General features: G+C 34.2%; 1 protein-coding gene and 1 long non-coding RNA gene across 2 annotated transcripts in view; both read right to left on the reverse strand.

Moving 5' to 3' along the window:
* Positions 1–4511: 4511 nt before the first annotated feature.
* LOC123531716 (twitchin-like) lies at positions 4512–57148 on the reverse strand. Its single transcript, XM_053553094.1, has 18 exons — positions 56936–57148; positions 49670–49793; positions 48458–48673; positions 47875–48222; positions 42060–42135; positions 41769–41929; positions 39161–39289; positions 37447–37606; positions 36439–36578; positions 32920–33032; positions 24191–24454; positions 22395–22599; positions 18368–18480; positions 12663–12914; positions 10802–10994; positions 9953–10099; positions 8557–8637; positions 4512–5193 (listed from the first exon to the last, which is right to left on the reverse strand). The coding sequence occupies exons 1-18, from the start codon at positions 56966–56968 to the stop codon at positions 4904–4906; spliced, it is 3045 nt and encodes a 1014-aa protein (XP_053409069.1). The 5' UTR covers positions 56969–57148; the 3' UTR covers positions 4512–4903.
* A 7014-nt stretch (positions 57149–64162) lies between these two features.
* The window catches only part of LOC123531712 (uncharacterized), a 12061-nt gene continuing 4134 nt past the window's right edge, over positions 64163–72089 (reverse strand). Inside the window, exons 2-4 of the long non-coding RNA XR_008372781.1 lie at positions 66561–66699; positions 65800–65888; positions 64163–64917 (exon numbers count right to left, since the gene is read on the reverse strand). This is a non-coding gene — a long non-coding RNA (uncharacterized LOC123531712). The remainder of the gene's footprint in view (positions 64918–65799; positions 65889–66560; positions 66700–72089) is intronic.

Raw genomic sequence — 72089 nt, forward strand, 5'->3', positions numbered from 1 at the left:
TGAATAACCACTTCGCATAAACATAATCTGATGTCAGAGTTTGAAATATAATCAAGACAGGCTCGATCTTGATAACTGAGTTCACGCCAAGATTCAGTTTGAATTTCTGAACTTCTGTTTTTAAAACATTTTGTGACTAAGCTGAGTTTGATAATGAAACTTTGTCATTGATATCAAAATTGCATGTTAAAATTTAAGTTTTATATTAATGACTATTTTCAAGTGACTATTCAGTATGGACTGTCAGTCTCAACTGGAATTTAATCTTTAAGTACTATTAAAATTAGCTGTCAAAATTTCAATCTAAAACCCAGCTGAGACCAAAAATTGTTTTGTGAACAAAGGGCAAATATTTTATAGCCAATACATGCATAGAATTGTCAATGAAATTATATTTTTGACTTAGTCAACTCCAATGACACCATTTGAGCAATTCTGTGTGGTCATTGATACAACCAGCTTAGTAGTCGAGACTAGCCTTTCATCATTATTGACAAAGCCTTTTTAGTCGACTACCTTTTCGAACAGATGCATATATGGTCTGTGTAGATACTCGGCTTCAGGGAACTTGAACAAATTTTAATGATTTAAACTCATGAAAATGATTTAGAAATTCATAATGTAGCCATCATATACATCGTGATAGGGTGACCGAGAAAACTGAATGAATTCAGTACCGTATAAAACTGAATGAATTCAGTACCGTATAAAACTGAATTTGTAGGGTTGGAAATGGTTAAGAATATATAATACCACGTTCGACATTTTCTTTTACCGCGGTGCATTTAATGTCACGCATCGTATCGTGCAAACTCAAAATTGTGCGTCGTAAGTATACACTATATACATTCTTTGATACCAAATATTCAATTAAGTAATAACTTGTAACATTAGCTGTTGTGATCCCCTACGCATAGGTGTCGCCTGATCTAAAATAGGTGAACCTCTTGCGGCACAGGGGAAGGGTGTCTGTCTCCTCACCAGCAGGTCATTGGTTCAAATACTGAATTATAGCGTATGTTTTGATCGCTGAATCAACAACCGTTTTCACTGCTAGCAAATACTAGCTAGAACCTCACGAAATTGACAGCAAGCATACCAATAGATATTTGAGACTATAATAGTTACAGTTAGAATGAAAGAGTTATTGCAGATGCATTGTAATGTTGGGGGAGTAACTGAGGTTTGCTGGAATTCTCCATATTTCATACAGGCAGATTTATTTATTTCCATATTTAGATGCATACATGCTACACCAACTAGTCCGTATGATGCAATTGGCTATTAACATGCTTATTTGTGTAATACTGCAGACAGTCTATTAAAGTCGTACATTACAATTATACTTAAAGTAGTTCAAAACTACTAATGTTAATTTACGTTGCCCTAAACTTCATTTTCTACAACGGTGCCCCAATTTATGACACTGTCATATTTTATTTGTAAAAGACTTCATGTGGTAACTGTACTCTTACATGTTTAGAGTACGTGTTCTTGTTTACGTGATTATGTTTAAAAGAAAAGAAAATCAGATAACAGCTCTGGTTTTATCCCCATATTCATATTTTCTTTCATTGTAATAGATATTTCATTGCAGCTGGGACTTTTGCTATACCCTTTTACTCATAATTTATAAAACGATTGTCTTATAATAATTAGGTAAAACTATATTAAAGATGAATGTCTAAGGCATGTATTGGCATAAATATACTACATTGTATTTCTGTTCAAGATATTGTCCGCATTTTACCACTTAAGAATTGGATCTATAAAGAAAGAAGATTTTATTTGAAAATAATTTTTCTCATGTGTACCATTTCGAAATATAAATGTGTGTGTTTTAATAAGAAGAACGGGTTTATTTGAGGGCTAGATTAAATATATAACAGTATAATTATTGAAATAAGGCAGCCGTTTTGAAATTCAAGATGGCCGCCTTAATGAAGACCGAAAAAATTGTCACCAATGGAATTCTTAATAAGTGAATTAATAAGCTTTTATAAAACATATTTTTTTTTAAAATAAAGAAAACAAATCCACAGGAGTACACTTCGCAACAAACTAAATAGACTTGCATATAAAAAAATACTTTGCTTGTCATCCGTTATTACTAGGAAATTGCCTCGCTAAAACGAGATACTTTCTTGTAAATTCGAGATTACTGCCAAGTAATTACGAGGATTTTTCGTGTTATTATGATATGTTCCCGTTAATAGGACATAATTCTTGCATTTATGAGAAAATACTGTGTTATTACGACTTGTTATCTCGTTCTTTCGAGAAAACTGTTCCAAAAATATTCTCCTTATGTAGATATAAACAAATAGCTTCTGTTACGTCGAAGAGTAGCAATGGCTTGATACAGTAAGTAAAAGTAACAGAAAAACAAACCAGCAACTATTAACAATAACAAAATTTTCTTCATAAAAGTAAAAACCTTAAAATGTCAAATAGTCGTAAAATTCAATCTAATGTGCAAAAATAGTCCAAATCTTGTCCTGGTCAAATCTACATCCATGAAGTAATAATTCCAAATTATTCACAAATCAAAATTGTATTTAAGTATGTCCAAAGGTTATAAATCCTCTATTCAAAGATAACGTTTTAAGTCCACAATGCTAATGTAATCCCTTCAAATTTTAAATATCCTAACTGGTAACATTTTATTATCAAGAAATACTGAAAAGTTTCCAATAAGATCTATAACGACAAGTTCTGTCCTGTCTTAAGAAAGCTTTTTATTTAATGTATCATGGAAATTTTCAGAAATGTCATGTAACACTAAGAATAAAAAGAACATTCTGGTAACCAATGTTACACCCTGTTTATCAGTATTGTGGTAGAACATTCTGGAACACCAAAGAATATAAAGAACTTATTTACATGCTCCTTTATAGCCACCTTTATCTGTTTTTGTAATACACTACCATGCATACTACTCGTTTAGAAGAAATATGATGATTATTGAACGTTGTTGTTTTGGTCAAACTTTGCCCTTTAAATGACTAGTTACAAGCAGAACGTCTATATTTAAACTATTGACACGGTTTAAAATACATTTCCCAACCTCTAGAACTGTGCTTCATAGTCTTTTCTAACATATATACATACTGACCCAGTATACAGACGAATTTCTTTATTTACTACAGGTATGCAAGGAAAGAATCGAAGACAATTTTGAAAATAACTAGATACAAGAATTAAACGGACAAATAAATAGGAAGAATTTTGCGAAAAATAATGTTTGCATAAAAATAATTTTACTTTGCCAAATACCTTGTTGATTTGTCGATTTCAATCTTTTTATTCCCAGGCGTCATTGACACGGTATGCAGTTTTGGATACATTTTCATTTTTTCGAGATGGAACAAAGGAACATGATGACTATCGAACAGGGCAAAGAAGTAATTTAGAACGTTTTGCAGCCTGCCTTTTAACTTCAAGTAAATTTGACATCAAAGGAAAACATATACACTAGGAAACTTGTGTTAATTAAAATCTGTCTTATTTTTAAAAAGCGAATACAAGCGTAATTTAAATAAGATATATATTATATAATTTTTATAACTCTTGAAATAATAAGCGTTAACGTGATCGTGTCTGATAGCAGTGCAAATTAAATCATTTGAATAATTTTCTTCGTAAATGTATCCAATTATCGGCTTTGAAAATAGAGATCACACATACACAATTGGATCTAACTTTCCTCTACAAATACTGTAAAGATGTAAAACGACGCAGGACACTGTCGCGTTTGGTATAAAGTGTATCTATGCAGGCGACTTCCACATAGGCAAGGGTAATGGCAAACCGAAGCGTAGTTCAGAGAGCTGGACGCCGGAAAGACTCATTGCAAGCTCTATTGTACGATGAATACAACTGTTTCATATAGGATGCTCTAAATGTATAAAAACTACGATTTACCAGGAGGCGTAAAATCCGTGTTGACGTTATCCATGCAGAAGGTGCGGACATACGTACCTTGCTCTTGATACAATTATATGACTATTATCAGAATTTGGTTTAAATCAGTATGTGACATTGAAAAAATACAATTATCACAACGTTACCACTATGTCATCGAAAACTTCTTCAAACAAATAATTTTTAACTGGCCAGTTAATGTATACATGCGCATCATTCCTGTTTCCGAAGAGCATTTAAATTCCACTGTGGTTAAAAGCGGTCTAAATGAACAAAACAAATGCTACTCCATATTTTAAAGGATATAGGGAAATGTAAAAATATAGGATCCAGAGACGATTACCTGGCTCATCTAAAACCCTAGTTTAATTTGTTTTAGATTTTCATTTAAGTGTGCAGCCTTATTCCTAATAATAAATTGACAAGCACATTTCGCCGCTTGATATTATTGTTTTACCAGCTGAACAAATACGAGTGCAATTCTGTTTGTTCATTATTATATTTATATTACATTCGGGATTTTGGGAAAGGTAAAGCATACTACGAACTGGGGGTGTATATTGTTATCATCATCATCAGTACAAATATAGATCAATCATTATATTTTATTCATCTGTAGTGCTTAAAAATGTCCCTAGGAATTGGCGTAACAATTACTTTTAGATTTGGGATGTCGTTGCGGTAAAATATTGTACAAGTCACAATTATTAAGACTGCATTGTGGATCATTTTGCAATTGCAGACATCTTGGTTGCTTTCGTTAGATCCTAACTACCCGTTGAGAAATTGATAATTTTATTAACATCACGTTAAATTTCTACATATAACACATTTAAACTTTTTCTAATAGCAATCAGTCTTTAAAAAGCAGTGTTTCATTTATTAAAGAACTATACTGAATATTGCAAGTAATTTGACGAATCTATCATGAACCATTTGCAATTGTCATTAATTTCATGTACTCTTCTAGTCGATAACATCATTTGGTAGGGTTTACACTTCTGAAAGTTTCATCGTCGTCTTGATCTTCTATGCTCGATTGTTTGTTTTTCATTTCAACTGCATTATCTGAACTATTTCCCATTCTAGTTTCGTGACTTATTATACCGGAACTGGGAAGACTAGCACGTTTCTTTTGTTTGTATGAGAGGAGTTGGTCTTTTGTTTCCAATTCAAAATTGCCAGATATGTTTCCATGCCATTTAACGCTATCCATCGTAAGTGATATGCTTTTAGCGTCCTCTTTGTTCTTTTTGTTGTTGGTTTGTTCTGAAATTTAGATTGTTATCATTCATTTACATAGACATACCAAGTAGTTGTTATGTAGTTGTCAACAGCATATTTTATCATTATGGATGTTATCAATCCGTCTAAATGCCCCAAGCTTATACCAGTGTGCACTAACTTAGTTTTTACTTACCACCAGTAGTGTTTTTGGTATCTTTATCAAATTATAACATGGCACGGTTTGTTCATCAATTAAACAAAAGTAAAGGGTAATATTGTTTTTAATAAACAACGGTGGACCCGCGGACAGGTGAGAGAACCTTATTACGTCAGTTTTGAGGTCAAATTGCCACATGGCATCTAGTTAATCAATACGCGTTTGGAAAAAGTTCAGCATAACTTTTATCACTATATTTCAATGTGCATGTTAGGATGAAATGAAAATAACGAGACCTTTTTGCGGTTCATCGTCTCACTTTCCGCGATTCGTTGTTCAGATGCTTACTATTCCCACAAAACTTAACTCTGCACCAAGGAAAATACGACGATAAACCACGCGAAGGCTTTGTTTATTTAATACATTTCTGATTTTTTAAAACAGATATGTCTACAAAATCACTAAAATCAGAAGACAGTTGTTTTTGAATTGCCATCGTATAAGCATGATATAAACATAAAGTCAATTGATTATAAATCAGTTCTTTTGCTATGACTTATGCAGTATATAGATTTTCTATTTATTTCACATACTAGTATATCAAATGTGTAGAACTCTTCTTATTACGTTATGTTTTCTTAATTTTTACTAAGTACTAGCAAGTTCTTAATATTAATATTAATATTGCGAAACACTAACATAAATCTAAAAGTGCACCCTTTTAATTAGCGTATATTAACGTTACCTCGGTGTTCGCAACGATAACAAAAATTTAGCCTGTGAACTCACGTGACAATGAAGTTGAGTAAAGAAAACGAGAGTTGATTGACTACAGTTGTTTACATTCGTCAAGTCGTCATACAAGGTACATGAAATTTACTTTAGAAATAATTTATAGCAAACCATGTTTCAACACCATTTAACCATGATGGCCGTTAAACGACGGGCGTAATAATTTCACGGGGGCGAAAATTATTTCGAACGACGTATAACTGCCCGAATGTCCACATAGTGTTCAATAACGTTTTTGCTGTAAATTATTTCGATTAAAATATGTTTTATTATAAATTTAGAACAAATATGATAGATTTGTTCTTCACACATGCATCACGCAAAATGGTAGGTCGTCACATTTCTTTGTTTATACACGTCAGGAAACGTCTTGCGGAAAAGTTCAATTCGGGCGAAAATGATGGCGATTTATTTTGCAAAGCGAATAACCAAATAAATAAGTGTGTGAATTAATCAAGACAGTTCTGCAATGTGACATTTCGCTTTATTTGCGCCATTTCTATATGCATACATGGCGCTAAATGTCACGTAGACGTGACGTCAACATAAAGTCGTTGCGAAGATTTAAGCATTTCTGGTCATTTTAGAATTGATGTTAACTGCCCCTGGAAAGCTTGTGTTGCAAAGACGATTGAACGTTTCCTATTCTAACAGCCTCTGATTCAACCTCCAACACTATAAACACTTCTATGTATTTCATACCCAAACCGCAATCTATTTCTGAAGCAGGAACTTTCAATTTATAAGTATATATACATTTTAATATGTAAAACCCCGAAAAAAATTACATTTAAGGGAAAATGCCACAGTTGCTATGTATATAAGGCTAAAAATTCCCTACGGGCAGGATTTCTTTAAACTTTGTGTACTGACTGGGAAACAAGTTTAAAAAAACCATAGGTACCCAGATTTGATCTTGAATTATCTGCCCTTGAAAGCAGAATTTTTCAGTATTTCCCGACTTTCAATGCCAGATAATTCATGGCTAAGGCTTGGTGCCTATGGTTTTTTTTTATTTCATATTTCTGTTTTTGATTTGATTCTCTGTCAGGAAAAATGTTTAAAGAAGAAATTCCTTCTGTAAGAAAATGTTTGCCCCATGTCAGTATAGAGACTGTTGCAAATGTCCTGAACTATGAACACGAAATATGATACTGTAAAGTCCTAGTCTTTCCCATGGACCGAATTTCTTTAAACATTGTATCCTGACTGCAAATGAAGTCTGAAACAGAAATGAAATTTAAAATACACAGTTCTCTTGCCTTGATCTTGAATTATCTGCCCTTTAGAATTGGATTTTTAGTATTTTCTGATTTTCAAGGGCAGATAATTCAAGATCAAGCCTGAATAACTATGATTTTTAATACATATTTCCATTTTAAACTTGATTCTCAGTCAGTACACAAAGTTTAAAGAAATTCTGCCCGTAGAAACAATTTTGCCTATATCCATATAAGCAACTGTCCAATTTCCCCTTAAAACATCCTCAGTTTTATTTTTGCCATTATCTGTAATATACTTAGCCAAAAAAGAAACTTGACACTTTATAATTTATAATTTTTTTTTGCTTGTGGATTAGATTTGAACCATTATGTCACACACTAATGATTTATCGATACAAAACACGATATGACTTAAATTTAGCTGATCTCAAAGTTGCCGCGTTCGCGTGTGAACCTCGTGCACAGTGAATAGCGTCCGATAAAGCTTGAACAACATCGGTATACATTGCCTCAGCGACCACACACTTCAATTGATAGTTCCAGTTTACTGTTATTCTATTCATACCAAGGTCAAGTGCTCACAAGCAGTATCACAAACAAAATGCACGTGGTCTATTGTATGAACTAGGTCAATCGTATTTGACAGTCCCGATTGGACAGTCTGTTTTACGTAAACATTAATGATTGACAGTTTTGGATACGTTCATTCACAACTGAAACTTAAGGTTTCACAATGCCGCGTTTGTTAGAGACCGAGAGAAACCGAACAATTAGGATATTGCAAGCAGGTGTATCTGCCGTTGACATCAGTAGGATGTTTAACTGTAGTCGAAACACAGCACATGAACTTGTTAAACGTAATCGAGTGTGTGCTCACAATCTCCCGATTAGAGGGCGCCGTCCATACTGGTGGCATAATGACTTTACCCTACAGCCAGGCGTCGCCGAATGTGTCCGTTTTATTGTGTGAACAATTTGAGAGCTATAGGTTTTATCATGCTGATTACTTCATATAGTATGGAATAATTAACACGCTAAAACCTCTTGCTCTTAAATGGTACCGACAATAATAAGGCATAATTTCGCATTGCCGATATGTAGGCATTTTATTTTAATAAACATTTTCTGTGCAGGATGAAATATGTCAATCTATTTTTACACATTATGTTTAAAATTCACACAAAGTAGTAAAACTATGTTAATGATACATACATTTCTATTTCAAAGTCTTACCTATAGCAGTAGGTAACGCAAGTGTTTGGTCTACTGAATAGAAGGATGCGGGCGGTGACAAAGCTTCTTGTTGTCCTGAAACTACAAAAATATAGCCATTGTATTTTGATTATTTATTCAAACATCGCTCGATTCGATTGCCCGTTCTGTATATTCTGCGATAAAATGAAGTCAATTATGACGTCATATTGCCGCATGACATCCAGTTCATTACTACCCAGATAAATGAAATAGAAAAAGTGGAAACTCTACAGGTCGCTCAACACGACAAAAATGAAAATGTTGCAGTCTTGGTTTGATTGAGCCTGTTCATAGACGGTAGTGGAATGCATGCTACCGTCCACGCCCTCTAGCCCCGGGTTGAGCAAAAGTCAACATTTACACATGCTACAAGTACATAAACAATTTAGAGACATCCGCAGATGTATTCATACGGCGGTGCACATGGAATATTCAATGATACACTTGAAAAGCGGCGTATGGTCCCCAGTTAAAATAATGGGTTTGTCCTAAACGAGAAAACAATGGGCTTACTATGTATTTTTTTTTACAATATTTCAGTATGCATGTAAGAATGAAAACAATCAACGCCTTTTAGTGGTTTTATCATCTAATTTATCACGTCTCATCATTCAGATGTTTAGATATTAAACTACTCTGACTAACACCCTCGGGGTTCAATTAATGTGCATCTGAACTCAGAACCGTGATAAACTAGACAACAGAGTTGAACAAACCATTCGAAGGTCTTGACTCTTTGTTAAATAATCGATTTCCTCGCGTTGTTTATCGTCTGATTTACAAAGGTTCAGATTTCCGATGCGCAAGGGATAGAACCACGAGGGCATTAGCCCGAGTAGTGGATTATCCAAGCATCTGAACGATGAACCGTGGTAGATCAGACGATAAACCGTAAGAGAGAAATGTTTTTTGTTTTTTTTTTCATTTTAACATGCTTATTAAAATATGGTGATAAAAATGATGCTATGAGTAGTAATGACCCTGGCGTCATGCGACTATTTAACCTTACAATTGACCCCCTAATGTCCTTTAGCGTATGCTAAATTTCAAATGTCTATCTTTATTTTTACATTGTGTGGGAATAGAATAGTCCGAGCGGAAGCATTAAAATGAGGGATTGTTTGATGCAAATAAATCAGCTCCTTGTAACCGCCCCCACTGTCATTTACAGATTTAAATTTGTTATTCATGTCTTTTGAGTGTAGGAACAAAGACACAAATTTCTATTGCTGTGATCAAAACGGAATGGATTCACTTAAATAGCGTTAGAGTTATATTACCTATGTGCAAGTAGACAGAAGATGTTTGTCAGGCAAATATCCTTTGTGTTACAAACACGATATAGTTAATTCATAATAAAAATGTGAAATAATACCACATAATGCCGAGTCATTTTCATTTTCTTGTGTCCTTATTTTTGTAAGCTTCAGATGACTTGTCGGTTGATTCTTGTCTGATGGGGCACTATACCTTTTATACTCATAATCACTATCAGCAGTATCTATCTCATGACTATAACGAGCTGAAATCGGACAAAGATTGATCTAAAATATGTGTACTTATCATAACATAATTTAATATATATATAAAAGATAATTAAATAGTACGCTTTGATCTTTCAGACCAATGTTTAATTGCAAACATGCATGTAAATATTTATCAGGAAGTATTACAGACTGAAGTACTATCTAAAAGATTGCTAGCTTATGACCTTTTATTTTGCCTTTGTATTAAATTGAGCTTATTTTCAGAAATTGAGTAGAATTTTCGAGATAAGATACAGTAATAATCGACAATACAGATCTCTTTGGTTGTTGGGGCATAACATATTACTTCAGATTTTATGCTGAATATATCTTTACCGGTATTTACTTGTGTGGCAATTTTCCCACAAAATACAAATAATCTTAGACGTATTGTCTGAAATGAGCAACGCGTCACTCGGGCTTCAATCAGCTTTCCAGACAGACATTTCTATTTTTTGAATTTCCACCCGCAGGCCAATGGTTTACAGCTGAACTGATTAAGACTTCAATAAAATGTGAATACTTGCCTTGTAAGTGTTAGTTTCGTGAATAATATCTGTAATATGAAACTAAATAATATGTTAATATCCAAATTAAAACAACAAATTTGTAACAGGAAGCCGCTAAATAAGCTTACTAAATTTAAGTAAGTGTTTAGTGTAGATTACTGAATAAGTAACATGCATTATTAAGTGTACCAATTTCAACTGGTTCGCCGGACAGTGATTCGCCGTACCCTTGTTCATTTTTAGCCGAGACTCTAAAATGGTTTCGTTCAAGCCCTGGAGTAGAGGAGAATGAGCAGCTAGTATCAACAGTAGTTAAATATTTAACCCATCGTCCAGATTCTGACTTTTCAACACGGTACTTTATTACACTTCCGCCAGGGTCCTAAATGAATAAAATGTTTACATAGATCTGACAAAAGTAAAAACGAAAATAATGGATGCTAAATTTCCTGTATATACTTTTATCAACAAATAAACCGGAGCCGAGTTTTTCCTTAAATTCTGAAGGATGTTTTCTTTTGTTGATAATTGCGAGCTCTATGTATTATTATATAAATGAGTGAAAATAATGAAAGTCTACGAAGTTATACTCATTTACATAATAATATATAGAGCTCGCAATCATTAACAAAAGAAAGCATCCTTCAGATATATATTCTAGTGATTAAATTTGATAACGGGATCTTCTTTAAGTACATTTGGACTCGTATGCAAAAGAATCAAACCACTTACTACTTGATGCGGTTTGTTGTAACTGTTTGTTTGTATAAAATTTAAAAGCGAGATTCAAATAATTTAATTAAACAATTGTGCTTTAAACTAGTAAATTTCTCCAAATACGCAGTCTCCATCCTTGAAAAAGCACTTTTGTATGGAATTCTAAATTATCATTTATTCTGCTGTCAATACGCTATCCCGTCTAAGTAGTGAATAGGGATCTAAAATTAAAGACATTAAATAAAGTGTACACATTTCATTATTCAAGTATATATATATATTTTTATCATGTCAAGAAAATTTAAGAAGCAAATTTAGTGGTGTGTTTCATACAAAGGCTACAACATTTCTGAAACAACTATAAATGCTCCACAGACATCATGTCGGTTTTCATAATATATTTTTAACATTGTGTAAATGACATTATTTTTAATGCGAAATAACTTCAACTATACTGAGTACATCTAGAAACGCAACACTTGAATTGGTCTACTGTCAATATTTTTTAACCTGATAATTGACAAGAAAACTGCATTTACTTGATTTTTTTGTTTGTTTTGGTTTTGGATGATGGTCAGGTTTCTACACGATTTTACAATACTACTACACAAAATTCAAATATACATGTACAAGGAAAGTATAAAAACGAGGGTAAAAACGTTGCGTTTCTAGATGTACTGAGCATATTTGAAGATGATGATAGATTTAACTTTAAAAATTGGCCGCTATTTTTATGACATCATACTAGTAACTCAATCCAGTCACATAATTCAGACTGTTAACATGGCTTCGAATGAACTTCACTTCAGACACTACGGAACAGATTATTATATTTCGCCATTAATCTTTTTACCAATGGCACGGGACCCAAAATATGGCCTTAAGCGAAAACACCATGAGGAGAGTACCAAATGTACAGAGCATACAATAAATAGCCGTTAGTGCGATATCTGATTCTGTTTTACATGCACGACACTTGAACACCTTTGAAATTCTAATTCTGGATAAATACACAGACGGGGTTATCAAAAGATAATGCAGTGATATTTATAAAGCCACTACTTTACACTTTTTAAAATATGTACATTTTCGACTGCAATTTATCCCGTAGAAAGACAAACATAAGTTTTGAGGGGAAGAAATCTTCTGACAAACATTTGAAGTAATGAGCAGGCTTTTACTTTTTGTTATTTCTCAATAATACATTTTGCTTATAAAACCGAAAGTTGATGATATTCAAACATTTCCATCGTAAATCTGAAAGAGATGCTTTAATCAAATTGTATGAGCAGCATCTGACTTTAACATAATTGTTCAGTACAATATACCTTACCCCTGTCGGTTTCCAGTTTAGAAGACATTCAGTTGACGTTAAACGTTTAAATGTTAATGGTCCCTCTGGCTTACCAGGCTTGTATTTGATATGTACATAAAATGAAACCTCATCCGTGCCAAATGGATTTCTCAATTTAACACTGTACTTTCCTCTATCAGTTTTCACTGTGGGATTCAGTTCCAAAGAAATATTCTTATGATCAGTTTTAAAAGAGATCCTCTCAGATTCTTCTTTAATTGCAACGCCATTCTGTGAAAATACAAATAAGCATTTGCACTTTGGTTAGAAAAATCCAAATGAACCAAATTGCCATTAAATACGTAAACTGATTATTAAAGAAACTTCTTAATTACCGCTTATATAATACATCAGGTGTTGGTAACTGTTACATCTAACACTGGACATCTTTTATGTTGAGATATACAAGGAAATAAATCAACATTAATTTTCCGACACAATGTTTTACGTTAAGTTATTTGATCATCTAATGTCTGTACCTCTACCATTTAAAAACGGAAAAAGAGTGTCCCGACTGTCACGTATCGATCGTTGCACACCACACTAAACGCCTTGGTATTTAATACAATTTGTCTTGTATCATAGAAGGAACGGCGAAATAAGTTACACAGTAATAATTGATAAATAGAAAGACCATAACTGCCCAATAAGTAGTCTTATATGGAAGGGCATTTAAATAAAAATCCATTCATGTAAATGACTTATTCTTGCATGTAAATAACATTGTTACAATGTTAAATCAATATTCTAAGATTGTTTGCCCCAATTTCTAATTTCTATGTCCCATTTTCTAATTTCTTTGAATGGAAAAGATAATCAATAGTGTAAAGCATAACATTTTGTCACAAAAAAATTCCTGCATGCAAAATGGATTTTACATATTTTGTTCAGTTTAAATTGTTAATGCTGAAGTTTTAATTTTTCTACGCCGTATTTCTTTCCATATGTCCTAATTTGCTAATCACTAACTGTAAATTTCATAATACACTTTACAAGTGTTCATCAAGTCTCATTATTCGCATTTATTTTCATTCAGAAAGTACCGTTCGTTTGTATAATCGATTTCAAACATATATAACATCATTTAGAAGTTATAATATGAAACTTGTCTTGTACGCATTTAAAAGTTACAATCTGAAAAAAAATGCTGTCGAAAATTAAGACAGAAGGCGTTTAAATCTATACTGCTTTACGGCACAATGTTTTTTCCAGGGGTTTCCCAGTGTTATAAATAGCAGCTCGACGCTTCAAAGAGGACAACTTCATTCATTTCGTAGCCAAATATGTACGTATATAAACCTATCTGACCCATTTTATATACTTGTCAGGCCCGGTTCCAGACATTTTTGACTGGGTGGAGGGGTGCACCAGTTTAGAACGAAGACGACATCGCCGAGGCGCATAGCAAGCGCTGAGAGCGAGTAGGTATTGGAGGGGTGCCTTTGCCATGGTTAGGGGGTCAGGGGGGTCCCCTGGATTTATTTTTTAAATACAGGTATGAAATGGTGGCCTCTAATACATTTACTGGTGTCTGTACTCCCATCATTTTAGGGGGTTCACGGGGCTATCCTGGGAATGGTAACTGTAACTTTCTAATCTATATCTATGCTTTTAATATTTTTAATTGTAGTTTATTTTAACTTTGCACCTTATGAGCTTGCTAATCTTTTAACAGTCTGTGCCAGACAAAGCGCATCCCAGTTATAATCAGTACTAATTGTTGGGCAGTACACTGTAGATGTAGATCCGAATTCTGATACACTAGCCAGTACGTGGAAAGGCATTAATGTCACACATAAACTTTAGTCTCTATATTATTCATACATTCAATCTGAGACCTACGGTAGATATGTGGGAATTTTTGTAAATGCAACATCCGCGTGTTTCAAGTAGATCTACTAGTCAAAACAAACTTCCCAGAACATTTTTGACAGATGAGGATTGACAAGCAGGCCCGGTTCCAGGGCCGAGCCGACCCAGTTGGCTGAGAAGTGACCTATATTCATCAAAGATGCACCCTACTATTTTGGCAAAGGAATACTTTTTCTCAAAATTTAGACCCAGAAACGCACCAAAGGCCACCATTTCATACCTGTATTTCAAAATTTTCCAGGGGAAGAGCCCCCCGACACCCCCAACCAAGAGGGGAGTAACCCCTCCATTACCTCAAACTTTATACCTAAAATGCATCAGAGGCCACCATTCCATATCACCTGTATTTCTAAACATTCCAGAGGGAGAGTCCCCCGACCCCCCTAAAATCAGGGGATTACAGCCACAAGTAAATGCGCCAGAGGTCACCATTTCATACCTAACCCCCATAACATGGACAAAGGCATCCCTTCCAAATCCTACCCCCTCTCATCGCTTGCTATGCGCCTCGGCGGTGAAATCTTCGATCTAGATTGGTGTCCCCCACTCCGAGTCAAAAATGTCTGGATCCAGGTCTGACAAGTATATAAAATGGGTCGAGCCTCTAAACGCCGAATGAATTCGACTAACCGGCAGCTAAAGCCAATTCAGTTGTACAGTATCATAGTTTATATAATCAAGTCAGTATTTCGACAGATAGGTTTATATATATACATATTTGGCTTCAAAATGAACGAAGTTGTCCTCCTCCAGATAGAGATTTTGAAAAGTCGAGTTTCTATTTATAACACTGGGAAACCCCTGGAAAAAACACTGTGCCGTAAAGCAGTCTAGATTGAAGCGCCCTCTGTCTTAAAAGGGAACCGGTATTTCTGGTTCCTTCTTTGTTACAATTTATATGTAGCTGGTGGTACCATTCTTAATGGGAGTACAGACACCAGTAAATGCACCAGAGTCGGCCGTTTTATACCTGTATTTCAAAAACACCAAGGGGACTTCCTGACACCCTAACAGTGGCAAAGGCACCCCTCTAATACCTACCCGCTCTCAGCGCTCGCTATGCGCCTCGGCGATGACGTCTTCGTTCTACACTGGTGCACCCCTCCACCCAGTCAAAAAATGTCTGGATCCGGGCCTGACAAGTATATAAAATGGGTCGAGCCTCTAAACGCCGAATGAATTTGGCTAACCGGCAACTAAAGCCAATTCAATTGTACAGTATCATAGTTTATATAATCAAGTCAGTATTTCGACAGATAGGTTTATATAATACACAACTGGCTACGAAATGAATGAAGTTACCCACTTTGAAGGGTCGAGTAGCTATTTATAACACTGGGAAACCCTCATGCCGTAAAGTAATCTAGACTGAAGCGTCTTCTGTCTTAAAAGGGAACCAGTATTTCTGGTTCCTTCTACGCAGCTGGATACCAATATCACCGGTACCCTTCTAAATTCCATTTTTCAGATTGTAATTTTTAAATGCGTACGAGACAAGTTTCATATTATAACTTCTAAATTATGTTATATATGTTTGAAATTTATTATACAAAGTTGAACGAAAAATACTTTCTGAATGAAAATAAAATGCATATAATGAGACTAGATGAAACACATGAAATTTAAAGTTAGTGATTAGCAAATTAGGACCTAGCGAAAGAAATACTGCGTAGAAAAATTACAACTTCAGCATTAACAATTTAAACAGAACAAAATATGTAAAATCCATTTTGCATGCAGGAATTTTTTTGTGACAAAATGTTATGCTTTACACTATTGATTATCTTTTCCATTCAAAGAAATTAGAAAATGGGACATAGAAATTAGAAATTTGGACAAACAATATTAGAATATTAATTTACCATTGTATCAATTTACATGCAAGAATAAGTCATTTACATGAATGGAGTTTTGTTTTACATAAATGCCCTTCCACAGTCGTACCTGACAAAAAAGTCAAACATGGCAATCATATAATTTAACACATTTATTAAAGACCAACATCGGTAAAGAAGTGATATGTTGGGGTAGTTAACATAAAATAGAATAAAGTATCTTCTGCAAGTCATTAAGGGGACGTAACTCTGGATTAATCAGACCAAGATGGTCCGTAAAAGTCGGACCAATGTTTTATTTAAAGACACATTCTGGAAAAAATGTCAGCAGAATTGATAAAGAAATCAATAAAATGATGAACTACACTGTTGTTTGATAATCAAAGACTGACGATTCTAGAATAAGCCCCTAAGATCTTCTTAATATAAACATTCTATCTTAATACCATAGGAATTGGCAATATAATTAATTTGCTAGAATGCTGAAATGATGAAAATGACATTTTTGATAATTTAGTTGCACAAAACTCTGGGCCAACAAATCTGACCATGAGCTTAAATAGGGTCATACAGGTTTACACATTTCATGTACATTTAATGAGGTCAGTGAAGAAATGAAGGTGGAAGAATGTAAAATAATAATGTATTACACTCTTTGATTGCTCGAGAAGACATAGATATAACTCTAGATCTACCTCTCCGATTTTGACATTAAACGAGGATGAACTAGACATAACAAGTAAACACTGTATAAAATATTGTTAGGTACTAGTATGTCAAGAAATGAAGAGAACACAAAATGAGATATGGCATATTTTGATAAATCAAGGAACGTTACAGTATACCTACACATGAACTACTCCGATCTAGTCCATAATTTAATTTTGCTGATACCTTAAGGGCATGTTTTGTTAATAAAGGGTCATAACTATTGATACTGGGTTGGCCTATAATATCACTTGGCCGAGATTTTATCACCATAAATGTTGTTATCAAGTTTAATTAAGACTGCTGCATAAATGTGAATGCTATAGACCGCCACCATCCAGAAACGAGCCATGAGCATTTTGCACATAATAATAGGGATATGTCCTTAAACTATGAGAAACAGTTTGAGGTACTACATTAAAATGCCTAAAATGAGAAACAATTTTGAAAATGTGACTGATGGCCTATTTATACATAATCCTATCTTTCCAAGATTAAAATTACAAGATATCTTAAATCATATATCTGCCATGCAATTGAAATAAAAAACACTTTTACATTCTATTATCCACATTCATAACACTCCTTCAGAATTTTGTTTGTCTCAGAGTCTATGAAATCTAGGTCAGGCTCAAAACAGGGATACATGAAGTAAAAATCTAGGTCATTGGTCAGATAATGGAAAAACGTTATCAACACCCTAAAGTCCACATTTTCTACTTTATCTTCATAAAACCTGGTCAGTATGTTTGTCTCTATAACAGACAAGCTAAAATTTGAAACTTGATTATATAGGTTATAAACAATGTAACCAGGCTAAATCATAGAAAGACCATATTAACACTCTGGAGACCACCTGATCCTTATAAGACTTGGTCAGGATATTTGTCTGTTTAAAATCAATGATAAGTTTGTAACTGGGCCACATCATTGAAAAACATAATTTATTTACATAAAATTAGCTCAATATGGAGAGCACATATCTACAGCTCATGCGGTCGTGTGTTCGATCCACAGGCGAGGTGTATATTTTCCCTGACGATTTGATAAAAGAGACATTGTGCCTGAAGTCACTTTGTTCTTCGCAACCGATTCAATGACCTTTTAGACAAACGTTTGAAGGCCAATATCTTACTTAAGTGCATTTAGCATAATTTATTATTGGAATCAAGTTATAGATTATTCTGATACAATTATGTTCTGTAAATGCATTACAGGCATATACATACCTTTAACGTACAATGTCATTCTGAAATGGACTTTACTAACCTTCGTCCAGTGAACATCAGGTTTCGGTACGCCACTGTAAGGAACTGAAACGTTACATGGATTACCCTCCACTGCGACATAATCCTTTACCTCTTGGTTCACTTTGGGTGCACCTTAAACATGGAATTGTACAATAATATTTTAAATCAACTACTCAAGAAAATGGTAATAATAAGCCCGTTTCAAGAAACTGTTCTGTGAATAAATGCGTTGAATAATGATACGTGAGTTCATGAACAAGTTAGACATATCGTCATATAAAGCAAGCTAGTTAAATTCAAATCAGTTTATTACTGAACAGCCAAAGAAACTATCCAGATGTATTACTGGGATATTTTAAATAAAAAAAACTTAAAGTTATGAATTTGACTTGTTTTCTTCATATCAAATTACACTTGAAGAACTTCACTTGGTAAATAAAAAAATCAACCAACCGTGAAGTCAGTAGTCCCACAATAGCCGTTTTGCACGAAATTCACGTGCGCGTGTAATTAACGAAATTCTTTGTGGAATTTTATTATCATTGGAAACATTGATGATTGACTAACTCGAAAAACAGCATAAAGTAAAAAAATATTGTTGGTTGCATGGCACGACTGAATCAAATTCAGCGTGAGCGCGCAATTGGGATGTTACAATGCAACTGTCGCGCAGAAGATATAGCCAGAATTTCGTGCAAACTGACAGTACTGACTTCACGGTTGATTGATTTCTTTTTTTTTCAATTTAACACGTGAAGTTCTTCACGTGTAATGTTGTATGAAGAAAACAAGTCGTATTTATAAATTTAGGTTTTTTATTAAACAATACCCCAGTTATGCATCTGGATAGTTTCTTTTACTGTTCAGTAAACTATTCATAAAATGGTGACTGACCTTGAATTAGCACATCCGATAACTTTATATCACAATAAAATGATTTAAGATTTGGATATATGTGATAAATAAAGTCTCAAAGGTTCTTAGAAACTATCGTGTGACAAAAACAGAAAGGTTTTACAATTAACGTTCATATGTGGAAATGGTTTCGTATGTGGTTTGTTTGATATGTTTTCTCGAATGTTCTTCATATTTAATTTAGTTTTAAAGATAACGACTTGACAAAACAAGCGAATATATGACATTGCACCGACATGCCTAAAACACATGATTATAATATTTATAAATGACCGTTATAATCTCGCAATTTTAAACCTGCCGTTAATAAGACAAATCATGTGCAATTTATCTTGCACTAGTATAAAGTGTGGATAGGAGTAGTCGGCTCTAAAGGACTGTATCTATTAAGGCGGAAAAGAGGCTATGTCAAGTTACTACTAAAATGAAAACTGGGATGTTCTCCTTCATGCTTACCGTATTTCACATATGATTAAAAAGATAAAATAAACTGAAACAATATTATTTCATTATAGCTTATGATGTTATTTATACAATATCCCGGGCTGTAAGATGATACTTTTCCCAGTTACAGTAAGAAAGGAAAACAGAACTCCCGACCGACATGCAAGAATTAATTGGATTTATGTTGCATTCATGCATAATAAATCTGTTTATTTTTTATGGACCCCTACAAACCTGTTCCATATAGGAAGGTCGTGACGACAACGATGATATCATAGCATTTATTTGTGTGAGAACGTTGGATGTTACCTTTGGCATTAGGAAAAAAGCGTGAATTTTGTTCTTTTGGATTCGACACGTTTGCTCTGCAATTTCAATTCTTGTTAGCGGCGGAGCAACATAGAATTTCACTGAATTTATCCCACCCACCCGTCCCCATATTTCAAGTTATTCTTTATAGTTATACATGTATATAGTTTGTAATGAATCGGAAGTCTTTGCTGCTTCTGTTCATCTACTTTTCAGGCTCCTGCATGGTTGATCTGTTTTACACGCATACCTTATTTGGGAATAGGACAATAGCGGAATATTATTCCTACAGATATATAATAACTGGTCAATTTTATTGAATGATAAAATCTATAAAAATATAAGGATTCTTTGGAATGAAATATGGAGTGTGCAAGTAGTTGTAATAATAGCAATATTTTCGTGAGATTATTGTGGATATGAGCTGTGTAGATATTAAATGAAGTATCTAAATGTACAAACATTTTAAGTGCAAGTGCTGTTTGAAAATGTTCTGTTAAACTGCCAGAAACACTTTCTGGAAGAAACATGTTAAGTTTACATTCATTTATGTCGCGGCTTTAAAACGTTTTCACAGAATTATGTTTTAATTTGATATTGCATGGTGAGGAGTAGGGGAGTACCAAAGCAAATGTGTTCAAGTAATAGTATTTCTCAAATTGATATTTTAAATCGGTAATCTATCAATTAATTTGAATACTTATGCCTGTGAAAATACGCTGTGAAATGAAGTAAATAGTCTTCTAGCCGTGGCTGGTTGTTCGTCCTGTCTAGCTAAGGGGCGGCTGACCATGGTTTATATAGGTTTAAGGAACGCAAAAATGAGCACTTAACAGTGTTAGAGGGAGCCCGGTGTTGTAGACTCGTTCATAGGTCTGCACTTCTATGTTTCAAGGATGTTTGCAATCTTTTCTATACGTGCCTCCGTTTACCAGTGCAGACCTATCTTCGAGACCTTAGTTATATACTAGTAGTAGATGATCAGTGATGAGAGTAGAAGCGCAAGAGTATGATAGTACTATACTTAAATATCACTGTCCCCGTCCCTAACATGTGTATCGTGCATTAGTTCATGATGAGCACTGTTATTCAAATAATCAAAGACACAATAATTATAAAAAATACGTATGTCAAGTGTATTTATCAAATGCATTTGTTTTGGTGTTCTTCTGCTCCTACATTTTGCAAATTCGGGCATGGCAATTACGTAAGTATCTATGATAGTTATGGAATATTATCAAATGTTACAGCTTATAACGGAGAACATTTGTCTCAACTTATGCATAATAAATAGTGTTTGAAAGTTAGATCATGTGACTGTGGCTACCTATACAGGGACTTTTTTTTTAGTCTTTTGTAAACTGAATACTGTACATGAAAACACTCTTAAAATATTTATTATAAAATTAAACCTTTCGAGCCCGTGTAGACATATATTATAGATAATAGTCTTGAATATAGGGTCGCAACCTGTACTGGTTTGGAATGTATCTGAGCATGCTTGAATTAGTTCCGTTGTTCAGTATTTCGAGGGACAGTCTGAGCATTTCAGTGTGTTACACATTGGCTACAGAAACACGTTTCCTCCTGTCCGAGTTAAAAATAAGGGATGGGATTTTTCGTGGGCGGCTCGTATTCCGTTTGAGAAATATACAATCGAATTTGTTTTTCGTAACAAAAAGGCTTGTATTTCAGTTTTAATACGATTTCGATTGTAGCATGCGTATTAACAGATATGCTGACGGTACCCAATATGCTATATATTATATACACTGTATTATATACTATGTCGTGATATTTTGGCTTTTATTTGCACAGAATATTTATTAAGTATACTGTTTTGTTTTATCAGTAACGCACTGCTGTTCTCGCAATTGACTCATGTTTATCCTTGGTAAGTTTTCCCCATGCAGTCATCGCTCGGGATAACTGTTCTTTCGCCGGGATACAAATTATATTAAATTTATTTATTGATTCATTTATTTTTGTTCCTTGTCATTTTTCGCTTTTATGGTAAATGAAATTAAGTAATTTCCAGTATACATGTTGAGTTGTATGTACAGTGTATTCATTTTAAACATTATATCACCTTGCCATTTGCCATGATAAATCTTTAAATAAAGTCGCGGCCTTTTCCCACTTTTGTTTTAGTTTTCATTTATACTGATGAGTTGTGTCGGGTATGACGGGTGTATTTGGTTGGACGCTTACTCACGTGCTAATGCAGTGATAATATAATTATTTCTAATTAACTATAACTATTGCTTTCTCTAATGGTTTGTGATTTTGCCTTTTCCTAATTGCTGCCGTCGTACCCGATTATATATGGTCCATTAATAAAATAACTAACTATATCCTCGTGTCTCATTATAACTTACTTAGAATAAAAGGTGTTTCCATTTCACATGGTACACTGAATCCTTGTTCATTTTTGGCTTTAACTCTGAAACGATACTCTTTCCGTTCTTGAGTTAGGTCTAATATATAGCTTGTTTCTCTTACGTATGCAATATATGGCTTCCATTCTCCTGTTTCACTTTCCTGCTCCACTACATAGTTATCTATTTCACTTCCACCATTGTCCTGGAAAACATTAACAGAAAACAGTCAATAAAATTGAAAAAAAAATCTATGGATTCCAGATATTTTATGACATTATGACAAATGTACTTTCTTTCAAAATGGGTTTTGAGAAATGAACTGTTTTCCTACGAAATCAATTAATACTTTCTACAGTATTGAAATGCACGCATTTGTAAGGCATCTCTGATGTCTGTATTAATACGCTTCAGGAACTGTGATTTAACCCCAAAACATACCGACAAAAAATATGTTACTGAAATTCTTGTGAAACTTTACACTCGTACAGAAACTATAAAATTTAATAGAGGCGATCGAAGTTTTGATGGCAATATCCTGAATACTTGCATATATTGCATTATCATATATCATCATGAGTCATGTGATCTGATTGTTTGAAAATCTAACAGAATGGACCAATCAAAATTAGCTGTCGATTTTGTTTTATTGTCTAAACATAACTATTGACAACTATAACATGTTTTATGAAATGTATGAGCATTTGACAGTTGAAAAGGAGTCAATATTGCTTTTTTTACGTTTTCCTGCCCTCTAATCTGTTCAGCGCTTGAAGAAATGCATATTATGCAAAAAATCAAGATATAAGACCAGAAACGCGGCAACCAGACACTTGTGGAAACCATCATCTACTAAATCAACAGAAAAGCTATCTTCTCACCAAGTTTGGTGACAATAGCTCTACCAAAACTGAAGATATCAAGCGGACACAATTTTCTCTCGTGAGAAACGATTACATTACACTTGATCGGAGTGACTCCAAATACAGTCCTAACCAATACAACCTTTGTCTTGATAAAACCTATGTACACACCGCTTTTGTAGAAAAATATTGAGCGGAAACTATTTATCTATAATTTTTAGTAACAGTGATCCCAAACACAATCCAAAGCCTTGATTACACTAAGGTGTTAAACCTGAAACCAAATGTTTGATGATTCCAATGATTTTTGTCTATTTTAAGTACTCTAGCATTGCCCTTGACCCTATTACATGACATCTAAATGGTTCTTTTTATTGCCCTGACATGGATTAGAAGCCCTACCCGTCCGTTGCCCTCCAAAATTTCTATATTACAGGAAGCACAATAGACCAACGACTTACTCCACTGCATCACGGTGGAATTTCAGAGTATAAAGATTAATCAAGTCATCTCATTCTTAGCTAAAGTTATTGAGTGTAAACCATTTCACTATTATTAGTAACAGTGACATTGACGTTGAACAGAGTGACTCAAATACAATCTCAACCATTGTCTCTACAAAAGCTATACACGCACCATGTTTGGTAACAATATGTCTACCAAAACAAACGATATTGAGCGAAAACAACCATTTTGCTAGTAATAGTAAATCTTACTGTTCTTTATATATGACTGCTCTGCAAAAAGCGTAGTTACACTTGTCAATCCTAACTAAAGAAATAAATCAGAAACCAACCTTTGGATCGAATGTTCAGGCAAACCGTATAAGAGCATACCAAGAAACACTCTTTTCAAAAAATACAAAATAATACAAAAATAGGATGTAACGTAAACACCACCGCGCTTTTCATTTTTTAATATGTCTTGTTTTACCTCTGGCGGTTTCCATGTCAGCCGATATTTATTTTCTGATTCCCGAACGTTATTCACTGTTAATGGCCCAACAGGCATGCCTGGAACATCTTTGACAATAATTTGAAATGATTTCTGACAGCTGCCTTTTTCATTCTTCAGTATAATTGTATATTTGCCTGAATCTTTTCTTTCAGCGGACCTGACCTCCATTACACATGCAGCTTCTACATCATCATGTTTGAACGTCACGCGATCGTCTTCTTCTTCATGTACGTCATCACCCTGTCCAGCAGAATGTAACAACTAAGCTCAATGCACTAGTAGCAAATGTAACGATGAAATGAAATTTACAGATTTTAATTAATACCTTGCTCTGGAAGTTATTACCAAAAAAATTATAACATGTGAGAAAGGGTGTTTCAATTTTTAGAAGTAAGTTATGTATAAAAGGAAGTATTGAAATACAAACATGAAGTTGCTGCTGTCGCTTATTTATATAAACTTTGACGTAATGTACCCTCTTATACATAAATATGTATGGAATCTTTGAGATCAAATGACCTGAATTGTATAATTATAAAAATGATATTCTCAGACGAAATCATGAATATATAATAAGAACTTAATGTAATAATAACTTACTGGTCAGTTGGTAGTTTCACACAATCAAAATATGTCTAATAAACAAATAGACTAAATAAGTTATAAAATAAAGTTAAAGGGTTTGCATTAAGATAAAATTTCAAGAAACAGTCCCAGACTATCAAATGCAACCGCACTCGGGAATTTAATACATCAAGACATTTTTGTATAGTTATGACCAACATTTAAATAAAGTTTCAGTCTCTAAACACTGCTAAAATTATAATTGTTCTAACATCATTTGAACCACGGTCGATTTTATCTTACACTATTTTATCGTAGTACATACAAGGACTTGAGGAAGACCCCTAACTATGCATTTAACTATGTATGTACAGTGTAATAATAAATTTCATTTTCAGCGAAAAATAAACTCATGTTTTTCAAGTATCATGTATTGTAAGTGTAAATTTCACTTTACTAATATAAATGAGTAAACGGACGGACGGACGTAAAATATAAGAAATTGATAGATGGACGGACGAACATACAGAAAAGCAATAAGATGACAACGTTCATTTTGGCAAATAAATTTACGAAAATAACGATCAGCACTTGTGCATACCTTTGATTTCATTGTCATTTATAATCCACTAAAACTATTGTGTACAATGAAACCGTTACTCGAATTATCCATCCGAAAGTTAAGATTGAGTGGAATGTATGAAAATGACATTCGAACTCCACTCACACTCCCGCAAGGTCTACTCCAGGCCCACTTGAGTGATACTTACTCATGTTTGAGTCAAGTGTGAGAATGAGTAACGACTATGTATATAGCCACATTGCCAAAGTGACGATGACAATTTACAATGTCTTTAGATTTTAATATTATTTTTAGTTTTATATTTGCATTTGATACATAATGGGATGATTTAAAACCTAAACCAACAGGAAAGTTTTAAACTGACATTAGCTTTCGAATTAATTTATTTTCAGTCTCGGTTGCGCAAAGTGGGGCGGGGGAGCAATTATTTCTAGGCTATCCCGATGCTGACTTGGATGTCATATGACGAAAAAATATCAGGGGTTTTCTCAAATGCATTATAGTATACACACGTCACCAAGAAGGAAATACAGTGATACCTGAAACAGCATGTAAAAAAAAAACTAATTTCGATTATATAACAAGAGGTTACAGAGTGATCTTGGCGCCCACCAATGAGCCATTTTTGAATGTTCCAAATTTCAAGACTTATTGACTAGCTCAAGGTCAAATTTCATTTCCGTACACAACACTGTACATTTGAAAGCTGTAGCTTGAGAGATGTGAAAGTAGGTCACTAGATCAATTTCAAGGACAAAGTTCTCTGTACATAAAACTATGCATGTGCATCAAATTTGAAGGCTGTAGTTTGAGAAATGTGAAAGTAGGTCACTAGGTCAATCTCAAGGTCAAAGTTCATTTCGGTACACAAAACTAGGCAAGTGGTCCAAATGTGAAGGCTGTAGCTTGAGAAATGTGAAAGTAGGTCACTAGGTCAAAATCAAGGTCAAATTTCATTCGGAATACAAAACTATGCATGTGGTCCAAATTTCGAGCCTGTACCTTCAAAAATGTGAAAGTAGGTCACTAGGTCAAGATCAAGGTCAACTCATGTCAAGGTTCATCTTGCCACTCAAAACTATATACGTGGTACAAATTTGAATGTTGTAGGTTATGGACAAGAAGATTCTAAGAGTTTCCCTATATAAGTCTATATGAACCATGTGACCGGGGCGGGGCAATATTTGACCATAGGGGGATAACTTGAACAAACTTTGTAGAGAACCACAAGATGATGCTACATTACAAATATCAAAGCCCTAGGCTTTGTGGTTTGGACAAGAAGATTTTCAAAGCTTTTCCCTATATTACTCTATGTAAATCACGTGACCCTAAGGGCGGGGCCATATTTGACCCTGGGTGAATAATTTGAACAGTCTTTGTAGTGAACTACTAGAAGATGTCACATACAAAATATCAAAGACCTAGGCCCTGTGGTTTTGGAAAAGAGGTTTTTCAAAGTTTTTCCTTATATAAGTATAAATAAACCATGTGACCCCCGGGGCGGGGCCATATTTGACCCCAGGGATATAATTTGAACAACTGTGGTAGAGGACTACTAGATAATGCTACATACCAAATATCAAAGCCCTAGGCCCTGTGGTTTTGGACAAGAAGATTTTCAAAGTTTTTCCCTGTATAAATCTATGTAAATTATAAAAATAAACAAAGGGCCATAACTCACTCAAAAATTGTTAAACCAGTCTGATTTTCAGGGGGACACAACTAGGGTACCAATACATCATTCTGACAAAGTTTGATCACCTCGCCCGAGTAGTTTCTGAGGAGATGCGATAACGAGAAATTGTTAACGGACGGAAGGACGACGGACCACGGACGCAGAGTGATTTGAATAGCCCACCATCTGATGATGTTGGGCTAAAATGGGTGTGACGAATACGGAAATGATATACGGTCGATGCGTGACACGAATACATGACATGGATTGGAGCTCTATATAGTCTTGCGAATGTCGGTCGATCAGTCGGTCATGTGACTTCCAAACAGACAGACTGTCGGTTGATCAACAAATCCACCATATGGCTTCCGAAAAAAAAACTACGACAAAAGTATCTCGAGGTCACCATATGACTACATAATAAATGTCTTTTAGCGTTCTCTGTGCGGAAGCTAAAAATCGAACTTGCAATGCCCGTAATCGCAATCCAGTTTTAATCATTGAATAGTGTAGACGAAATTTCCAGATACTTAGTCGAAATTTTGAGTATTAAATATTAGTAAATCAATTTTTTTGAGTTACTTAATTCGAAATGTCGAACTAATAAGACGAACTTTCGTGTAAGGTATCTCAAACTGTTCGAAATATCGAGTGAGATAGGTATGTAACTCGAAAAATACATACTTCACAAAATAATACGTAGCGGGCAATAATGCTCTTCCGTATAATGCAGCCTTTTCTTAAATTCTACAGTCAAATTTACAGTTATGTTTGATTTTTTTACCTTTATCTTTGTTGAAAACGTGGTTACACAAGTCTGAATTTGAAACGACTGCCTGTTGATATCTAACATTACTCAACTGCTCGTGGAATTCATATTCGTGTACAGCTTTACTCTAAAACGTTTAAAAACTAAGCGATGACAAATCCAGAATAAGATATTAACCACCAGATTGGTGTAAAATAAACGAATAAAGTCGTGGCGTTACTCTTAAACCATGTTACATCACTCGAATATTTTGTGATGTCCCCTTACACAGGTAAACGTCCTTAATCCGGTATAAAACTTTCTTCAGGGCAGACTAGAAATGCCTAATAACAAACTTCAATTTTAAGGTAATGGATCCGTAATAGTGTACCTCCATGTTTTCCTGACATAAACCTACTTTTAGTGATGGGCAAGTCGGTTAGATTTGCCTACCGATTAATCGGCCAGCCATAACATAATCTGATAATCGGTTATTTTAGTTGCATATCTATAAGTTCACCTTGAACTTGGTTATAAACATTCACAATGTATGTTTTACATCATTACTTAAGAAACGAACCACACGGATTAAATATCGTTTTTCTATTGTATCTTATGTGCAAAGACCCTTCATTAACACAAGTAAGTTAACAGCGTAAAAAGTACAATATTTGTGAAGATAGTAAACTTCAAATCAGGAACTCGTCTAAATTTCACCAGGGTGCAGACAGGCAGTATTAATCCAGTGATATTGTGTTATTAAATTAAAAAATATTCGGAGTTCAGCAAAAAAAGGTAATAACGATTTATTAATTCTGAGTTAACTACTGGAATTTCTTTCAATCTCACAAAATTCAAAATACTTTTGTTTGCGAAAGTCTTACGACATGCTTTGCATACTGCCATACTGATGTGCAGAGTTCGGGACGATAGTTTTCCCGGCTTAATTTTGAAAAAGCCAAATACCTTCCAAAATCTGGGTGATCATAGATGACCTCGAGTTCTTCCGAGACATTTTTTGTAGAAGAGTAGTTTCCCTTGGCGAAATTGTCCTAAAGAACCATAAATACCAGAACGAAAGGGGTCAGAAACAACTAAATTATCCGTTTTATGGTGCCAAGTAATTTTCGGTCAGGGAAAAGTGAAGTAGGCGATCGTGTTCATGAATGCCACGCCAACGATTATCCGATTGTCGCCGATTGTCACTACTTACTTTGACTAATTTTTCAGGAGAGCGTAGGTTCAAGCCCCACTAGGACTAAACTGTTTTATATATAGAGCAAAGGTCCCGTATTTCGACAGGTTAAGACAAAATCTTGGTAATAATTATTACAATCTCTATGTGTCCCAACTTCGACATGGCATTAGAGAAAACAATTATTTCCCGCGCATTTCATCTAGTGTAGCTGTTATTTAAGTTCAATTTCATAACTTAAGTCCACGTTGGGTTCACTACGTAAATTCGACATCCTAAGGGAGTTTTAAAAGAATATAAAATATAATTTCTTTTTTTCTAGTAAGTTAAACTGTTTTTGCAAGACTTATTATTGATTTAATGTACAAAGACCGAATTCTTTCATTTGATAAGTCATTTCTTGCTGTTTAAAGTGAATTTTACCTCTAATACAGAAGGGTACATGGTTAGACATCTTTAAAAATACTGAGTTGCATTGCGGTTTAAGTTCTTTATTTTGCCTTTACTCTTTAGTTTACATATTGTGAAAGAAATGTAGGTAGGTTTTACTTCTGTCCCATGGTTATTTTTGAATGTGAGCAAAATTTAAAACGGTCTCACAGGACTCGACCATAATTTTTCAGTGTTGAAGCTTAATTTCTTCCCGACGATTAAATCCTTTTACTTGAGGCTCCCCAGAAAAAGTTGTTATCGCCAGTTTTATTTTGTGTTTTATAATTGTTAACAAATACTTTGAGGTTTCTTTTATCAAAGTTATTGGTAAAATGAATTATCTGCAATCGTTTTGAACAGTGGTTATCACTTTCAAATTTGTCTCTATTTGAGCTTGAGGAAATATAATATTTAAGTTATACAAAATTTTGAAAAACGACACGGTAACTGTTGTTAAAAAATTGCAACACAATGCGAAACAATGTTAACTTTAAGACTGTATTAAGTTAATGCAACTTTTTAAACATTACTATTACGGGTCCACTGCCTTAAATAATTTCGGCTAACGACGCAACTGTAAATGACTGTACATTTTTAACAAATATAATAGAATATATCTGATACTCATATAACTTCATACGCTAAGTATTTTTATCAATTAATACTAATGCTAAACAAGAGGGTAATGATTATCCTATATCGCTCACCTGTTAAACTTGGCTTTGGAATTATCATGATAAACGTTCTGACCAAGTTCCATGAAGATAGGGTCATAAATGTGGCCTCTACAGTGTTAACAAGCTTTTCCGTTGATTTGAGTGGTGACCTAGTTTTTGACCCCACATGACCCAGTTTCAAATGTGGCATAAAAATTAACAGTATAAACATTCTTACCAAGTTTCATAAAGATAGGGTCATAAATATGGCCTCTAGTGTGTAAACAAGCTTTTCCATTGATTTGACCTGTGTGACCTAGTTTTTGACCCCACATAACCCAGTTTCGAACTTGGTCTAGAGACCATTAAGATAAACGTTCCGAGCAAGTTTGTATCAAATCAAAGAATAAATTAAACCTCTATATGGCTGAAAGAGTCAAAATAGAAAATTTTGCCCCTTTCAGGGGCAGTAACTCTAGAACCAATGATGAAATTTAGCCGGTTTTCGAAAGGAACTAAGATCTTATAAGTTGTGTGTAAGTGTGGTTAAAATCGAATGTAAAATATCTCTTCTGTCGTGTTCACAAGGTAAAAAATAATAAACTTTGGCTCTTTCATGGGTCAATTAGGGGCCGTTACTCCGGAACCTATGATTGGATCTGATGAACTCATCATGTAATCCAAGATCTATTGTTCTTAAGAATGTACGAGCGTTTTTTTTTCAGGATATCCGCCATTTTGAAAAATGTTTCTTTGAATATTGCTTTCTAACTTAAAATATGGCTAATAATGTGCCATTTAATCAAATATATTCTACTTTTTGTGAAAAAAAAATTCACCCTTATTTTTGGCTGGCATTTGCCTAAAATTGACGTAAGATTTACAATGGGGTAGGGGTAGGTAATTTCAAATATCTGTTAAAGTGGATCAGGTTTGGTTTTAATATTTTCATGACTGAAACATATAATGATAAGCTATAATTGAAATAAAAGTTTTCAAGATAGCACTTTATATTATCTAGAAAATATAAACTAAAACAAAACGAACAAAAATATCAAAATTCACCAGTTTTTAACAGTTTTCTTAATAAATCTCTTAGATGCACGGTGACCCCAACCATTTTCTTTTCAGTTTTGAAGCATTTTTGTGTGTCATTAAAGCTGCAAAATATTTTGCAAATCTTAACGTCAGAATTTTTTGTAGATCTAAATACGTTTTTCTATTGAAAATAAAGTGGGTGGGGTAATTGTGTCAATATGTAAAAATGAAAGAGATTTGTGACATTTATGCTTATATAATACTGACATCACTTTATATTCATATTAACCTGTAAGACCTGAAATCCCTGTAACATTAAGTGGGATATTATATGTTTTATAAAGCACCACCATTTTTTCAATTTTACAAAATTTCAGAAATGCGTAAACTGTGGATGAAGAAAAAACCCTATGAATTTCGGTGACCTGTTTTTTTCTTCTCTTGTTTGTCTTGAAAAATAATGTTCTTCAAGCTCACAGAGTATGAAAAAATTCTTAACGTTAGAAAAACATTCGTTCCTACACCCTTAAAGATTGTTTTCAAGTTTGTATCAAATCAAACCATAGATAAAGTCCCTATATGACTGCAAAGACAAAAATAGAATTTTTTGCCCTTTAAGGGCCACGACTCTGGTACCCATGATGGTATCTGGCCAGGTTTCGAAAGGAACCGAGGTATTATGCCAATATAAGTTGTGTGCAATTTTGATTTAAGCTATAGTCACACATACGGATATGTCCGTGCGTTTAGGTACGGTGCGGATGGGATTGGTCTGCGGTTGGGAGGGGGACACGGACAAGTAAGGAGCAGTACGTCTTAGTATGGGAAAAGGGTGAGAAACGATGAACAAAAAAATACAGGACGCGAATAAGTACTACGTTGAACTACGTTTTACTGCGACTGGCAACTTGCCCAGCGCGTGGACGGGTCTGCGGTGAACTAGGTTGAACAACGCTTAAGTACGGACAGCCTCGGATAACTACGTTCAGCTACGGATCAATACGACGAGGTACGTTTCAGTACGGATAACGACGTTTAAGTACGTTTAACTACGGAAGGATAAGTTTTAAGCAAGCTGGACTAAAGTCACGCTCAAATGGCTACGAACTGCTCAAACTTTTGTGCATGTTCAAAAGTTGGAGAAACTTGCAAGCTTGAATACGTTTTGAACAAGTGTTGGTACGGATTGATACGAATTATTTCTTTGAGGTACGGCTCAGGTACAGATCGATACAGATTACTACGTTTCTATTCGTCGCTGGACGTAGCTATCCGCGCCGTATGTGTGACTGGGGTATAAAATTGATTTTAAAATGTGGTCTCTATCGTGTTCACAAGAATTTGAGGACAGACGACGACGGACGGATGACGGACGAAGGGCGATTACAAAAGATCTCCCTGTCACTATGTGACAGGTGAGCTAAAAACGCCAATCAAAAAAGCATGTATTATACTCTCACAGTCCATAAACAAGGTGTAAATAATCAGATGTTAAAGTTGAACGACCAAATTCTGATTAACAACCTTTTAACGGCTTCAATAAAAAAAATGAAATGAAAAACGCTTTATTTTAATACTTTTAGAAAAGACGTGAAATTTAGAACCGCACGTTTGTAATAATTGACTTCGACATAAATTACAGACGAGCTCAAGGGCACAGTGACAAGGTCACGATTTAAGTATACGTATCACAAAACAACCAGTGAATGATAATTAATGAATATCAAAATATTTGAATACAAGTTGCAAGAATGAAATAATTGCCATATTTGGAAGAGGTTATTTTAAGTAATTGAGCGTACAGTACTTACCTTTTTCCATATCACGTCTGGTACAGATGTACACTTATAAATAACACGTATAGTAACTGGAGTTCCTTTCCTAGCTATAGTATCACCTAAACGGGTGCGTATCTCTGGAACAACTGCAATAAACCAATGGGTCAACTTTTTAAAACTCTATGAAAAAAAATTAACCTGCTCTTGATTATCAGCATTCTTTAAAACAAAACTTGGACATCACATAATCAATACATCATTCATTTTCAAAACTTTCCAAACAGTATCATTCAGGGCAGTGTGGACTGAAGTTCATGGTAGAAACTGAAAACGGTTAACAGTTAAATTATAGTTCATTATAATAAAGACAAGAAAAGCAATACACTTTATATAATTACTCAATACAACACGATATGACACGCCATATCTGCCTTCTACATATGTTTTTTTAAACGGTGATGTAGTCATGTCAGTTCGTGATGTGCGTTTTACATTTCGTGATGTGCATTTACAATGACGTGCAGTATATAAGTCAGTTCGTGATGTGCATTTCGCACTTTGTTATTTCGTGCAGTATGTAAATCAGTTTGTGATGTACTTGTACGATGTCGTGCAGTAGTTAAGTCAGTTTCACATATCGTAATGTGCATTTACAATGCAGAAGTTACATCATTTCGTGATGTACATTTCACATTTCAGTATGTGCATTTACAATGTCGTACAGTAGATAAGTCCGTTCATGATGTGCATTCTATATTTCGTGATGAGCGTTTGACATTTCATGATGTGCATTTACAATGTATTGCAGTATATAAGTCAGTTTGTGATGTGCATTTCACATTTCGTGGATTAGATAAGTCAGCTCTTGATGTGCATTTCACATCTCGAAATGAGAAATGCACATCACCAGCTGTCTTTTCTACTACAGGAAATGTGAAAAGCACATCATGAACTGACGTATCTACGGCACGAGATGTGAAATGCACATCACGAATTGTGAAATGCACATCACCAACTGACTTATCTGCTGCACGACATTGTAAATGCACATCACGAAATGTGAAAGACTCGTCACAAACTGACATGACTACATCACAATTTGAAAGGTACAAATAGAAGGCAGCTACGGCATGCCATAACAAGACAAGTCTAAGAATATATATCAAGTTTCTCAATATTTTTTAAAATGTATCATCTTACTTTAACTTCAGTGATACATTTCCACATTTCAATTTTTGCGACCGACAAAAAGATCAACAACATCGGTTTTAAATAAAAGAATAACACATTTCAATATTCCAAAGTAAAATATTGCCTTGCTCTAGCCAACGACATGCAATATATATGAACACTGTAAAATATACATTTTCGGCATATGTACAAAGTCAGATACTGTTTCCGTATTTTAAAAGAGGTAACGGAAAAACGGTTTTACTGCAGAATTAAATGCTCTGGACCGGTTATACTACTAGAAATAATGGCAGAACCTTAAGCTAACTCCAACATAAAGTTTTATTGATAATTCATAATCTTGAGTGTCTTATGCAATACAGGGGAAAATGTCATCAAAAGAAATTCCAGACAAACTAGATGATATTTAAGGACAGCTTCCTTTCGATTAATTTTAATTAAACAAAGTACTGCAAAGTCATCCAAAATAAAATCAATCAAACGAATTATTAGTATAATCCATTTACTCACATACATGGATTACATAACAAATCAGTTTGAGGAGCATTTCAGAACAACTGCCGTACCTGTTTATGAGTTTCAAGCAAAGACTGATGCTATCAGGTATCTCACAATCTGACCAATGAGTTTGTTTTACAAAATATGTATGTATAAATTTGGTTAGAATTTCTATGTTCTGAATTTTAACACCCGTACGTTGTTTGACAAAGATGGTAAAAACTAAACACAGCCTACCAGTACTTGCTAGAAATCTGAATATATTTTTCGTATATTCAAAACAAACATTTATGCTATAGTACACCAGTAGTAGAACAATACATCATATGGTCCAAAACAAACGACCACATTACGTATTAAATGTTACTTTAGAATTTCAGATGCAATATCTCAAAAATATGCCATGATATTTTGAGGATCTTTTTGTGTTTCATTTCCTTACATATTACTTATTCCACACCAAAAAGTTTATGTTGGAACTGGTTCAACCCAAAAGGTAAAATGACCAGCCTACATTAAACTAAAACTAACAAACGCGTAATACTTGGACCATTTTAAAAGTAGTCTATTATATCTGTTGATGTAGTTGCAAACTCCTGTGTTTTATCATACTAGTATAATTCTAAATGTATATAAATCTTAACAGTAAATACATTATTTTAACTCTAGTCTCCTCGATTTAGAAATATAAGAACTATAATTATTGCAAACCTATTCAATATTGCAGATGGTATGATAAATGATTTGGATTGCTAAGTAACAGAACGCCCAATATCTTTAGTTTATCTTTTAGTTTAAACATGTATTCGTTTTTCATGTACACCGGTATTTATATCTGTATACATAAGCAACATGATGCTGATATATGGAAGCCAATATCAAGAAAAGTTGCAACTATGATTCTAAAAGTCAAAACAGCAAAACACGAACATTAAAAAAATGTTAAAAGTACGATGATAACCAAATAATTTCGCCCTTTTAGCATACTTATTATGGTTGTTTTGAGTTTACAACACTAGTGTATCAATGTTTCGTTGTATTAAAGCTATAATATACGTGGAAACTGGCCTGCACACAAACGATCTGGTTAAAACCGGAACATACACAGTTAGTTATTATACAGTTTTCCTAATTGCCTGATAACCTATTTCTATTTACTTTCATACGGTGTTATCTTTAAAATGCCATATATTCGGTTATTATCTTGAATGTGGAAAAGTTTTATGTCATACACATAAAATATCAAAATAGGACAACACTACCACTTAGCGCCCACTTTTGCCACCCATATATTCACTTACGTTAACTAGAGAACTATTTTGACATTTTTCAGTTAGTTTGTTAGACAAGAGTGTTCAACACAGATTGGATTAGTGAATGATGTGTGACTACCGTCTCGGAAATAATGTATAAAACGCTAACTGGCTCTCAGGAAAACTTTCGTAATATCTAATTTTTCATGTAAAATATGTGGTGGCTGTCGTGGGTACTTGCTAGCAGATTTCTCCTTTAAACATATTTATCTGAATAACACAAAACTTTTCTAGTTGCCAGATAGTAAACAAAAATATTTACATGTATAACTGAACAAGTGGTTGGCAAAAATATGCCACCATAATAAGCAGAAAAATATTTTAAATATTTTGACAAAGATCTAGCACAAATAGCCGCCAGCCCTGAAACCCTATCGCTGTGTATGTATGTATATGCACACAAATAAATAACAAAGGAAGGCATAGAAGACTAAACGAACAAATAAATGAACAAAGTAAGTCGTCAGGACGTTTACAGCCTTATATAATCCTCCAAATTTATAGAAACATTTCGTTACTTACACTACTTAAAATTCAAAGAGGACCTCACCTGAAGGCCGCTGAAGTGGTATTGGATCACTGAAATGACAAAATGTCTTGCCTTTGTGGAAAGTAGTAACACGGAACTCGTATGACGTTTCCTGTTTCAGGCCACGGGCAGTACATCTATTGTAAGTCGCTTCCCCTAAACTGAAATAAATTACATAAAATTTGGATAAGTCTTGTAATGTCATCCACAACCTTATAATCCCGAGTATTTTGATGTGTACACATGAACTAATTATAAACTCAAAAATAATCATACTTGAAAACTGTTGTCCGGATGGACTTCAACAATGTTAAACAACTTGCTGACAAACTTTTACCATTTTTTAAAGATCGGATTACAGGATAGCAGACATCCTCCTCGCTAGTCACCGCCTTGTACATGTAATATAACGACACTATTGACACATCATATATGTCACAATTAATAACTTTTATATTTCTAAGATACTTGTGTTGTGCGTGTATACATATTGTAGTTATCAGTGATTGAGTCCGTTGCCATGCTACATATAAATATCTTATTAGAAATCAAGCCTACAGGGACAACATGGCATAGCTTTTCGCGTCGTGTACAAAAAATCATATATAGTGCGTCAATTCTCTCAAAGTATGTCAGCCAGATAAATCAGTTTTGTCTTCATTTTATATAAGATGTAACAATACCATCAAAGACTATCTAACTTCTCACTATTTCAATACACGTGTAATGAAAAGCTGTTGCTGTATTTCAAGCTGTAAATTGCCAAGTCAATCGCGTTCACCAATTTGAAGCAAACTTAAATGTTGAGCTTACTTTTCATATTGCCTCTATCTAAGTGCTAGGTCACAAAGAAATATTATGTAGTTTTAGTGAGTGAGTGAGTTGGGTTTTACGGCGAATAGACACAAAATGGTCATATATTGCCGAGATGTAGTTTTAAGGTTTTATGCGATGGACTGATGGACGGTCGGACTGTTGAATAAGGATAACGCACAAGTACCCTCCAGGACAAAAAACAATCTAAATCACCTTTTCCAAGCCTGATGTCCAGCTTCTCTTATCTCAATTTCATAGCTGCCTATAAAGGGCTGTGCTTCATTTCCGTCTGGCGGATCCCATCTTATCTGGATACTATCTTCAGTAGAACTGACATATTCTGGTGTTCCAGGAGGACTGGGATTATGATTGTCTGAATGAAAATTGTGTAATAATATAGTTCTGATCCGATATTTCATATCACACACTGACTTTTCGAATTAAACATTATTACATCACTGCCAAAAGTAAAATGGTTCGACAAATTAAAAAGAAAGTAATTTTAGTGAGTGAGTGAGTTGGGTTTTACAGCGAATCATATATCGCCGAGAAGAAGTCATATTGCAAATGCCAACTGTAAAGCATAAACATTAATGTAAAAATGTAAAGCATACCCAAAAATCATTCATGTAAAAATGTAAAGAACACTATGAATAATGTAAAACATATCTAAAAACATCCATGTAAAAATGTAAACCATATCTAAAATCAGTTATGTGAAAATGTATATACGTGTGTGTTAAAATATCAGCTGCAAATATAATAATATTGCAAGATGTAAACAAAAGTATGAAATGTTAGATGTTTTGATATATTCCTATCTGCTTTAAAAACGATAAGATATTTCCGACTGAAACGTTTTCAAATAACTCTTTTAAAGATTGAACGTCATAATATGTACTGCGTTGTGTAGCAAATTCCACACAGTCGATTAGAATATGTTTAGTAGTTAGTGGTGTTTGACATGGTACACATTCGGGTTGATCTTCTTTATTCAAAAGATAAAAATGAGTCAAACGGGTATGACCTATTCGACAGCGAGAAAGAACAATTTCCTCCCTGCGAACAGATCTGTTCCCTTGGTGCCATTCCCCTAGAGTAGGTTTGATATCATGAGGTTTATTGAATGAAGTACTGTTCCATGACGATTGCCATTTAGATAAAATGTATTTCTTTATATTGGCCTAAAATCGGTATGTGGTAATTTCAAATTAGATTGTGATAAAAGGGATTTCTTTGCTGCAATATCAGCATCCTCGTTTCCATGAATACCAACATGACTAGGAATCCAACAAAATATGATAAACTTTTTTATGAAACCTGAGAAGAATATTTTGAATGAATGGATTTTCCATATCTCGGTTATGAATTGACTGTAAAACAGAAAGCGAGTCGGAAAAGATAATAAATTTTTAAATCAATAGCTTTGGCCTCGGCTGAAAATATTGTTGCATTATTTGGCAAAGGTAATTCTGATTGATGAAGGAGGCTGACAACAGCACAGCCAACCTCTGATTCATCTTTTGAACCGTCTGTGTAAATTGCAAAATAGTCCTTGTAAGTTGATTTGATTTCATGATATTTGGACTTGAATATTTCAGGGTTTGTTTCAGACTTTCTAAAGGCAGTTTTCAATTTGAAAAGAACTGTAGGGGTATGAAGGGTCCATGGTGGTGTATCTGGAATTGAATTTTCTTTAATACCATCGTAATTCTATTAAATCAAATTGTATTCTAGAAATTTCAAGTTATTTATTTAGCCGTTTGACCGACCGTTACCAAAACGTTTCAATCTACATTCTGTATAATAATAACTAAAAAATCGAGACTAGCTAATCTAGGCTGTCGTTACATTTTTTAAATTAATGTTTTAGGTCTGTGAAATTCACGACACAGTTCACGTCTAAGCAAAGTACTGAAAGCCATACCAGATTTTCCGTTTTGTCTTTTATCGTCACTTATTTGGAAACGGCACCAAACAACGAATCCGCATGCACCTACAGCTATGATCCCTATCGCAATTCCTATCACAATACCTACCCAGTATTTACTAACATCTGCAATTAAAAAGAAGAATTAGCATAAATCATCACAACGCACGTCAGTGTAGTGTTTCTTGAGAGTATTTCTTACTTAGTATTTGAACTTCCCACTTTGGTGGTATTAAACAAGGGTCTACCGATTTCTTTTCTTGCATACCGTTATATACAAATTATAGAATAAATAATGCGAAACGAAATACTTTCTTTGTAGCACTCTATCCTTCAGTAACGTGTTTAAACAAAGCGTGGAAAATTAACGTCAGTAAACTGAAATTAGGCCACGTTCAATAACAAAGTTTCTGTTTAGTTTTATCACTTATAGTGAATCTTAAAAGTCATGTAGGTCAATGTAAAAATTTTAATGTCGCACTTGACGACAATGAGATGAAGCTTCCTACACTTTATTGGATCCCTAAACTACACAAAACCCCATATAAAGCTCGATCCAATGCAAATTCAACCTTATGCGCTACAAAAATATTTCTCTGCTTTTGACTTCTTGTCTTATTGCAATAAAAGACCACATGCAGAAGTATTGCCCCAAGGTATATAAGAACTCAGGGAATAATCTGTTTTGGTACATCAAGGACTCTGGAGGTGTTATCAAAAATTAATAAACAGACATTTTTTAAATGTTCGACCATATTAAGTACTTATGACTTTCCTACACTTTATGTTAATTTACCATTTTTAAAATCTTATTAGGGAAATACTGGTAGCTTGAATTGAGAAAACATTTGCAAGAGAAAACGGTAATTATACAGCATGTAATGAAACTAGAGCATTCTTTTCTAACAGTAAATTTAAGAGATACACCCCATGGAGTTGTGATAAGGTTTGTGAAGCTTTAAGGTTTCTATTAGAAAACATATTTATCAAATTTGGAAATAACACAGACAAGTAACTGGTATCCTGGTAGGAACTAACTACGCCCCACTCTTTGCTGATTTATTTTTATACTGTAACGAACGAGATTGTCCACTGACACACAATTTGAAATTATTGAAGCTTTTAATGGAACGTCGGGGTATCTTGATGATATTTTCAATACCTATATTTTTCAGAAATGGTGTAACACGTTTACACAAAAGGGTTACAGCTTAACAAGGCTAATACTTCAGATTTAGAAGCGTCATTTTTGGACTTTAATTAACACTTATTAATAATAATCTAGGAATGAAAACATATGATAAAAGAGACGATTTTAATTCTCCCCCATCTTGATAGAGATGTTCCTCGAGCAACATCAAACAGTGTCTATATTTCACAATTTATTCGTTTTGCAAGAACTTGCTCAAAGTTAGAGAGTTTTTATGATAGAAATCTTCATATCACCAAACAATTTTTACAACAGTGTTACCGTTATCATAAGCTACGGAAACCGTTCACTAAATTATACTACAGATCGTCCGAACTGTGAATTACAAAACCAACCTTAAAACTCTTTTAAAACTTGTCTTACACACCCGGAATGGAATACTATGGAGATATATTTTATAACATTCGTAAAATTAATAGCCCTTATTTCAATCAGATATTTGTAAAATGTGTTAAAAAGTTTATCAAAAGAGGATACAATGCAAAACTCGTGAGGCATACTGAATGTTTGGTGATTGACCCCTCTACAGTTAATCGCTTCGCTTTCCTATTTGATGGTGCAATGACTAATGAAATGTAAGACTTCTTGATGCTTTTCTCCTTAATCCTACATAAAGCGGACGGAGGGAGTGGAATTTTGTCTTGCAGCTTTCTAAGTCGTGCCCTTAAACGTTAGGCTCTAGGTGCCCAGACTTCAGACAAGTTGTTGAGTACATTGGTGTAATTAACCTTAGATTAACCATAATTTTATGTTTTATTTAAAACGATCTGGTATTTTTTCACTATTGTTAGAGCCTCTCTCAGCGAGGATTGATTTTATTAACTCTGTTTTCAAACTTGTTGAAAATAGATAGCCCTATTTTAACTTGTTTTGTGTCCGTCTTGTATTTTGTGTTGCGTATGTTGTCTTTGTTGTCAGCGTTTCTTCCTCATTCCCCTCACACCCCCTATCGCCCCTCTCATCCTTTCTCCTTGCGTTTGCGCTCCCTTGCTTTGGCATCCCCTCTCCTTTTACTGTAAGTAATTTATCTACTACACCTTAATTGTGGCTGCCGAAATCCTTAGGCGGTGCCCGACTGTTTTTTTTTCCTGCTTATTTGTGCGCGTGTGTGCGTCTCTGTGTTTTGAGCGGTGCCCTACAGTGTTGTAATATCTTACATGTCTGTTTGTTTATCTATGCAAGTAATATGTAATACACTGTGTGATATGTACATAGCGAGCGCTTAAGTTGTGTATGAAACGTGTTAAAATAAAGTTGAAAAAAAAAATCAAACCACTACAAAACGTTTTGGTCATGTGTGGTAACCGGGCGTTTGTTTGAAACGTTCTCGTCCTATTTTTTGCAACAAAAAATGCGATACGTTCACATGTAGTTTTGTACTATGTCATTACAAACCTGTTTTTGTTGTTGTGGGCAATGTTCTGCTGTCATTGTTACTCTTAGACGGTGTAATGCCAGTGCTTAACATTGATGAAAGTTTCTTTTGTGTTGTTGTTGTTTTTGTTGTAGGAACTGAAAATACATTTGCCGTTGATGTTCCTTCTTTTGTAACGTTACTGAAAAAGAAATTGATAAATAAATTTGATGATAGTAGTTCAATCTAATTGTAATTGAAAACAAAAATTTGCAATAATATTTATAACAACTTAAAAGGTATTCCATTTCTTAAAGCAATATACTTCATACCTTTCTTTGAGAACACACTCCCCCGATTCGTTTATTCTATGAAAATCTGGGTCACATACTTCCGCACAGCTATAATCTGAAAAATATTGATATATCCCAGTATTTTGTAAAAGTAGTATATTGTAGCACAGTGTCGGTACCGTTTTAGTAAGATGTATGCTAATAATATCGATGTCAACAATTATTTATTGGGTGAATAATTTCTTTACTTATTTCGGCATCATCTTAAAGTCAGACTGTCCTCATATTTGTTGCATTTTGTCAGGTATTGCATATTAAGGCGATTACAATGCAGCGCAGCCATTTTGCCATATTGCATCCTTGGTAGTTACCCTTGACAACCTATTAGAATTCTAGGAATATCTCCAACTGTCCAAGCAATTCCAAGCTAACGTTCATTTAATTTGGTGAAGGTCAGATATTCTCAGGTAAACGCCATTTTATTTAGGAATTATGCCTTTGATTTATGTCCGGTTTTCATATAATTCAAAGTTCAATTGCCGTGCATTTAAATGGGTAATTAATTAACGATAATGCTGCATAAGTATTTAAAGTTGATGCTTTAGAAATAAAGAAATTGGACTAATAAAATAATAGTTCTTGTCTTCAGTCTTCTACGCAGTGATCTCCTTTACATATAGGTAGAGATTTCTGAAGCTGAAAGGAAGCAACTCCTGCATGCAGTTTGACTTATTTTAGAAAGTTATGATTTCGTACTGGTAACAGGAATAGTTTGATATACTGGGTTTAAAGCTTAAATTTCCTCCACCCTTTTACATACACATCTATTTCAGCTGGATTTTTACTTGAACCGAGTCTGCTATTATTCTTCTTGGTTGCATTTTACGCTTCCAAAGAATCTTTTTACAGATTTTATTGAAAATAAGCAGTAATAAAAGAAAGCTAATTATCTTTAAATATCTACATCTACCCATAAATTTAGGTGTTCCATGTACACATTTTTTGGTATGTACATATTGCTCGCTTTTGTGCTTTACACTTGGAGCTCGGTCAGTCGGTTTGTGCACGCATTATTGTAGTAGATACGCTTTTACTTTAGTTTAATAGAGACAAACCGTTAACAAAAATAACTAAAAGTTATGTCAATAGAAATCTGAGTATGACTTTTCGCACCCACCTCCTCTTCTCAGAGACAGACAACTAAAATTATGGATATTTTCAAACTATCATATTATGTTCGTTTTTAACTAATTAAGTTTATGATGTTTTCTGTTGAAATGTTCTTGTATTTATACTAAAAGCAGCATGTTTACTGCCATGTTCATCCATGCACAACGAATACTCTTATTCTAATAAAACGCCCTTAGTTATTCTGCTTTACAATGAAACCGGACTAAGTTATTATAGAATTTATATATATATATATGGATGTTTTTCTTTTTTATTTATTATATACTTGTCCAGGAGGAACTTTTAATATTTTCTATAATATATATATATATATGTTTTTATATGTCTGCCCTGATGATTATGATATGAAACCGGTAGACAGAAATACAGATAGAGGAAACCCATTGGATGTTTTTATTTTATATATATATATATATATATATATATATATATATATATATATATATATATATATATATATATATATATACTTGACAATGAAAAGACTCGGCACAAGGTGGAAGTCTATAAATTAAATAAATAAAATGACTTCGCATGCCTTTATATTTAATTGCAAAAATACAAACTAGTTTCACCTATCGGCTCATACAAATATAACGTTACGTCAACTTTATATATATATATATATTTGCAACAAGAGTGGCAGACTGTCACAAAATACGCCCGTCATCGAACTTGGCCTAAATCAAGGGCCATAATCCAAGAGTGCCTGGGGCGATTTGGCTGGTTATCGAACTTGGACGAGATATTATGCCCACAAACATTGTCAGCAAGTTTGGTGAAATTCGGATGAAAACTGTTGGACTTAGAGAGCGGACAAGGCTAAACTAACAGATTTCGAGTAATTTAAGGGCCATAACCCATGAGTGTCTGGGGCGATTTAAATGGTTATCTAACTTGGCTGAAATATTATGCCCAAAAACATTATCTGCAAGTTTGTGGAAGATCAGATGAAAACTGTTGGACTTAGAGAATTGCAGTTTTTCGAGTAATTCAAGGGCCATAATCGAACTGTTCCTGGAGCGATTTGGCTGGTTATCAAACTTGGCCGAGATAATACGCCAAAAACACTGTCACCAAGTTTGGTGAAGACCAGATGAAAACCGTTCGACTTATGGTGAAGATCGGATGAAAACTATTGGAATTAGAGAGGGGACAAGGCTAAAGTTGCAGATTTTGGGTAATTCAAGAGTGTCTGGGCCATTTCGCTGGTTATCTAACTTGGCCGAGATATTATGCCCACAAACATTGTCACCAAGTTTGGTGAATATCAGATTAAAACCGTTCGACTTTAGAGAGCGGACATGGTTATGGACGCCGACCGCCCGCTCGCCGCCCGCCGCCCGCCGCGGATGTTAACATAATACGCCCCGCTCTTTCAGAGACGGGCGTATAAAAAGGACAAAACTAGCATCCCTCCCCACAGCCATAGATATTCGTTATCAAATACAAAAAGCCCAAAGATTTCACAAAAAGGGTGGTACGGGGTACTTCTTGCAACATAGTTGTTTCATATAATAAATTGCAAATTGTAAATACATATACTTGGAAACGATATCAAAGTCATATTTTAAAAATAAAACAAATGCAACAGTATGAAATGTTAACAGCGTTATTATATCATGATATGGTAATATTTCCAGGCAAGTTCCGAGTGTTGACCATGAAGCTCGTAATTATATAAAGAATAATTACTAGAAAACGTTCATAAAAGTACTAGTCTACTATCAAGTGCTAGTCTAGTACATGTTACAGTTAACAAATGAACCACATATTACAGCAGCCATACGGTGACTCAATTTAAAAAAAAAATTGTCATTTAATATGGGAAACGCATTAAATGTTAAAGAGTTTTTTATCTAAATAATAAAAATGAAAGAAGTTGCTGTAATGCCCAACATTTTAAAATGGCCGCCAAAATCTAAGTATTATTTCTAAAAATCAGTAGTCATGTCAAAAACATATCAGATGTGTATGGGTTACACATTACTTTACAACAATATATTGTGTATATGTATTACAGTGCTACCACAATGGCCACCACAACTAAAATGGTCTACAAAACTGTAAATATTAAGTAGCAATTTATTTCCTCAATTGAAACATCTTTAAACTGTAAATTAAGAACATGTTTATATCATAAATATGAATTGTACGATGTAATAATCGAGCAAATCTTTAATTATATATGTGGAAAATATTAACAAGAAACAAAAGAGAAAAAGTTGAAACCACAGGTTGCCCAACATGACAGAAACGAAAATGTTGTTTATACATGTCATCTGTACAAGAATATACTTTAGACAACCCGCCGTTTTAGCCTGTTTCAACAACAGACTTAACATACTGTTTTTTATGTAATTTATATTAGGTCTAGGCAAAGTTGTACAGTATGTTAAATGAGTTGAATATACTTTATTCCTTTCAAATAGATTTACCTTGCAAATGCAAAGAATATATGTTTATTATCCAGGTAGTCAATTAAAAAAGCTAACCAACCTTTGTCACAATTAAACATCATTGACAAGCATTACAGCTGATGCAGATGAGGCAATATTTGTATGTGTCAAACTGCAATTCTCATTTAAGTCACAAAAAGTATTTGGGGCTTAAATTGCAATATAAAACATCACACCATATTTACCCTCGTCACGGGTGTCTATTCAAACCGACTATTTATAAGGCAAACTATACAGGGGCTGACACCATTCTATTATAAATGCAGGAGTGTTCCAGTGTTTAGATAGTTGGTTGCCATTGTAATACTGTCATCATATCACATGACCATTTTGAAAACTACGCTCTATTGACGTAAATGCTTATAAACAGGCCGTTTTGGCGTAACATGTACATGTTCCACATACAGACGACGATAAGCAAGTTAGCAGTGAATTTCTCATTTTGGCAAAATATACTCCGACAAGGCTGCCCCTGGTTTAGGGACAAATTTCGTGAGGCCAAACATCAAAAACGCAAGATAGAGCATAAAACCAAAGTCAGATGCATGTGTCTACGTGTAATGCAATCGTTTTTGAGTGAAAAATGAAAAGCGGTGTAGTAGAGTAGCATTACACACCTATCTAAATACAACGCCATATACAATAATTGTAATTGTTTCATTTATAAGAAACAAGGCTAAGTTTTTGTTTATAATAACGTAGATTCAAACACTTTCTGTCTATGTCCTCGGCAAAACAAAAACAATAATTGTACAAAACTAAATAAAATGTTAAAATCGTTATGATATGATAATAAACACGTAATTTCTCTTTTACGTTACAGGTTTATAAATTATTTGACTATATTTGAAAACAACATAACATCAACATTCTCTGATACTTGTTTTCAGAAGATTTAACAAAGTAACATCTTGTTGAATATTTTCTGCAATAAAATTGCTTTAAGTAGCTCTACCGATTCACATTGTTGCGTTTTCAAAATATCAAAAAGTTATTAAGGTTATTAAGGACGGATAACATCTTATACGTTACTGAAAATAATCAAATTATTTTACAAATTCATATGTTCGAACGACGACGTCATAAAATAGTTTGCACTGACATTCATGGTTGCCTGGTTTGACTGCTTTATTTCAAAAAGTCATCACCTGATATTTTTCCATACGAAACATAATAGAAGCCGGGCTACAGTGTGAACTTGGTAAGTATAAACTTTTTAAGGTCCTTTGTAACTTTATTGAAAAACTCAGACTCGCGAAATTCCTTGGCGGAAAGTGGCTGCCTCGAAGAAACTTCTACTGTATCCGCTGAGGATGACCAGAAGGACTGCTCCTTTTGGTCATCCTCAGCGGATCCAGTAGAATGGGGTTTTCGCTCGAACTGCTCTGTATTTTTGTTAATTATTCTAATTTTTGCTCAAAAGATTGACAGTAAAGTAAGATATAAAAGAGATTTTTTTCCAATATTGAGGTGTATTGTATTGCTAGACCTTTCTTCATTTCAGATATTTTGAAACTTTAATATTGCTGACTTACTTGCTGTGCACCAGATATTTGCTGATACATTTTTAGTACTAGTTTTTCAGTAGCAGTGTGTCATACATAAACTGGTTTACAGTTTTAAATTATTAGATCTTGGTAGTCCCTTATTAGTGATAAGTAGAATTTACGTAACTATTGGAACAGTTCATTAACTAACTGGAGTACAGAAGCATTAACAATCAATTAAGCTGAACCAAATTCAAGCCGTCCAACTCGGTCCTTTAGTTGCAAAGCCAGAAGTGTAGAGTACAATTATCCGTTTCAACGTAACTACATATCCAAGCCCCACTATTTCTGCCAAATGCACAGTGTTCAGCCACATCCAGTCCAAACATTTTCGAGCTAGCCAAAGCGTAAAAATATGTATTAAAAAGAAATAAGTATGTTAATTTATAAAGCAAGTATCTTAATCTTTAGTAGAAAAATACCCTTTGTAGCTCAACCGTTTCGTGTTATTAAATGGCTAAACCATCCAACGCTCTTGTACTCATTTTGAACTGTTCTCAACGCAATATTCATTTATTGATTAGCTGAATGTGATTTTAACAGATTTGTTTTCTAGCTGTAATTAAAGCCTTTAAATATATATATTTTTGCATACAATATTTATAGAGAAACCCTATCACCTATTTGTATCAACCTGAAAATAACGTTTATACTTACCTGGTAAACGTTGTTGGCGTTTTCCGTCTCGGGTATTGCACTTATAAAATATGCACGTAACATCTTCTAGGCAGAACTTATCTGTAGTCTCTAAATTTTTTAAGGTTTTTAAATTTCTAGGTATATAGTTCATTTTCCAGTTACATTTGCATCTTCTTTGTGTCCAATATTTGGCGTATCCTTCAGTAAGACACTCAATTTCTTCACCTTGACGACATTTTGCTCTCTTCTTCTCACACTCGGAATAAGTATCTGAACTTATGTTTGCAGGATTGAAATGATCTTCCTCGCAATATCGACAATCAATTTTAGCCAGGCCTTCTGGGTATTGTATTATAGGTTCTTTTCCTGTCAATATGTGGTTTACAACAGCATTAAATGACCAAATGCGTACAATTAAATCAAAATGTTATATACAAAAATTCAAAGGCGGCTAGACAATTAAATCTTGATAAAATACAAGTCTCTCCTATTTAAAGTTTTATAGTGGTACTCATGACTGCTATTTGTCAAGCTGGTACAGCTGATAAGACTTACAGCTGTATAATTATATTTTAAAGCAAATATTATATTTAAACTTTACCTTTTCCACAAAATACCGGAAAAGCGCATGCGTCAGTAAATGCTCCAGTTATAGAATCCCTGGCACAATGATATGTTGTCCCGTTTATACATTTTTTATAGTCCGCATTACATTTCCAGTCTTTCATCTCAGGATGAGGACAAATTCCATGATAAGAGATGCTGTAATAACGACCTTTTTTGTCGTAAGTAATGCCGGGCAGACTTCTCTGACGACCTGCAAAATGTGTGCTTATAATGAATCCACAGATGGTTGGGATACGGTAGATTATATAAAGCTGACGTTTTCTTGTTCAATATTAAAACCAAAATTGAGAGATACAATACATATAGATGAACTCACACTCGGTCCGATCCTTGGTAACACACTCTACGTATAGCAATAAGACAAGACAGCAAAATTTCAACTTTGTCAAAAGTTGTATCACATTTCAATCAATTTGGTCATTTTGAGTCCATACTATAATACATGTTCAGTACAGGATAAAGCATAATGTATGTAATACATGGCATATCCACAACAGCTTTGTTCGGAATGAGAAACTTTGACTAATGCGCATTATAACAGATAGTAAGGGATTCACAATGACCAGGTAGTAAACTATTCTCCGTCATACATATTGGCCTCTCATTTGGACAAATGAAAAAATCGGATATTGATATTATCTTATGTTTTATAGACATTTCATAACATGATCTGACAGAAAGAAGTTCAGTCTACATACATTCTTCATCTGTTGTTACACTATGACTTCTGTGTGCATACATATATTTTCGATTATATGAAGTATATAAAATGATCCAAAATTTAGTATGAGATGAAGATATATATATATATATATATATATATATATATATATATATATATATATATATATATATATAGTGAGAAAGATAAATGGGGAATAACTCCTTTTGATCCAAAGTCGAAATATGAACAAGCTTGTTTGCTAAGTTATTTTAATATATAATAAGTGTTCTCATAACCTCCTATACCCGTAATATATAGCCACTCAACAGCTGACATTACACATGAATTTTAAGAGAAGGATTGGAAAGGATTAAAAATGTTTTTGTTTATCCATTTATACAGACTGAAAACAATACTTTCATTATACTTCTTCAAGGTACAAGTAGTCATAGACTGGATTCAGTTTTCATACTTCTAGGTAACTGGTAGTAAAACTAATTTCTTAAAACAATGAAAAGTTACCCGTTGAACAGACATAGGAGTGGTTACTAGTACTTTGTCTGTAGTTTAACGCTTCGTATTTATCCCAATCAACTCTTGGTCTCAAGTCCACAGGATTAAATAGTCCAAGAAGGAAAAAAAACATCTGAAAACACAAGAAAGTGAAATTGTAATAAACGACTTACTGATTGTAAGAACGAAACAAAATGGGTGTCTACAATCAATAACGATGAAAATGCAATGGATGGTTTTTACAACACCTTATTCTACAATGAATGTACAATGTAAGTGTTTAAACAATATGTCTTCCTTCTTCACCTGTGGGACGTCCTACAAGTTTAAATAATCCAATTTGAATCCATCTATCACCCCTCCTTGAGTCTTAAAGATATAGAGGAAATTGGAACATAATGCACTAGCATCCTTAAACTGTCCCGCAATACAAGTAGATCTATTCCACTTACAACAAATGTTTAATAATGTTTGACTGTTTCTAAGGATCCCATTGTTTACAAACACAATAAGTTTATAGTATAATCCAAACAGTGCATCCATAGTAAAAGCTTGATTAACAATGCAAAATTTGTCAGGAATCCGCCATCGACAATAGAATACCATATTTTTAAAGAAAATATGCTTTTTTGCAATTGTGATGTAGATGTTTATTTTCATTCTCTGTTTATATGTAAAAATCTTGTCACGGATATGAGAAAGTATTTACAACGACATCTCTAAGTTAAACTTTAATTTTACAAAAAGGAAGAGTTATTTCAATGACTAATAAAGTGTCAGACGCCTATATATATAACAAAAAGAAAACGGATGATGGGGTGGAATTTTGTCTTTCAGCTTGTTTTGTCGGGCCCTCAAAAGTTAGGCTACTAGTATGTGTCCACTGGTCCGCCCTTAGGCGGTGCCCCACTGTGTTTCTTTTCTGCTTGTTTCATGTTGGCGTGCGTGCGTGTGTCTTGTGTACGTGCTTGTCTGCGATACTGTGGTTTACGATGTTGGGAGACTGCGTTTTAGGTACGTGGCTTATTCATCCTTGCTTTTGTCTCCCCCTCCCCCCCCCCCTCCAACCACTGTTTTTGTAGTTTGCATATAATTAAAATGAACTTTTTTATTTCTGAAGCAACCCGTGTACAATAGTTTTCCTTTACATGTTCTTTTTGTTGTAGGCCTCCTTTGCGATCCACGGCTCTTTGGCTTTCTTTGGGATGTTCTGTGCTTCCGGGAAATCTACTCTTATCTTTTATCATAAATAGATATCCATGATATATAAACTTAGCATATTTGTTAACCTTATGCGGCCTCTTGTCAGTGGGTGATAGACAATGCCAGCTGAATATTCATGCATAGAGGTACGACATCCCTGAAAATGGAGCCTACCGTTTGTTGTAGGTGGTGGTCTGTAAGCAGGAAAACAGGTTCCTGGATTTTAAAATGATCCATAGCACATTTGAAAGGTGATGCATGGTTGTTTGCATGTATGCATCCTCTTTCAGTGTTGGGGAGAAAATACATCTCGGTGGCATCTCTGTATTGTCTGATTAACACTGCACATACATTTGTAGCTTTTAGTAAACAAAACGGTATACAAAATCCAAATTGAATGTAACTTAATTCCATGGTCATATTTCACTGCTTTCAGAAAACTCCATATTTCGTTCACGTATTAAATCTATTTGTCGTAACATATATTTCAATTTGTCTTTCCTAGAGGATAGTGGCTTAGGTAGAACAGCAATTCCAAAAGTCCCGTATTGTTGTTTTGCAATACAGCTGGAAATATAACTGGAGAAGTGTGTGAATTGATAGTATATATATGGACTATACATACATGTAGACAAATGACCATGTGACGTCCTTCCCCGCTCAGTAAAATGTCGTCCCGATCTTTCATGGTCCTCTACACCTACTAAAAATCAAACTACAACATACTCATTACCTAGGGTTATACAGTCTACATCCACGAACTCAATGTAGTAGCAAGCAATATACCAAAAGTCGTGTAAAAACGAAAACAAAATCATACGAAAACGTAGACAAACTTTTCCAAGATATCCCCGTCCTTAGAAACCTTGACAATAAATGTTCTCGTTAATATAAAATGCATTTTTTGTGTACTTAAACAAAATTAAATCACGCAGATTTTTGATCTGACATTTGTTACAATAATCTGATAACTTCAGTACAGTATATATTAAGCAACAAATATTATGTCGTGATAATAATGCAATTAACTCTGACATCCGTGAAGGGGTTAGGGTTAGATGTATCCCATAATAAGGCTATGTGTCATGTACAACATTCAGACCCTTAGCTCAAAGGTCAAGTTCACATGGCAGTCAAAAGTTAACATGGCATGAACAGGGTCTGCTTTGTGTCCGGTCCAGAACTCTGTCATCCCTCGAGAGATTACAATATTACTTGGCATAAATGTTAATATCAGTTGGCACAAATATTTCTCTGGATAAGACAACATGGCATGCGCAAAATTCGGACCCTTAGCTGAAAGGTCAAGGTCACACTTTGAAGTCAAAGGCCAACATGAGATATTTCCTGTCTGGTCTGTACCTCATCAGTCCTTGAAGTGATTTTAATATCACTTGGCACAAATGTATCCCATGATAAGTCGATGTGCCATGCATAAAACCCAGACCCCTAACTCAAAGGCCAAAGTCACACTTAGAAGTCAAAGGTTGATAGTTTTTTTCCTGTATCAATAACTCGGTTATCCATGAATGGATTTTAATATTACTCAGGCCATACCAAATTGATTTGTCGTTCGTCGGAACTACCGCATCAATAATTTCATTACCGAGAAAATAATAAATATTCACCCGCCCGCACGTACATAAAATTCTCCGAATTTTTTTTTCTGATTACGCGGTTCGGAATGATAACGGCAGAACAGGTTTTATCGCTGTTTTAATGCGTCAAAGTGATATTGATCGGAATTCATGCGTCCGTAATAAATGTAGCTGATGACCCAAACTCAAAAGGTCAGGAATTATGGTGTTGTTCATCATTTGTTTTAAATCTGGAGTGTCTTTGCTAGTGCCACATCTGGCTTTCGATGTGCCGGTAGGTGATGAAGTAGGCACGTTCTACGATTGTTCAGTACAGTGAAAAGAACAAAGCCCGACTTGTAAGACATGCACGGGGATTCTATTAAAATATTTGGATTAAACATAGAAATATTGTTCAGTTTGTTATCAGTTGTTTAGTACATTATGTTAGATCTAGAGCCAAAGCCAAGTGCTATCTTAAAAAAAGGTTGTTCACAGATCCTGACCGATCACATTATCTCGGGCCCAAATCTTTTTGAACATAACTTCTTTAGTACGGCAGTCAGATATTCTGTCAAAATGCATATATTCAAAAAAAAAATGTTTAGCTTTTCAAATAAGTCGTGTAATAATAATTTCTGCCCTGTTGTAACCCAAATTTTCCCTTGGCTGTGAATTGATTAAAAGAAAGAAACTAAAAAAACAGAGCTTCCCATCTCAAAATTTCTGGGTCAATCAAAGCACAACAAATAACAGGTACTTTTAAGAGTGGCCATATTGGGATCATTCTTTGTCCGTCTGTTATCATTTTTGACTGAAATGAACCTCTACCACAAAAACTTAAGCTAGCCTGATCTGTTAAGAAATTATTCCAATGGGATTCGAGCAATGTTGAAGCATTTGTGTGCCCAACTCCGTTTAGTCTCATTGGCCAAGAGATTTATTACTTTCCCCTCACCTCTACCGTTTGGAGTTTCACTAGGGGCACAAAGTTGCTCATGTGTCGGAGCCATCTAACAGTGTTTCAGAAGATATGTTATTCCACTCGGGTGCCCGTTTTGTCTTAAATATTCCTCATCCTCTGCCGTTAAATGGGCACACCTTCAGATGAATGTAGAACAGTCAAAATTGAAAATAAGACACCCATCCCTTAGTAATTATAAATACAAAATAAAAACAAAGTGATTCAGTGAGTTTTGGCAAGAATTATTTTGTAAAATCATTCATGTAGTCTTTCAAACATATAGAAAAGCTATCTACTGTGTTAGTCACACTGTAAATGTTTGATTTCTGTGTTATTCTAAAAGAAATGTTAACTTCATGTATAATCATTACCGCCTCCTCTAGGGTCCAAGCTGGGAAAAAAATACCCGCTCGCTCCATGTAACATCTACCCGTCTCTGAAAAAAATCAAAATTGAGAAAAAAAATTCGCTCGCTCGCTCCCATTTTTTTCGAAAATTTTCCGAAGAATTATTAATCAATTTGGTATGGCCTCAGCACAAGCGTTTCACATATTTAGACAACATGTCTTACGCAACCCCTCATCCCTAACTCAAAGGTCAAGGTCACTTTCAGAGGTCAAATGCCAATAAGGTTTTTTCCTCTCTGAGCCGTAACTCTTTCATCAATGAAGGGGTTTTAATATTACTTGACACAAATGTTAGCTATAATGAGACAATGTGTCATATGCCATACCCAGACCCCTAGTGCAAAGGTCAAGGTCACTCGTGAAGGTTAAACGTCAACTTTTATCTTTTCCTGTCCAGTCTGTAAAATATTATTATATAAGCTCATAGGTCATATGGACCCAATTAATAATGTTTGGAGTATTTTTTTCAGAATAACTTTCCATTAATATGATGATTTCTTCCATTTATTCGTCATTTCGCACTTTTTATATCTATAGATGTTATGAAACAGTCAATAGCTGTAGAGTTTTATATATGCAAATCTTAGTTTAACATATTGTATATATAGTACAATATTGTTTATACATCTTTGATAGATATCAGATCATTTTATATGTTATTGCAGTAAAATTAGGTGCCTTCCAGTAGTGGACTTTGTATTGCATAGCAATATTTCATCCACTTGTTCCAGCTGGCGTTAGAAGATATGAACTGGTTATTTGGAAATGATACAAATACTTCTATAGTTGCTGGTACAAAACTACCCGCTGTTGAAAAAGCAAAGTTTCTTGGTACTAACTTTATTCCCACCCTTACACGAGGACGCAACCATTTCATTTTAATGTATAAAATAAATATTCGTAATTTTTTATCATTGACAAATAGCTATCAGTATTTTCTTTTCATTTTAACTGTCAAATAAGTATATGGTAACATAGCTCAAAAGGTAAAATACAGATACTAACAGTTAATCATCAGATCGTTATGTATGAATTTGAATCCTCGTCATGATTTTTTATCGTTTTCACTTCTGTTCTCATATATAAAGGGATGTCCCATGAAATTGTTGATTTTAGGAACCACATGGTAAATAACTGACATAAATTCATGACTTTTTCAATGTAATTTATCAGGGCATGTAGGAATACACTCAGAAAAAAAACAAACAAATGAAATGTGTATCAGAAATATGATTCTGCTTGTACACGAACATTACAAAATATTTCTCCGTCCTTTAAAGTTTTGGTTAACTTATGGAAAAAGATTATCTTGTTGTCCATTATTTGTAAATCGTATCTACAACAGGTGTATTACTAAATTCTGCAGATCTGCTAAAACTCGTGCCGGCCGTGACGATGTCATCAAGGAAAATATATTTTCGTCACGGGGTCTGTCACGTCGAAAGCTAAAATGGATGAAAAATTCTCCATTTAATACGGTCCGAACAGCCGATATAGGCGCTTTCGTTCAGGCCAAAAGGCCGGGAAATATGGATTTACAAAGGAGAAGGCTTAAAAAAAAAAAGGATGGGAGAGCCGATGGAAATCGTAGGGTGATCCAAGGAACTGTGGGCCTCCCTCGCAGAAATCCAAGATTGAAGAAAAAAATATTTCTATATTCCTACAGAGAATGGAGCTTCAAAAGATTTTGTGAAATTTATTTATCACGAGCCGGATTGTACTGACGGTCCATTTGTAATTCAGTATATTGGAAATGAACAAGTTTTACAGCCAATATCACACCAAAATTTTTAAAAAATTCAGGATCGTCCTGTCTTGAGAGCTAAACCAAGTATTTCAGAAAAATGGCCGAAACAGACAAAGTCAAAAGACCCCAATCTTGTGTATAAAAGAGAAATTCTTGACGACGAAGAGCAAACCCGAGACCTGAAGCAGATACAAAACCTGAGACATAAAGGCAATACTGAATTTTGAATATCTCGTGATGCCCTATATACCCTTCATGCGCAGGCCAGATATACAAGTAATCAATTCATTCAGGTTATAAGTACTTACCGAAATTTAGTTGTTATCTGTGGACACAAGTTAATGTTTGAAGAACTCGAAAAGGTACTTCATCTCGACAATGAAAATCAGTGTCTCGGCTATGACACTCATGACGTTTCAGCTCGGAGACTTTTAAGTATCTACGTTGATATTTAGACAAATCAGAAATAAAAGTATACGATTCAGCTTGCTTAGGAAGGATACCCAACCAAAGAAATCTGACAAAATTCTGTTGAAATTCGCGGACTGTGCTTTTCAGGAAAACGGAAACGACTGCGGTCTGTATGCGATTGCAAGTGCCACTACAGAAGCTAACGGAATAGACCCATGCACTCAAAGATATATTGTGGAATGTTTACGTAGTCATTTAATTCATTGTTTGGAAAAAGGTAAACTAACACCATTTACTGACGGGTCTAGGACTCTTGAGCTTGCAAGTGGTGATAGATACACCGCTTACCTAAAACTATTTTGTACATGCAGAATGCCTGAAGATTGTATGTATGTGGTTTGTGACAAATGTAAAACATGGTACCACCTTGAATGCGAGGGACTACAAAAAGACGACCGACCAGTAGACGACGTTCCCTACTATTGTAAAAAAAACGCACAAACCCCAAAAAGCAAAATAGAAAACGCACAAAAAGAAAACGATTGTATATTTTAAGATTTGTTATTGTTAATAAAAATGTCAATCATCACAATTTCGTGATCAATGTTTAACCAAATATAAAGAAACCAATCACTGGAAACCTACGAAACGTTCCGTAGATCACAGAGTCCTATCCGTCAATTTTTATACGGTGCGTTCCGTAGTTTGCCGAATACGATCGTATTTCTAAAAATAGACAGCGTCACGGGGTTATGTACATTAAGTAGTCCATATTGTACTTCCTAATCGGTGTGTCGTGAACTTTTAATATGCGATAACATTTTATACAATGTAATCAGATACTAACATGTCTCACTCTCTGTTAAACAATGCATACTTCGACACAAATAAGAATAGACATATTTATTTATATATGTATCGTCAGTATTCAATTTATCTATTGATTAAAAGAAACGAAGGACTTACCTTTGTCCTCTTTAACGAAGTTAACATTTCCATTGCGACTAATAAACACAATATTTCCAGATTCTAAAACGCACAATCACTAATATAATAGGTTTAAATAATATTCCAAATCTGTGAAATTCTTAAAAAGTAAAACATTAATACTTTAAACATGAATCAACACTGATACATGTGACGACAATTGATAACGAGCATTGTGAGTAATGTGTAATGTGTAAAAATATCTGGATATCCGCACCCGTTAACCGGTTGCGTGCAGTTCGTGGCGGGAAAAAACCAAAACAGTTGTACGTTTTGCTGGGTTTTGTATTGCGTTAGCTGATTTCGATTATTAAAAGTAGCATGAACGAAGAGTATGGCATGGGTTTCCCGTTTAAAACTCAGATAAACTCAGTAAGTTATGGCGAGTTAAAAGTGTGATTTGTTGAAAAAAACGAAAATGAACACTAGCATGCTATTTTTAATTCACCATTCTTTTCTTGGGCAATATGACGATACCAGGCTGTTAAAAACCAAAACTCTTTTTCTTTTCCAGATCCTTGGTAAAAGTGAAACAGCTATACATTTAGAAAGGCTGTAACATTTAAGCCTCCCATTTCCAGGACCATACTTCAGCAGAGTTTCTTTCTCCATGCTAGACATTGCAAATCGTAATGAATTTGTGACAACTGATTGAATCTTGTAGAAATACAGCAAAAATTAGATCTTTTGAATCAAAGCAGTGACTGAGAAGGTATTTCTTTTGTTGCAGATACATTGTTGGTTACTAGCTGCATTGACAGGGACCCAGAAACAAACATCAAGGTCACCTCTTATTTCGTCTGACATTCTCTCTACGTGAAATGTTGCAGCAACACTGCGTTCATCAGAATGGCCTAATGGATTAAGAATTTTCCACCATTCAAGAACGTTGTTTGTCATGGACAGTGACCAAAGTTTTCTTTAAAAAAATGTTGAAAGTGTCGAAAGGCTTAAAGAAATAAAATCATCTATATGTACTAGAACTGAAGGGTTTGCAGTAACTTAACTTTTATTTTAAAACTTTGAGATGTTTTTCGTCAGTTAATAGCGGAAGCATGACTGCAAAATCAAATTAATCAACCTGATATATTTTTTGCTCTGTCATACTGCCTACAGGCATTAGATAACTGTCCTTAAAGATTGTGTATCTTGATGTTAATTGTCGCAGTGTTTCTTCAACCATTGGTGTAATTACTGTTTTTACATCCTTTGCTGATTGTGTAGTGCTTATATCTTACGAAGCAATTGCATTTAACAGATTATTAATTGGACAAGACTCTGGCATGATCGTATCTAGTCCAGTGATCAGAAAAAATACCTTCATCTTCTTGAGTGTGCCTTATATTGTTTTCTTTTGGTTCTGTTTGTGTGTGTTCAGGTTTAACGTCATATAAACGACGGTGTCTGCTTGTAGCAGTGAGCCCAACTTTATGGTGCTGCCTCACGGGAATATCACGCTGTAGACACGTTCTATTATCTTCAGTGCAAGAAAGATTTTCATTGTCCTCCGTCATTTTGTCTGTGTCTATGACATCTTTGTCAATTCATTTTTCATCGATTCCTGAAGTATTAACTATTTCTTATTCTGCTTGTGTTTTGTGTACTCTGTTGTGTCTTCTTCTCAGATGAAGGACTTATATCTTGATCTACCTTTGTATCCCTCATTTGGTATTGCCACTCTGCACGATTATTTTGTTGGGCTTCTACTAGATACATTTCTAAGTCATTTGTTGCCATTTCGCCAGTCTACATGTATGAAAATAAAGAAAACTAATTCAAGAAAATGAAAAAAAAAAATATATCAGTATTGTTATATACAATAATGATTTGTTCAACTTACCACTCACTATATTAAGAATATTTTACAGACCAGTTGTATGATGCAAACCTGATAACAGTCTTCTCAGATAACTTTGAAAATAGTATAAGGCCGGTTATATTACAAGTAATCATGTCAGAACCTTAAAATTATTTCAACATAAAGTTTACAAATTTATAATCTTTAGTTACTTAAGCAACACAAGGAAAATGTCCGAAAAGCCAAACTCTGGAAATTAGTTTACAAACTTTCAAGGGCACCTTCCTTTAGACTTTAATTAAACAAAGAATTGCAAATGTATCTAAAATAAAATCAACGAAACGCAATATTAGTGTCATTTCTTTATTCACATGTATGCATGATTTAAAAAAGCAGCTAAAGAAGGGTTTAATAAATAAATGCCGTTGATGAACTTGGTGTAAATATTGATGTTATCAAGTACCCCTAACATCTGGAGTGACATTGTGAATACATATTTGTTTTAGGAATCCCCTATGATATTTTTCTTCATTCTGACTTTGAGAAACACATGTATATTGTTCAGCCCATTTTAACTTAAACTCCGACGAGTTTGCTTTAGATATATCTATGTACAAATTAGGTTAGAAATTCTATCTTCTTAATTTTGACACCTATGCTCTGAATATGACATCGCGACCCACTTTGACAAAGATGGTGAAATGATAAACGAAGCCTTCCAGTAATATCTTTTTTATGATATTCAAAGCAAACATTTATGCTGTAGAATACCAGAAGTAGAACAATACAGCATATGATCCTGCAGTCTCATGTAGTATTTAGCTATAGCCAATAAAGTGTGCGGAAAAGTTATATATCTAATAGTTTTGCTGAATGAATTTATATGTAAAAAAATGAAAGAAGATATACCTTTATATCATACTCAAAAAAGATATCATCCTTAATAATACTAAATTAAATAATGATTGCAGTGTTATTAAGTCCGTTTAAACTTAACAGTTGGCAAAGTTCCAAAATAACTTTGATTTTAGACACATTTATACTGACAAGATATACAATACTGTAAAATTATAATTATTTGTGGGACTCCTTTTCATTTGGACTATTTTTCATATAACTTTTGAATGTATCAATCCACGAAATTAAACACAAATGAACATGTTAAATTCCCTTTAATTCCTCTTTAATTCTATTTTTAAAATCTGAAACAATTGCATTCATACATCGTAAGATAAAGTAATGAAATTTAATGTTTTAACTTTTAACTCTAGCAAAACATAAACAACCTTGCTGAAAACATTTCAAATCTCTTACCTATCAAGTTACAAATCATTTAGCTTTGATCCATATTGTTTAACAATCACAACCTTGTGTTTACATTCAATGTTTAATAACATTTGATAGTGGAAGTGTAGGTACCCAGCAAACACACCACGTGTTACAACGTTGTTATGACGTCTTTTCCTGACGTTGTTTTTTTGGTTGATAATGAAAGGTGCGTTGACGTCTTTCTCACAACGTTGGAAAGACGTTGTTTTTTGGTTGATAATGAAAGGTGTGTTGACGTCTTTTTCACAACGTTGGAAAGACGTCTATTTCACAGCATTGGACAAACGTTGTTTTTTGGTTGATAATGAAAGGTGCGTTGACGTCTTTTTTGCCACCTTGGAAAGACGTCTTTTTCACAACGTTTGAAAGACGTAGTTTTTTCTTTGATTGTGAAAGGTGTTTTGACGTCTTTTGCAGTGTTGTAACGACATAGTTTTCACAACTTTGGAAAGATGTCCTTTTTACATTTGAATGACATCTTTTCTCAATGTTGTTTCATCTAAAAGCACAAAAAAACAAAACAACAGTCTATGGTTTTAAACAAAAGTGTACTGAATAATAGAATAGTCACAAGACGTATCTTAACATACTGGGTCTGGTAAGAAAACATACTAAATATGATTCAACTGAAATCTTTTTATTAAAAAGTACATATACCATTCAATCAAAAATAAATTTTGTTGATGCATGTAATCTGTAAAAAGAGCTGTTGAGGGAGAGCAACAGTCAATCGACTATTCAATAGCTTTTTAACAAAATATTTCATCAATGAATACAACGATAAACACTAGTGGAAATGGGCAACCATTTTGCTTGAATGAAATAAAGTGTCATAGCATATAAAAACAAGAGCTGTCATAGAAGCAGCATGTTTAACTATTTCAAAACTTGATACTAAGTGAAGAAACATTATCTTGAATTCTAGCATAAAACTGCTGTTATTGTCACTTTTCGGGGGTGTTTTAACAGGAGAGAAAACGTGTGTTAACAGAGAGATTCTCGCACTCACATGCTGTTGTAACACCTTTTTATTTATGCGCGTTCCGTGGCAAAGCGTAAACGTATTACGGCCCCAAAACGAATAATTCAAAAGGAAATGACGTGAACGTGATAAAACAAACTTTACCGCGCATTTCATGGGAATTTAATGACGTTGAGGGACAATATATTCATTTACTTGGTTTTGCGTTTTATGCCAGAATAGCGTTAGCGCATGTTATTTTCGTGTTATAACATCTACAGAATTCCTCGGGAATCATTGGTACCGGGCTTGGGTACCAACCAATCCCTCGGGATTCTGGAGATGTTGTAGCACGAAAAACATGCGTTATCCCTACACAATTACTTTATGTTTGAACAAAATGCATTGAATAATAGCCATAAATGAGTGAAACTGCCTAAAATTCCTTTAAATAATTCAAGAAATACTGGTTCGATACCACACTTCGGTCTGTGAAATCTGATCTTAGATGCTGACAGAAAACAAGTCGGATAGCTCTGCATATAATTTGTACAGTCTAGCTAAAATCTTAAAGTTACTCACCCACAGTTTGGGTGACATTTTTCAACATCTTCCTTTCAAAAAGTTTAGCAGAGAATGTGTATTTGACACAGAAATGTGATTTAAAACGGTTGAAAATAAAATTTAGATATTGGTAAAAATGCAACAGGAATGTAAATTTTCTGCAATATTTTAAATTTAGTATACTACATTCTGCACAAGATTTATTGTTATTTAATGGAATATCTTGCTTAATCATTCCAATAAGTTTGACTGAACCAATTCCCAACTCCAAAAAAGACCATAATTTATCCAAACTCATTGAAAGAGTTATCTGCTCTTGCCTACAGATGGAAATCATGATAGTATGTAAGTAAGTGTTCAAAGTTTCAAAGCCATATGTCAAATAGTTTTGACAAACACAACTTGTACGCAAACTGAATCAACTTCTAAGTACAAAAAGGCCATAATTCAGCCAAAATAGTTGACAGAGTTATGAACACTTACTTACAGATGGCGATCATATAATAAACAAGTGTTCAAAGTTTCAAAATAGAAACAAGGGTGCCAGAATGTCACAATATACGCCCGTCACAGCAAATTTCTTTACACTAGCACCTGTATTTGCAAATGGAATTTTAATTTTCTAGTTGTTTACAATGTTTTTTTTTTTTAGAAATTATTGTAATTCTTTTATTTTTCTAAGTCCACAAAAAAAATCCTTACCAGGTAGAGATACCTTAAAATACACCCAAAATTTGAAAGTAACATCAATGTTGTACCACAGAAAAGTGGTCTTGGTTTTTCCCTACGGTCAATTATAAAAAAGTTACAATGTAAGTTATTTATAGTAACAACTAAGGGAAGTTAATCTTTAAAGAGAAAAAAAAAAAAAAAAAAAAAAAAATCAAAAAAAAAAATTACAAGTCCACACAAAAATCCTTACCAGGTAGAGATAGCTCAAAATACACCTCAGAATTGGATGTAACATGCATGTTGTACTACAGAAAAGTGGTCTCGATTTTTCCCTACGACTTGTAATGAAAAAGTTACAATATAAGCTATTTATAGTAACAGCAAAGGGAAGTAATTCAAAAGAAGGGACCAGTGCATGACACTCCGTCTCATGATGGTGTACAACTGTGCCAAGTTACATCAAAATCCCTCCATGCATGAAGTAGAAATGCTGCGGACAAAGTCATTCTTGTATCTGACCTTTGGCCTCTAAGTGTGACCTTGACCTTAGACCTAGGGACCTGGTTCTTGCGCACGACACTCTGTCTCATGCTTGTGAACATTTGTGCCAAGTTGTATCAAAATCCCTCAATGCATGAAGAAGAAATGCTCCGGACAAAGTTTTCATTCTTGTATCCTTGACCTCTAAGTGTGACATTGACCTTACCCCTAGGGACCTGGTTCTTGCGCAAGACACTCCGTCTCATGATGGTGAACAATTGTGCCAAGCTACATCTAAGTCCTTTCATGCATGAAGAAGATATGCTCCGGACAAAGTTTTCATACTTGTATCCTTTGACCTCTAAGTGTGACCTTGACCTTAGACCTAGGGACCTTGTTCTTGCGCATGACACTCCCTCTCATTATGGTGAACAACTGTGCCAAGTGATATCAAAATCCTTCCATGCATGAAGAAGATATGCTCCGGACAAAGTCATTCTTGAATTTTTCATTCTTGTATCCCTTGGCCTCTAAGTGTGACCTTGACCTTAGACCTAGGGACCTGGTTTTTGCGCATGACACTCCGTCTCATGATGATGAACAATTGTGCCAACTTTCATCAAAATCCCTCCATGCATGAAGAAGATATGCTCCGGACAAAGTCATTCTTGAATTTGACCTTTGACCTCTAAGTGTGACCTTGACCTTAGACCTAGGGACCTGGTTCTTGCGCATGACACTCCGTCTCATGATGGTGAACAACTGTGCCAAGTTTCATCAAAATCCCTCCATGCATGTAGAAGATATGCTCCGGACAAGGTCTGTGGACGCCGCCCGCCCGCCTGCCCATCCGCCCGCCAGGGGCGTTCCCTTAATACGTCCCATTTTTCAACGGGCGTATAGAAAGTGGAAACTTCAAAGCCACACATCAAACAGTTTTCACAAAACATGGACTGGTAAGAAATTGTACCAATTTCCAAGTCCAAAAAGAGTCATAATTTAGCCAAAATACTTGTAAGAGTTATGTACTCTTACCTACAGATACAGACTATGGTATAATAATAATCAAGTGATAAAAGTTTCAAAGTCATATGTCAAACAGTTTACACAAAATATGACCTAGTAGGAAATAAAAGGTACCCTAATTCAGCAAAAGTCCTTGATGGAGTTATGTGCCCTTGCCTAAAAGTGGATATGGTGATGATAACAAGTGTTGAAAGTTTCAAACCTTTATCCCCAAAGATTTTGCCAAAATGTAAACTGGTACCAAAAACTTAACCAAGGTGTGACGCAAAGCTGATGCCATATCGAGTAGGATAGCTATTCTTATAGTTCAAATAGTAAAGTTATAAAGGTCCAATTGCGGCATCTTTTATGCAGTTTCCGAAAATGATTTTAATAAAAAATCTTGCAAAAAAGTTCTATGTAGAACAATCTGAACAAAATACATTTTTTTTTCATATATAACTTTCAGCCAGGTCATTTAATATTGATTTATGTGACAAATTATTTTAATTATTCTTAAAATCACTACAAATGGAGTCTGCCCATCACTTAGCTTGAAACAACATTAACCTTAACCGACAAATTCTTGATTTTGCCTTGTGAACAAGTAATCTAATCCATTCACAAAAATATTAAGAATAAATAAAGTAAAGTATAAGTGTAATGGACTGGCAAAACAATGAACAAACAACTGCAAATTTTTGAAAAACAATTCATTGTGCATAAAACTTTTTTTCTTGAGATACTATTTGAAATTTCTTCACCTTGTAGAATTTTAAATTATCTGAAAAAAATTCCAATAACACTGTGCATCCTGAAAATGAATTGGATACAAGTTCTTCAGTTTTGTCTACAACAAAAAATCAAACTTAACTTGCACTGTTTTCACACATTTCATGTACATCACTTTTCAGCTGCATTTAGAATTTACTGAAAGATTCATTTTGTAAGTAGAACTGTTTTGCATTTAACACATTTTAAATTGAAATGTTTGTGTTTTAGAGCAGATTATACAGTATGTAAGTCATGATTTCTGCTATTTCACTATTTCAGATTTCCTTTTGAACTGGATTTCTATCTGACAGTGCATATATCAGTCACAGGCACTTCTCCCACTCCTAGCTCCCCTTCCTGGTCCTATGTCTACGCAGGCTGAAAATATACATTTTAACACACATGTAAACTTAAACGTTTTGTTAAAAACTAGAAGATGATCACACATATTAGAATTATGTATAAAGTTAAATGTATGGTAAGGAAATATTAGTGAGTAGTATTATCAAAACAATATTCACTCCTCTGCTGTATCTAGACTATTGCTATTTCTATTTTATGACAAATAACAAGTTTCATAACAGACACACATGTGTCAAGATGTTTAACTACAATACTGACTAAAGACACTGAATATCAAAACAAATAGTTGCAGGCTTTACTTTTTTATCCTGCAGTTACACAAGTACTAGGCTAGAGGTTGCATTTCTCCTTACATCAAAAGAATAAATTTATTAAGCAACAGACAGTCGTTATAAAAATCACATAAATTGGAGATAGGCAACCTAAAATTTTATAAAAAATCCGTCGAATAATGAGGAAACATTACAAAGTACCTGCCGCGTATATGGTACCAAAGTTACATGTACGTGCGTTGGCTTTTCGACTAGTTAGGTACACAGTACCAAGAAAACAATGCATTGGCAGTTTCATCCTTGCAAGTATTTTCTCAGAAAAAAAAGCAAAGTAACCATCACATATAACACTGACTGACTGTTTTTATTAGATTGTAACTGAAGGTGACGGTGTATCATTTTTAATGCATGACATACTAATTTCTTTACTTTATCACAAAGTTTATACGGTAATACAGTGGGTGGGATAGCGCCGATGTCGTGAATTCATTTCGGACATATTGAGTTTTCAAAATTTCTGGAGCCCTGAATACATTGGACGGGTTCATTCAAATGCTAGAATTTCTATTCTTACTAACACCATTCTCACGTAAGTATGATCAAATATCATTTCTTAAATATTTACCCTTCAAGATCGAAAACAATGTTGTCCTTTCTTTCCCAGTTTGCTTTTCCTCTGATGTTAACATGGTCATTATTTTCATTGTCATCAACCTGTGAAACAGAATGAATTTGGTGATAAAAAGTTAATAAAAAAAGGTACAATTTGAATCTATATCACTAAAAATTAAATCAATAAGACAAGTATGCCAAGTAGCAGAATGTTGAGCCCGCCAGCTGTCAAGTGGACCTTGGACCTAGGGACCTGGTTCTTGCGAATGACACTCCGTCTCATAATGGTGAACATTCATGCCAAATTACATCAAAATCCCACCATGCATGAAGAAGAACTGCTCCGGACAAACTTCAGTATGACCGTAGGCCTCTTAACTGTGACCTTGACCTTTGAGACAGGAACATGGGGTTTACGCATGACACACCTTCTCACTTAGGTAAACATTCATGCCAAATATAAACAAGATTGGTTCATGCATAAGTTATGGTCCGGACAAAATCAGACAGACACAAGCACATACATCAAAAGTGGCGACTATATCGAGCTCACCGCAAGTGCGCTCAACAAAAACTTGACACTAGACAAATACAACTCTTACATAATCATTATTTTTCATTCTCTTAAAGTATTCTTCTAAATTTAAAACATGCACAAAAATGCTTGTGAAACGCGATTCAGATGAGTTTCAGTTAAGTTCACGCATATTTTATTCAAGAGGAAGTAAAAAACAGGTAATATCTGTATGGAAACTTTATTCCAATATTACTTACTTATCAAACACCATGATATCCTTGTACAGCTAGAAATTGTGCCACTGGCCCATGAGTAAGTGTTGTATATAAGCAGAAGATAAAGATTCTATTCACAGTCCCTCAGAGATGTTCTTCCAACAGCAGACAACATGGAAATCTGTCAACAGCAAAATATTTCAAATTAGAGCTACCTTGTAATAATCTACATTTTAAGCACACACAACATAAAATAAATTTTGAGAATTTACTGTCTTGCATTTTAGATGTAAACAACTAATTTACGGTTAACCTTTAGCCTACTAGCAACAAGTGATTCTGCCTTTGCGACCAGTGCATACATGCCATATTTTCAGACGGTCAATAAGGGAGTTTTGCCTCAGCAGGGCTTTTTTTAAGGGAGATTTGGGTAAAAATAAGGGAGATTTTTATTCGTTCACTTTTTACGCGCTAAATAGCCGTTTTCATGAAAAAATCATCAAGTTTTTTTTACATTGAATTGATGAGTGGAGCCAACAGTTGTGTACAGAATGCATGATTATTACTTATAGCACTTAACTTAATCCAAGGAAATTCAGAATTCCATGAAAGATTGAACCAGGAACTTTGTTTTTGCTTTATGTGTTGATGCTTCTGCATCTGGGGAGAGTGATCTTTTTGACATGACATGTTTAAGCATACAATACTCAAAAGATTAAATTGCGGAGATATCATGTCAAAACAGTCTTTTAAGGGCAGTCATTTCTTTACATGTATTTAACCTGGGAATTGTTCTGTTAATTAGTGACATCTGTGCAGGCAGATCATGGTCTGCACTGTTCGCTATTCAGTCAGTAAATTTTCAGTGAACACCCCTTCGAAAATTAGATGGTACTGTCCAAACTGAACGATGGATCAGTTCATTTTAGAAACTTAGCAGGGTAAAGGTTAATGAAAACTTATGCCTGACTAAACTCAGACATACCAAAGTTTTTGTAAAACAGATCCTAGGTTTTCTGCACGAGGCATATATGTAACTAGTCAAAATAATTCGCCGTTCAGATTGTTTTATATTTGTGACAGGCAATCTAAACGTCAAAACTTTGAAGGACCAAAATAATGGAATATAAATCACAGTACACAGTCATGTAAAGTTATTGGTTTCGTTTTCGCATATTTGCATGTAGAGACATGGTAAACTTTAATCGTGTACATGTACAGTACATACAAACATTTAAATCACCGGAAAATTAGTCATTTTGGATATATTATTTGATAATTTTGGCATAAATCATTGAGAAATTGAATCCCTGTTCAATACATGTAAATTTATTTGAATGTATGACTAATGTTTGAAAATAATCGGCATTTAAACCTATAGCATGTAAAGCGTTGGCAGCGATGAAAATTTCATCGGAAATTGCTTCAACTATTTTGGTCTTTCGAGTGTTTGACGCAAGTGGGGATACTGCCCATATGAAAAAATTATCCCAACATTTCCTAGGATCGCATCAAATTAGTTGGACTATTATCACGGCCTGTAAACACTGACTCGTCCTCTTTGAGGAGATGAGTTGAAAAAAGAGCCAATGATACTTCCGAGGAGGCGCTAATGAGCGGAACTTCATGCAGAATGTAAACAAAGAAGAAGGGTGAGTTGATTGTTTCCTTTCTCAGATAAATGTAAGTCCCTATTTCAAAAAATAGCCAATGTAGTTCCACTCAGAAATGATTATACTTTTTATATATGCAGGCCATTTTGCAAGGTAAATGCATTCCCAACCTCAACCCCAACTCCTTGGACATTTCGACCCCATTCAATGATATGCCTGAAAAACATCTAAGAATGCCGTCATTATTATAATTAAGCTTTAATTTAAACTGAATTGAGCAATTTCAAAATGTAGTAACGCTTAATTACCTATTAAAATGTTAAAATACGATTATTTTCGCGAAAGTCAGATTTTTTTTACGAAAATGAGCCATATTTGTCTAAATTTCTTTATTTTCTAAAATTCTTTTCTTAATTTCTTAAAGACTATATTAGTACATGCCTTCATATGAAAAATGAGTGATTTTTATCTCACAATAACGAAATAATCATCAATTATAAATTATTTAAAAAAAAAAAAAAGATTTTTAAATCATGGGCCGATTTCGCTGATTTTAATTATGAAAATAACTTTAATAAAGTCAAACCTTTAATACCTCTTTATATATTTATTTATTTTATTTTTTTATTTATTTATTTTTTTGGGGTGAAAGATTTTTTTTTTTTGGTGAAAGATATAATTGCATTTCATTTTTATGGGATTCAACCAAATATAAATAATTATAATCTAACTCAAAGAAGTTTAAGATGTCACCGTCTTCATTATATTGATATTTAAAATCATAATTAGAAAAACGTGTTCTTTTGATTGGATTATCACACCTTGATTAATTGTTTGTTGATATAGTCAGCACGTGTATATTTATCTGCAGTGCGCATTGCAATTAACAATCAATTAAGCGATTGTGGTGACATCGGATATTTATAAACATGTGTCAACATTATCTTTAATTTGGGCGAAAATGTAAAGAAAACAATAGGAAGTTAAACAACATATTGCTTATTTTCGCATTTAATGTTATTTTCGTAAGCGATTTTGACGCACACATTTTTGCACAGTATTATTTTGCTTTACAGAATACAGAATATGATTTTTGTTATTTACAAACTGCTCTTTTCTTTTCTATGAACGACATTCCTTCCAGTTGTAAAATATCAAATCCCCGTTACTGCAAAATATAAGAATATGTGAGTACTGTTCTGTTAAAAACGGGGAAAAAATTATTATCATATTTCATATCTGTAAGGAAAATGTAGCAGCCGTATTACTTTTTTCTATATTAAATATTTTAGCAAATACACGTGATTTAAAGTATGATTTTAAAAGTATGATTTTAACAAACCGGAATCCACCTAAAAACCGGGATACACCGGAATTCATTTTCCATAACCGGAATACACCTGTTTTTTGTAAGTTAAAGGTATTTTTGAAGTTTTTTTTTTTTTAAATAATTCAATCATATATATCATAAATGAATAAAATACGAATTTCATATATATCATAAATGAATAAAATACGAAAGGAAAATAAAATAAGTTCACGCAAAATGACTTTATACGAGACTGAAATTCGGCGACCGCGCGGGAAATTTCCATTACCAAAATACACCCTTATTTTATTAATAAATGGTATTTTTTGTAGGGTTTATTGCAGAAATCATTCGTGTATAATATAAACAATAAGTTTAAGAAGGATAAATAAAATTACTTAACGCTAAACGATTTTATAAGACATTGAAATTCGGCGACCACGCGGGAAATTGCCATAACCGAAATACACCCGTATTTCTTCAACAAATTGTATTTTTGAAGTGATTTATGACAGAATTCAAACAAATATATCATAAATTATTATTTTTCAAAAGGAAATTAAAATTCTTTTGCGCGTTACGTCTTGTACCTGATTGAAAATCGGCGTGCGCACTGGAAATTTGTGCATTCGGAATTTCCATGTCCTAAAATTCTCTAATGTACACAGGTATTTCTTTAATAAATCGTAATTTTAGGGTTTATGATAGAATTCAATCATATCTCAAATAAATAATTTATTTACAAAAGGAAAATAAAATGCGCAAAGCGTTTTTATACGAAGCTGAAAATTTGTTGAGCGCACGGGAAATTTGCGCACTCGTGGATGAACCACAATCGCCATAATTTTGTTAGCTTTTAAATTAAATAAAAGCTTATCATATTCAACTGCACTTACCTTGTTAGACATTATTTGTCACATGTCACTTGTGTGTGCTTACAAATATACTGATTAATTGATGTAATCAATAGGTGTGATAATCCAATCAAACTCTATCAGGACTAATCAGAGGCACATGTTTGTTACGCCGCATATATTCAAACACAGGAGCCTGAAATTCTATCTATAATGCTCCAAAATGGCTAAATATAAAAATGACCCCTCCTATATATATAAAAAAAGAACAGGAATGAAACAAAACCGTACGCCGCCCACTTTGTGTAAACAAGAAATTTCGAAAAACAGCAAAGCATCTATATACGAGCGGTCTTATTTTGAAGAGGACAAAAAAATCTACTAGAAACACTGCTTACTGTAAACTGTCTTCCTTTTAACTAACACAAAATCATCATTTTCAATACATTTTCGTTCATCGCCGAAACCATTGCGTGACGTCACATACATGTACCTGTTTCACAGCCTCGCAGTTAATCGAGACGAGAACAAATGCCGTATCCGTGCGCGGTCACAGAAAGGAGCATAACATTGTATCGAAAAATGTCACAAACTGAAGCAATTTCCCTGGCTGTAAAAGGTAAACCCCTTGAAGGATTTTCATCAAACTTGGGTCAAATGATCACCTTATCAAGAACTCATGAGTCAGCCATGTCAACTGAAGGTCAAGGTCACAACTGAAGGTCAAAGGTTTCAGCTCTGTATCTCCTAAACCCCTTGAAGGATTTTCATTAAACTTGGGTCAAATGATCACCTCATCAAGACGTTGTGCAGAATTCATGAGTCAGCCATGTCAGTTCAAGGTCAAGGTCACAGCTAAAATCAAAGGTTTACCCTTTCACTATCCATAGCAGTGGCGGGGGATTTAGCTGTTTTTCAGACTGCCTTGTTGCCATTAGTTTGTAGCAGTAAAACAGCAATGACTGAAGACTGTTTTAACAGTTAGAAAAATATTACAGTTGTATTATCAAAAGTCGAAACGGAAAAACACGAGTACACGGATAATGTGCGCCTGTGTTGTTTTTTTTTTTTCGGTGACAAGATAAGAAAAGACGTATTTTCTATACGTGTGTATCATTTTTGTATGTTTTGGATCTACAGTCATTTTTTCAACGGTAGCGTGCATTTACCCTAGCATGTGTTCCTGTATTATGTGCCAGTTCTATGTGCCAGTACAACTTTACCACATGCATCAGATGTGGAGGACGAATGATTTCAGACACAATGTTTAATCATGTATTTATGTGCGTGCGTGCGGTCGTGCGTGCGTGCGAGCATGTGTGCGTGTGTGTTTATTCTAATATCGTTAAAGCATATAATTAGCCCCAATGTTTACTTTTCAGGAAACAAAAATTTGCTTTTGCGGTCTCCGATTCCCAAAACACTGCTTCTTAAAGAAGGTGCTCCTGTTATTTTGATAAAGAATTTAGCTGGAAGACTTTTTAATGGACAACGAGGAATTGTTCATAAACTATCAAATGGATTGCCGCCAGTTATAAATTTTAATGGTGAACTACATGAAATGAAACCGGAAATCTTTGAAATATTTGATGCGAGTCAAAATAAAATATTAGCGTCACGTTCGCAAATACCAATCATTCTAGCTTTTGCTATGACTGTTCACCGAGCTCAGGGACAGACAATTGAAAACCTGGAAATTGACAGTTCCTCATTTTTTGCACCAGGAAAATTGGGGGTAGCTATTGGAAGGGCCGTGTGCAAGAAAGGACTTTCTATAAAGAATTTAAATATGACT

Source organism: Mercenaria mercenaria, chromosome 1 (assembly GCF_021730395.1).
Source record: "Mercenaria mercenaria strain notata chromosome 1, MADL_Memer_1, whole genome shotgun sequence".
In the NCBI taxonomy this organism is placed as follows: Eukaryota; Metazoa; Mollusca; class Bivalvia; order Venerida; family Veneridae; genus Mercenaria; species Mercenaria mercenaria.

Excerpts from the sequence above, each read along its gene's own strand:
- LOC123531716 (XM_053553094.1), bottom strand. The coding sequence starts at position 56,968 with ATGGAAATGTTAACTTCGTTAAAGAGGACAAAG. Across the intron at positions 49,794-56,935 it reads CTTCGTTAAAGAGGACAAAG|ATGTTTTTTTTCCTTCTTGG; the intron begins GTAAGTCCTTCG and ends TTGTGTTTTCAG. Across the intron at positions 39,290-41,768 it reads GCCCACAACAACAAAAACAG|ATGTTAGTAAATACTGGGTA; the intron begins GTTTGTAATGAC and ends TTTTAATTGCAG.